Raw genomic sequence first — 72,089 nt, 5'->3', positions numbered from 1 at the left:
TCCGCGAGGAGGATATTCTTAAGACGGCCTTTCAGACTCGTTATGGGTATTATGAGTTCGTGGTGATGCCTTTCGGGCTCACCAACGCACCGGCAATGTTCATGAACCTCATGAACCGGGTGTTTAGGCCCATGTTGGACCGGTCAGTGATCGTTTTCATTGACGATATTTTGGTATATTCAAAGTCTAGGGAACAGCACGAGGAGCACATTCATGAGATTCTTAGGATGTTGAGGAAGGAGAGGCTTTATGCCAAATTCTCCAAGTGTAATTTCTGGTTATGAGAGGTCCAGTTCTTGGGACACCTCGTTAACCAGAATGGGATTTTGGTTGACCCGGCCAAGATTGAGGCGGTTATGCAGTGAGAGGTGCCGAGGACCCATCCGAGATCAGAAGTTTTCTTCGCCTGACAGGTTATTATCAGAGATATATCAGGTATTTCTCAAAGATTGTTGTTTCTCTCACCAAGTTAACCTGGAAGAATGTTGTTTTTACTTAGGGGCCTAAGCAGCATGCATCTTTCGAGACTCTCCGCCAGAGGTTGTGTGAGGCTTCAGTGTTAGCTCTCTCGGAGGGAGTGGAGGACTTCGTAATTTACTGTGATGCATCCATAGTGGGATTGGGTGCTGTGTTGATGCAGAGAGGGCACGTGATAGCATATGCGACCAGGCATCTGAAGCCTCACGAGACGAGGTAGCCCACCCATGATTTGGAGCTGGGGGCGGTGGTATTCACCCTCAAGATTTGGCGCCACTATCTCTATGGTGTCCGATGTACCATATACACGGACCATAAGAGCCTGAGGTACCTTATGGATCAGACCAACCTAAATATGATACAAAGGAGGTTGTTGGATGTAGTGAAGGACTATGATTGTGAGATTTTGTATCATCCAGGGAAGGCTAATGTGGTAGTTGATGCCCTGAGTCGTAGAGCAGCGAGTGCTCCGCTTCGAGATGTATGTATGAGGATGACGGTGATGACTCCAGTCTTAGATGTCATCCGGGAGGCCCAAGAGGTGGCCATAAGACCAGAGAACCACAAGAGAGAGCGGGTGATTGGGCAGATTTCTGAGTTTGAGACAGATAGTCGGGGGCTTATAACCTTCCATGGGCGGATATGGGTGCCATATACAGGTGGAGCCCAATATATTTTGATGGAGGAGGCCCATAAGTCGAGGTTTTCCATTCATCCTAGGGCCACGAAGATGTACTTGGATTTGAAACACAATTGTTGGTGGCCCTATATGAAGAGAGACGTGGCATGGGTTGTTGAAAGATGTTTGACCTGTTGCAAGGTCAAGGCAGAGCACCAACGCCCTCTTGGCAAGTTGCAGCCTATGGAGGTTCCTCTATGAAAGTGGGAACAAATTTCTATGGATTTTATTACCAAATTGTCGAGGACTGTGAGGGGTGTGGACACGATCTGGGTGATTGTGGAACTGACAAAGAGTGTTCACTTCCTGGCTATAAGTGAGAACTCTTCTGCGAAGAAACTGGCTGAGGTTTACGTTCGGGAGGTGGTGGCTCGGCACTTCATGCCGACATTGATAGTGTCTGACCGTGACGTGCATTTTACTTCTAGTTTTTGGAAGAAATTTCATGAGGAGTTGGGTACCCGACTACATTTCAGAATCGCATACCGTTCTCAGACATACGGGCAGAGTGAACGGACGATTCCGACGCTCGAGGATATGCTACACGCTTGCGTTATGGACTTTGGTGGGAGTTGGGATTCCTATCTGCCCTTGGCTGAGTTTTCATATAACAACAGCCGTCACTCCAGCATTCGGATGCCTCCCTTTCATCGTTTATATGGAAGGAGATGCCAGACTCCTATCTGCTGGGGGGAGGTCAGACAGAGAGTGATGGGGAGCACTGAGATAGTGCTCAAGACGACAGAGCATATCCAGCAAGTCAGAGAGAGGATACTGACGGCCTAGAGTCGTTAGAAGAGTTACACATATCGAAGCCGTTATGAGCTAGAGTTCCAGGTCGGTGACTTTGTTCTCCTGAAGGTATCCCTATGGAAAGGGGTGATCCGATTCAGGAAGCAGGGCAAGTTGGGCCCTAGATTTATTGGTCCTTTCAGGGTGATTGCTCGGGTGGGCAAACCCTAGTGCCTTGTGTGCCCTTATTTAAGGAACATTAAGGCCTCATTTCCAGCCACCATTTCCAGCCTCCAACTCCCCTCAAACCCTAAATCCTGTTTCCATAGCTTGTGTGAGTATTTATGAATTATAGAGTAATGTTGTGGAAATTCTTTATGAAGAAGGAACCTTGAAGGAAGGATATTTGGTGTTCAAGATCTTGGATTTGAGTTTTCTGTTGTTGGTGCATCATCCAGAGGTATCAAGCTTGAAGCTTTCTCATTATTTTGATTAGTTTTTGTTTTGGGTCCATTTCTAGGGTTTTATGTCCCAAGTTTGAAGCTTTGTGAGTTTAAGGAACTCCAGAGCATGAAGACTGCCCTTTTAGGTGTATTTGGACGTTTAGATTCATAAAATTGGGATCTTGGTCGTCTTAATCTCTTCATGCATGAGTTTTATGCACTTATATGCTAAGAATGTTAGATTTTATGTGTTTGGGACTTGTTCAGCCATACTAAGGCTTAAAGCACGACTTTATGGAGTAATGGACCTCATTCAGCTCAGATCTGTAGTGGTAGCAATTGTCTTAACGAATTAATACCAAATAAGTGAAAAGAGGAAGTCTGGGGAGTACGGCGTGCATACTGTCAGCTACGCGCCGCGTAGCGCTGAGCCACCCCGATGCATGCATGTCTAGTTGTACGCCCAACGTACGCACTGGGTGTAGACTTTCTTTGACTTTTAGGGTTTTGGTCAAGTTGTGGACTTTTGGCCATGGAGGGGAAAAATGGTCTTTTACCCTCCTGAGATTTAGTAGAGAAACTTAGCCTAACATTTTTTGGGGGTTTGTTAATATCCATTATTAATTAGACGTATATGTGTCATATGTTAGGAGGAGATTAGACCGGCAGTTCGGGTGCGGGATTTACTCGCCTTACTTTACAAGGTGAGTCTTCTCACTATGCTTACCTGTGTGGTAATTTATGTGTGACCGGAGGGTCTTATTCGTGTTATTGACCGGAGATTCTTATTTTCTTATACTGATATATGTGTTATTATGCATTCTGTCTTTGTGATTTATTTGTCATATTATTCTGTGCATATATTGAGTTATGACCGGAGGGTCCATACCGGTGAGACCAGAGGGTATTCACTGAGACATATGACCGGAAGGTCCTTATCGAGATATAGGCACGAGAGGCTAATTATTTGTGTATGTGGTATTTTGGGGAACTCACTAAGCTTCGTGCTTACAGTGTTGGTGTAAATGTGTTTCAGGTACTTCTCAAGATCGCGGGAAGGCGCCGACATGATTATACACACCAGCTTGACGATTTGAGTTTATGTGGATTCTGGGATATTTGATAACAATTTATTGATGTTTTGTGTTTGGGAAAATTTCTAATTGGAATGACAAATGTTAAACTATGTTTTTGTGAAACTTTAAAAATGAAAAAAATCTGTTTGAAAATTTGGAGTGTTACACATATATTCGGGGGAGTGACCCAATCTTAGTAAATTATAGGGAAAAATCCGAAACCGTATGATAACATGAAAATGTTATAAACATTTGGTATTTTCTGGGGAAAATCCCAACATGAGATAACGCGGCAGTGTTATAAAATTTGGCAAATTACTGGGGAAACTCCATACTTAACTCTCGCTGGGGAAAATCCCAACTTAGGTAATATTGGGAAAGATCCCATATAGCAATTCACCGCGGAATATTTCAGCTTAAGAAATCTTAGGGAAGATCCCAATGTAAGATATACTAGGGAAGATCTCAACTTGAGAAATACTAGGGAAGATCCCAACTTAAGATGTACTGGGGAAAATCCCAACTTCAAATAATAACAGGGGAAAATCCCAGTTTTAGATAATAACTGGGGATAATCCCGACTCCTAAGATAACATGATAATGTTACAAACCTTAGAAATTTACTTTAGGATCTTAACATATGTTTAGAAATAAGAAGGTTGCCAAGTCACTAAAGCGTGAAATGATCCGCTTATTCACATCCCATAGTTAGATATCGTGCACCCATGCGAGGTGTAGAAACCTAAACTCATGCGAAAGAGGTCATTAACTCTTTAAACCTTAGGATCTTATCATATGTTTAGGAATAAGAGGGTTTCCAAGCCACTAAAGTGTGAAATGATCCCCTTACTCACATCCCATAGTAAGATATCATGCGTCCAAGCGGGGTGTGGAAACCTAAACACGGATGAAAGAGGTTATTAACTCTTTAAACCTTAGAGGGGATTAAGTACCCTTAATCGGAGGAGAGATGATCAGTCTATAATCATAGTGGCTAGAATCCTTGAGTTTCTACACGTTGCAAACGTTAGCTTGGCTAATGCCCCTCCGATGCTTATGTCAGTAGTGTTCTTGGAATAAAAATATACAAAGGAAGGAAACTGGAGTAAGGAGTAGGTATGTACCTCGCCTTTTTTGTGATGAAATGTAACTAAATCGACTTACATAAAGTGAACCTTGAGGTGTATAGCATACTAGGATCTTGCCAGGATGCTAGCCACTATGCCCCCTTTCGTGCTTCTGAATCAGTGAGATATGCATCACACTTTTGATCATGTAGGAAGGCATCTTTCTTTATGGTTAGCCAATAGTATCCTGTTATTAACACTTTAGGACATAAGGATCTGCCCCCAGTGTGGTTGCCACAATCCGTTTTATGTATGTATTTTAGAACTTTTGTAGCTTCGTGATCTTCCAAACATCTAAGATATGGACTTTCCATGGTTAATTTTCCTTGGATCATCAAAAAGTGTGAGACCCACTTCTTGAATGATCTGTCGCTTTTCTATTCCTTTGGAATCATGCCATTTTGGAGATGTTCCACAATGGGGTGGATCCAGGATCTTGAACATTGCGGAGGATCCTGAATATTAGGATTAAGACCCTGATTATTAGGATCCTAGTGAGGAGGTTGAGGATCAGGATCTCCGATTGCTGCTAGGTTGGTCGTCTGATCATAGTCGTCAGGGTTGTCTTGTATCATGGAGGGATCTTTTATCGTCAGGATCATTATATGGGTTATTGGGATCCTAGTCTCTGGTGGGATCCAAAAGGAAGACTTTAAGTTGGCTAATGCGTCTGCCTCTATGTTATCTTCTCTAGGCAATTGATTCAAATTAAAAGCTTCGAATTCAGAGGCTAATTTTTAAAGAATTTGAAGGTATAGTGGTAGTCTTTCTCCTTTAACTGCATAGAATCCATCAAAGTGGTTAGTTATTAATAACAAATCGATATATACCTAAAGATCCTTGATCTGAAGATCCTTGGCCAGTTGTAGCCTCATGATCAATGCTTCATACTTTGCTTCATTATTAGTTGCATGGAATTCACAACTAACTGCCTGGGGTAGTATGTCCCCCTGTGGCGATTTTAGTATGATCCTAAGGTCTGCTCCTCTAAAGTTGGATGCTCCATCTATAGAGAGTATCCACTCCTCCATGTTTTCTTCTTTTTGAAGTCACTGGATTTCTAAATCTACCTCATGTTGTTGATCATCAATAAAATCAACCAAAAAATCTGCTAATGCATGGAACTTTATTGAGGATATTGGCTCATATTTGGTGTCTTATGTGGTGAGCTTCACCGACTACATAGTCATTATGTCTGATGTTTCTGGTATTCTTATGACATTCGTAATAAGATAGTGAGTTTTAACATGTATAGTATTGATGGGTTTTGAGCATTACAACATTCCTATGGTGCACATGCAACCCAAATTGCTTTGGATCTAGGTTTTTCTCAAGTTATACATGCAAATCAATTATCCAAAGCAAGAACTCTAATCTAGCATACAATTTTCGGATTTAACATTTAAACTAGGGTTAGAAGAATACCTTTCTTGTTGATAGCTTGATCTTGACCTTCAAGAGCTTAGTGCCTCAATTGATGCACCTCTAATGGAGTCACAAACACCACTTAGAAAAAGATGAACAAGAGAGAGGATGGAGGCTATCAATTTCGGCTAGGGTTCTTCTATGAAGCATAAGGGGCCGAAAACCGGTAGCCAAAGGGTCCTTATATAGTTGAGCTGCTACTAGGGTTTTCAACTAGAAACCCTAATTCCCTTGCTTAGCCCTTAAGCAACATATGGAATCCCCACATAAAAAGGCCTTGGACAAAATCTTTATGGACTCCCATAGAGTTTTCGTCCACCCCTTACCAATAGTGTCCATTAGCCCAAACTACAACTATTACTGGTTTACATAATCAGTCCCCATTCTTTTAATCAGTCTCTTTTGACCACTAAATTAATTCCAAATTAATTTCTGATGAATACTAATTAAATAATATGATTTCTCAATTAATATATTATTCTTATAATATATTAATAAATCATTTATCAACCTCTTTCTCATAATTCATCATGTCAAATTGCTATGGTAAAGGCAACCCAAAAGGACCATGCTACTATCAAGTCAAGTACATACCAATTATATTTATGGGCTTAGACACCTAATCCAACAGTATCCCACTTGGATAAGTCTAATAACTATAATTGCAAGTATGAATTCAAAATTCGATTAGCAATCGTAGCTGTCAAAAGCTGCTGTCGAACTCTGACCTAGTCAATGACGCGTCCTTTAGATAAGTGATCATATAATCCTCCATTCTACAAGATACCGCATGGACATAGACGTGGAACGTAAACATTCTTAATGTCCAACAGTTTGTTTCCCGATTTCTGATTTGTTTGACATAGAACTTAATTGAACACATCAATTCAGTCCTGATCGGGCCCGACACATAAGTCAACACAAAATCATCGAGGGGCCCAAGGTATCGCTTTTACCCTCTTAGCATAAAAGGAGCAGATAAAATCATCGAGGGGCACAAGATATCGCTTGTACTATTTACTCGTTAAATCATACACAACAACATGTTTTATAACATCAAGTTACTGATGCGTTTACGAGTTATCAATGCATAACCAACTCGCAAACAAGAACTCATATATCTCGTTTTAAAGATTATACGATATTATCGTCTCACAATCACTTGTGATAAATTCCATGAAGTGATTCATATGAGCGTGGGTTTAATCCAATACTCAAATCTTATTTCAGAAGTACTCATGAACGTTGTTGCAAACTTTTGCTATGTCTAAGCACTTAGACAATCTACAATTCAATTCATGACAATCTAACCTCATAACTTACTCCCAAAGTATGATCGATTGTGGATAATTTGAACAATCTAATTATTCTGAAAGTAAAACATGCAAAAGTGAAACAATAGTAAACAATCAACACAAGATAGTAAACTTTACTCATAAATAAATCTCCATTGATTAATCATCAAATGTCAATTACATTTATCTATTACAAGTTTCTAAACATCTATCTAATCACTAAAACTAATATCGTCCTTCAGACCAATGCTCCTTGCATGCTGTAAGTGCTTAACCCTACTTAGACCCTTTGTGAGGGGATCTGTTGGGTTCTCCTCTGACGATACCCGCTTGACTACGAGGATTCCCTCTTCTACCCGATGTCAGATGAATTGGTATTTTCTGTCGACGTGTCTGGATCTACCATGATCCCTTGGTTCCTTGGTTAAGGCAACCGCTCATTCGCTATCATAGAAAATCTCCATAGGCTTCTTTTATGGTTGGTACAACTCCAAGGTCTCCAATGAAGTTCTTCAACCATATTGCCACCTTTGACGCTTCTCTCGCTGCTATGTACTTTGATTTGCACGTTGAATCAGCCACGGTCTCCTGCTTGGAACTTTTCCAAGGAATTGCACCTCCATTTAGGGTAAATACACAGCCCGAATGAGATCGGAAGTTATCTCTATCGGTCTGAATGCTGGTGTCACTATACCCTGTCACTCTCAAGTCATCACTCCCACCAAGTGTAAGGACCCAATCCTTAGTCCTTCTTAGGTACTTAAGAATTTTCTTAACTGATGTCCAATGAGTTCTACCCGGGTTCCCTTGATATCGGCTAACCATGCTCAATGCAAAAGCCACATCAGGGCGAGTACATGTCATAGCGTACATGATCGAGCCAACGGCGGAAGCATATGACACTTGACTCATTTCCGCTATCTCGGCATCGGTACTCGGACTTTGAGTCTTACTCAGCTTGGTATTGCTTTGGATTGGCAGTTCCCCTTTCTTGGAATTCTCCATGCTAAAACGTTTCAGCACCTTGTCCAAGTAAGTACTTTGACTAAGTCCTATTAGTCTCCTACTTCTGTTTCTTAAAATCCTTAACCCTAGAATATAAGCAGCTTCTCCTAGATCCTTCATAGCGAAACATTTCCTAAGCGAGGACTTAACCTCCTGCAAGGTCGGGACGTCATTTCCTATGAGTAGTATGTCATCAACATACAAAACTAGAAAGCTAACTATACTCCCACCAGCCTTGACATACACACATGACTCATCCTTGCTTCTCAAAAATCCAAACTATTTGACTTTCTCATCGAAACAAAAGATTCCATCTGCGAGATGCTTGCTTTAATCAATAGATGGATTTCTCAAGCTTGAACACTCTATTAGGATACTTAGCATCTACAAAACCCTATGGATGACACATGTAAACATCTTCAGCCAGCTTCCCGTTAAGGAAGGCGGTTTTGACATCCATCTGCCAAATTTCATAATCATGAAACGCGGCGATAGCCAACATAACCCTGATAGACTTGATCTTGGCCACTGGTGAGAAGGTCTCATCATAGTCAACCCCTGGGGTTTGAGTAAAACCCTTCGCAACTAGCCGTGCCTTGAACGTGTGCACTTTCCCATCCATTTTGGTCTTCTTCTTGAAGATCAATTTCCGCCCGACCGTCTTACGACCTGGTACATTGTCAACCAAGTTCCAATTGATTGTCATACATAGACCGAATTTCGTTTTCCATTGCCTCTTTCCATTTTACAGACTCGGGGGCCGCCATGGCTTCCTTGTAGTTGTTGGTTCATCTAAATTTATCAGTGTACTATCACTGATAAACGTATCACCTTCAGCAGTTATATGGAAACCATACAACACAGGTGGAACACTAACTCTACTGGAACGTCTTAGAGGTAAGGACTCGTCAACTGGTTCAACATGAATCTCTTCCTCAAGTTGAGCGCTAGTGTTAGAGTTTCCTTCATCGCTTGATTCTTGATGCTCTTCAAGATCAATTTGCCTCCCACTGTCCTCTTGACATATGAGTTCTCTCTCTCGGAAAACCCCTCTCCTTGCTACGAAGACCATTTTGTCACTCAGTCTGTAGAAAAGATATCCAAAAGATTTTTGCAGGTAGCTGATGAAAATACACCACTCACTACGAGGTTCAATCTTGTCGTGAGTCTCTTGTCTTAGGAAAGCCTCGCAACCCAAACCTTGATATGTGCCAACGAGGGAACCTTCCCTGTCCACATATCGTTAGGTATTTTGGCAACCTTCTTAGTTGGGAATAGATTAAGGATATGGGTGGTAGTCTCTAAGGCATACCCCCAAAATGAGATAGGTAACGAAGCTCGACTCATCATGGAACGAACCATGTCCAACAAGGTTCGATTGCGCCTCTCAGCCACACCATTAAGGTGCGGTGTCCTAGGCAGCGTTAATTGTGAAACGATTCCACATTCCTTAAGATAGTCGTGGAACTCGATACTAAGATACTCACCGCCCCTATCGGATCTGAGCATCTTTATCTTCCTGCCCAATTGATTCTCCACTTCTTGTTTAAACTCTTTGAACTTTTCAATGGTTTCCGACTTGTTCTTGATTAAGTAGATGTACTCATATCTGCTATAATCGTTGGTGAACGTAACATAGAAGCGGTTAGCATCCCTTATGGTGGATCTGAAGGGCCCACACACATCGGTGTTTATGAGATCCAACAATCCCTCACCTCTTTCACAAGTGCCAGTGAAAGGTGATTTAGTCATTTTTCCAAGCAAACAATATTCGCACGTCTCATCCGAATTTAGGTCAAATGACTCCAAGACTCCATCCTTTTGGATTTGGGCTATGCGCTTCTTGTTGACATGTCCAAGACGACAATGCCACAAGCATGCATTGTCTAAACCATTAGACGAATCGATATGCAACACATTATTTCCTAAGTTGTCTACAACCATCATAGTTTCATATACACCATTAGAAGGAAATGCTTCAAATATATAAAGTACCATTATAGAAAGCATTAATAGAACCATCTTCATTATTAAATGAAAATCTAAAACCTTGTCTGTACAAACCATGAAAAGAAATAATATTGCTCGCCATCTCAGACGAGTAGCAACAATCATTCAACTCTAATCCTAACCCACTACTAAGCACTAAAGAATAAATTCCGATCTTGGTGACAGGCGACAATTTCCTATTCCCCATTATCAGGTTCATCTTCCCAAGCTCCTGTTGGATTAGGTGTCTAAGCCCATAACTATTATTGGTATGTACTTGACCCGAGAGTAGCATGCTCCATTTGGGTTGCATGACATCAGAACAGCTTGGATAGACTTTTGTGAGAAGAGGATATTTATGATTTATTAATATATTATAAGTTCTAATATATTAATATGAAATCATGTTATTTAATTAGTATTGATCAAGAATTAGTTTGGAATTAATTTTGTGATCAAAAGGGACTAATTAAATAAATGTGGATTGATTTAGTAAATCATTCATTCTTATAAAATGGGCTTATGATCCATAGTTCTTCATGTTGGGCTAAATCCATGTGGTGACCCATGGATACTCCATGGAGGTTAAAACCCATGGATCATGAGGAATATGAAAAGTCATGAGTTACATGGTGTAACCCTAATGTCCACACTATATAAGAAACCCCATGGTTCCTCAAATTGACACTTATGGCATATGCATGAGGGCTAGCCGATTTGTGAAGCAAGTGTTCTTCTCTCAAGTTATTCCAAGTGTTAGTGGTGTTGTGTGATTCCATTTGAGGTGCAACACTTGGGGCACTAAGCTCTTAAAGCTCCAAGGTTTCCAACTACAAGAAAATGTATGTTATCTAACTTGTTTTATTACCCAAGTATCGTTGTTTTGTATGCTAGTTAGGGTAATACCTTGGAAAGTTCAAGTTTGCATGTATAATAGAGAAAACATAGATCCAAGGTATTTAGGGTTGCATGTACACCTTAGGAGTGTTAGAATGCTCAAAACCCAACAGTGATATCAGAGACTAGGCTTGTTTTCAATTATACTTGATGCTACTTGCTTGGAAATGCTTTAAAAATCAATTTTCTGTTGTTCTGGAAAGTGGACTCGTGAGTCCAAGCACAAACTCATCCAACTCGCCGAGTTGGTTCATACACTCGACGAGTTGGTGCCCCGGAATGCAGTTTTTCAAGTTTTTTTGGCTGGAGTTGGACTAGGATCATTACTCTAAACTGGTTTTAAACTTATAAACTTATTTTTGATGTGGTAATGATCATGCTTATCCAATTTATAAGATAATTGTCAAAGTTTCATGTTTTGTATTAGTTTATATTGCTAGGCTAATTACATGAAATTTGTTTGATTTGAATTGTCTTGTTCTTATGAGTTTAATTTAGATCATAGACAAATTGTTTGATTTTCTTGTTAGAATTTTTGATCTAAACGATTTTGATGAATTCCATAACCTGTCCTCAAGTTATGGAAAATGAAAAGTTTTCTTTTAAAGAAATCATTAAAGTCATAGGTTATGAACTTGAAGAGTCTTTTTCTCATAAACAGTTTTTTATGAACTCCATAACTTGTCCTCAAGTTATGGATTGTCAAGAGTCTTTTCATAAAACCTATATTAAAATCATAAGTTATGGATTCCAAAAGTTTTTGAAAGTTACAAAACTTTCCCTCAAGTTTTGGAATTTGTAAATGTAAAAGTCTAACTTTTGAAACATTTAGTTCCAAACCCTATAATTTTAAAAGTTTAAAATTCAAACCTTATATTATTATAATATTATAGGTTTAATATATATATATATATATATATATATATATATATATATATATATATATATATATAATAACAAAGTCAGTCTTACCGTTAGTATATATATATATATATATATATATATATATATATATATATATATATATATATATATATATATATATATATATATATATAATAACAAAGTCAGTCTTACCGTTAGTAGGCTTCATTCACGAAGCCGATCTATAAGGGGTGTATAAGGTTACTGCCTATAAAATGGTAGTTTAATGGGTGTCCACTCTCACGCACCACTTCCTTAACTGGTGGAGGGTCGTTAGCCGAACGGGTAGGATAAGACTCTAATTCTCCCTTCATTAAAAGTATAATGATAAATATAAAGTAACTGAACACTTATAAATTCTCAATCTTAGTTACTTAGGAAAATGTGAATATGGTGCTAACCCATGAAATTGCACTTTGCACCTTCTTAAGCCGTTGGTGGAGCGTGTGTGGTTAACCGACACACTAATCGGGACTGACAGTGCGTGCCAAAGGGTAGCTTGATGTTAATCATAGATCAATGGAGTATGTGTGGTTAACCGACACATTGATTATGTGGTTGTAACATTGGGTGTACCAAGCTAATTTGCATGGTTATTCATACCTTGTTTGTGATCCTTGGCATCCCAGTCACAATCTTGAAGGGCACAATCGAGATTTAAACATGCCATTGAATTGTTCAATGAATCTCAAAGGATCTAGGAGTTTCAATTCACTTAAAACCTAAAACTCTTTTTCGTTTTTCGTGGTGGAAATTGGTAAATCGTCATTTACCTACCTTCAGTTATTTTGCAGTTTGGATTACGACGACCCTCTTCCAAATTGTAAAATCTTGTGTTGGGTTCTAGCCTTAGTATTTCATTTGGGTGTTATATTAAGGACATAAATCAACTAACTTGAATTTCTCCCATTGTAGATGTCTAGTTCAGACAACTATGGTCTTCCTAAAACCTTTGGAACAAGCTTTCCTCTTGAAGATGATGTCCCGCGGTTGGATCGTGGAAGTCATACTTCTCTTCCTCCACCTCCTCCAATTATTCTCCCTAACCCAAAATTTCAAAGACTTAAAAAATTCAAGGTCACTCAAGCCCTACTTGCAATGAAACATGAAGATGGAAGGCATGTGTGTACTCACGTCTTGGAGATGAAGTCGCATATTGAAAAGCTGAGAGCATTGGGTGTCAAAGTCTCCAGGAAGTTGGCTGTTGACTGGGTCCTTCAGTCAATTCCTGAATCATATAGTGAGTTCATTAAGGACTACTATGTGATAGACCACGACATGACTCTTATTGATCTTATCTATTTGCTTGTTGCTGCTGAATCATCAATGATGTGGCGCACTGGAAAAAAGAAAATTTGATGTGAAGATCTACTCTCCAAATTTCCATGGACATTGACAATGGAAACACTAGAAGTCCAGAAAAGATTTCTCTTTCCAAGGGAAAGAGAAAGGCTAAGTCTGAGATTGTCCCGTGTACCATTCCTAAAGAGTATATTTTTCTATTGTCAAGAGAAGGGGCATTGGTTGCGAAGCTGCCCTGACTACCTGAAAGATCTGAGAAAATGTAGAATCGAAAAGTTTGATTCTGCTTCAGGTAAGTCTACTGTCTAACTCTATTAAGTTCCTAATTGTTGATTCTTAATACATGATGTGACAAGGTTGCATTTTGATGTTTTGTAGGATCATGCAAAAGGAAGGAAGCTTTCAGGAAGAGTATGTTGAATCTGATCGCAAAGATGGATTTCAATCACATCGTTCGAAGATCAGATTTTTGAGCTGCTGCTTAGGAGTTATGATAGATTTCTAGGAAATATGTAATACATGGTTTTCATTTGTAATTTCATTGTAAGGAAAAGTTTTTCCGCATTTTAATAAAATAAAAAATTATTTAGTATATCTCCTTGCAATGGCATTTGTGAAAATTGATGTTTGTGTATTTCTATGTTAGCAATATGAATTTGATTCTTTCGTTTGTGGTAATGTCGAGTATTTGCTAAATAAGGAAAGATTCTCATCACCCAAGTTTCAATTGGACAGAAACTTGGAATCATGCAAGTTGTATTGTATGATGAATGAGAATTTTCATCTTTTGTAAATTAAGACTGATTCCTTGTTCACATGTATATGTGAGTCAAGTGAAGGACTAGGGGATTGGGTACACTGGGTGTGCGTTGGTCAAGATCCTCCATAAATATTGATAAGACTATTCATCATGATTTACTAAAGTTTAGTAAACATGGTTATCCTTACAAGTTTAAGTATAATTCTGAAACATTGGAAAAGGTTCAATGTATGGCAGAACGGACGAGAATAATCAAATTAGGTAGAAAGATAAAAGTTTCTCCAATCTGAAAAGATGGGAGAGTACTTTAGTATCATGTTTTATGATCATATTAATGTTTATGGAAAACCATATAACAATTGATCATGTAAGGACATCTTAGTGCATTTGGATGGCTAAGAAGAGGAATCGTGAATTGTTGAAATAGTTTAAATCAAGAAGATGAGACATACTTCGTTCCAAAAACAAGTCTTAGAGTCCTACTCCAAGATTGTAACCTTGAGTGACATAGTCTTAGGAAATGTTTAAAACACTTATCAAATCTAGAGTAAAAGTTTTCTACTCTTGTACATTTGAAATTGGTGAGTTGTGATGTTTTGGATAAAACAAAGACCAATTAAGGCCAATTATATGAAGTGTTTTTCTTGATAAGAATCCACACTAACTCTTGAATATTTGTTTGTCAAGTAATGTTCCTTGAAAAAGTGAATCTTATATGTCAAGAGGTCAGTGGGAGTCTTAAAGATCTTGAAAGCTTCAAGAAATAATCAAGAGTATACCTATTGTTAAACACTAGCACACGACTTGAGGTTTGTAACCTATCGTGTTGACATATTCTTGTGTATGTACCCATTCCAGTTAAAGTTGACTATGCATGTGAGTTCTATGAGTTCTCAGTTGTTTGCATAACTACTTGGAAGCAATGGCAGGCCCTTGTGCTGCCAAGTGGCAAGAAATTAAGATTGAACAAGTTCAGTCCATATGAGTTTGGATTTGTCACTAACCTTGTCTTGTGATTATGGTTATGACAAATTCACACGGATAGGAACACATACACCATAAAAAATAAGTGTCATAAGGTTTCTCTTCGATTCATGAAAATAATGGTGAGGAAACGCTTTCACTAAGTAGATTTTAAGGAGATAGCAATTGTGATATTTGCATTCTCAAATTCGATTATGATTATGACATCCCTTTTCACAATTCGAATTGTGAGAAATGGAAAAAGGTTTAAACATTTGAGACTTATTGTTGTAAGTTCTTAAATTGTTTAGACACACACGTGAGCTATCTCAGGAAAGGTGTATAAGTTTGAGACGCCTAGATAAAATTTTATCAAAGCATCTCATATCAGAAATCTGAACTTTGGTAAGAAAGTCAACAAAGTGTTGATTTCTAGAAGTCCAGCTGATTTCTGGGTACATGTCAAAGCTAGTGGGAGCATAAGTGTTATGCTAATAAGGATGTAATTATTATGCTAGTGGGAGCATAATCAATTATGTGAATGTTGCAAGTTAGCAATGTTAATTATAGAAAACAAAAGGTTCAATTCGCGAAGTTGTGGATTTGAAAAGTTGTTTTGCTATAATTAAGGGAGAGGAATTCATACTTCATTTCAATTCTAAAAGCTTAGATTGAGATTTTAATCACATTTAGTCAAATATATATATACATACATATATATATATATATATATATATATATATATATATATATATATATATATATATATATATATATATATATATATGAATAATATGTTGGAATGGTTCAACATAAGGAAATTCTGTATATGGAAATGTTAATTGCATTCTAAAAATTTTGATTATGATTATGGCATCCCTCTTCATAATCAAAATTATGAGAACATGACAAATAGAAATATTATAGCAAAAGACTGATTAAGTATGATGTCTTTATGTTAGACATTATGAATTGTATCCCATATGCTTCGGGTATAGGATCGATTGCATATGCTATAATATTCTCGTTTTCTAATTTTCCGAATGCCTGGGGCATTTAGAGGGAAAAAGGAATAGAACCGGATATGACTAAAGTGGTTAAACAACTATTAAGGAAAATCTAAGGTTTGCCAAAGATTGGTCGCTTAAGGACAGTTGGAAGTATAGTGAATAGACAGGAGTCTATTAATAATGAATTGTCGTATGGAAAATATGGAATGTTTCCATATTGGGAGTTGAAGAATAGATGAGAAAGTCAGAAACTTTTATGCAAGAAGGATGTTCAAATGAATGTACTTTGAATATGAGACTTCATTTCCATGGAATTGTCTTGTAACAATCTCCAAAGGAATATTTTGTAATATCATTGGTCAAGTCTCTGTGACTTTTGGAACCTAGACATTACAAAAGAATCATTGCATGATAGTTTAGAATCTAACACTTTCTAGCAGTGACAAGAATTTGGAATTCTTACACTTGCAATAAGGATTTGGAATTTTGAAATGAGCATCATTGAAATGTTTTTTCAATTAATCTATTTCACAAATTAAGGACCATAGACAAACATAGTGTGCATGCTTGGTGCATGACATAACTATTGTTTAGACAAACATAGTGTGCATGCTTGGAGCATGACATAACTATTGTTTTAATTCAAGTATTAAGTTGATTATTAGAAACGTTATACAATGAATAATGAGTAATCAGTATGACTCAAAAGTTTTTGGGCCATATAGGATTATTATTATTCTTGTGTTTCACTTTGCATGTTTTAACTTCCCGAATAACTAGGTTATTCAAACCATCCATAGTCGATCATACTTTGGAAGTAGGTATTGAAGCAAGATTGTCATGAATGGGTCTGTAGTTTGTCTAGGACAAGGTGGCTACAATGTTCATGAGTGGTCCTGAAATAAGATTTGAGTATTGGATTCAACCCATGCTCATTTGAATCACTTCATGGATTTTATCATGAGTGATCATGAGACGATAATATATTATATTCTACAAACGGTTACGTGTGAGTTGTAGTTGCGAGTTGGTTGCACATTGACATATGTAAACGCACCAGTAACTTGGATGTTATAAAACATATCGTTGTGTGTAATTTGATGAGTGAGTACAAGCGAGCTGTAACACCGTAAATTTTAAAACAATTTTTCACATTTTCAAAACATATTTTCATTCATAAATATTCTCAAATCTCAATGTATCACATATCAATTCATAAAAATACATCCCAAGATCACAATGTATAAAAACTCCAATAGTGTGTACTGATCATGCCGGCGCCTTCCCGAGATCCTCACTGGTACCTGAAACACATAACACAAAACACTGTAAGCATAAATGCTTAGTGAGTTCCCCAAAATACCACATATAACCCATATTAGCCACTCGAGGCTATTACTCTGTGGGCCCTCTGGCCCTAACTCTATAGACCCTCTGCTCCTAACTCTGTGGACCTTCCGGTCCTAACTCTGTAAACTCTGGAATACACACAGCATAAATCACATAGAAATAATGCAATGCAACACATCACATACATAGCATACAAGATACTCTGTCACATACTCTACTTACCACTCAAGGTAAAGTATAGTGAGAAGACTCACCTCGGGTAACTCGGTAAATCTCGAACTCGGTAAAATTCGGTCTAGCCCTCGCCTAATCACATGGAATAAGCACTCTAATCAATACAACCCTCAAGGATAGACTAATCCCCCTCTTAGTACTCTTAGAAAGGTAAAACACCATTTTACCCCTCTCATGGCCCAAAGACCCTAACATTGACCAAACCCTAGAAGTCAACAAAAGTCAACGGTCAAACTTTGACCGGACTCGCCGAGTGCACTCGTGTGACTCGGCGAGTACATGCATGTCCTCTTCGCCTCTGGTCCTCACTCGACTCGTTGAGTCAACCCTACACTCAACGGGTCATCACAGGTCGCGATTCGCGGGGCAAGCCGACGCGACTCGTCGAGTCCCTTATGGGTTCGGTGAGTTCCTCCCATGAAAACACTCAAAAGATCTTTTGAGGTCAGATCTGCTTCACCAACCAGTAGATCCAACCTTCTAACACTCGAAAATCACGTAAAGGTTCAAACTTTACGTTCATGCAACGCTTATAAGACTAAAAATGGAGAAATAACCTTTAAAATGGGGTTCTACCCTCAAGGCTCACATGAAACCTCATAAAGTTGGAAGCTTGGGACCTTTTGGACCTCTCAAGGTCCAGATCTATCATCTCTACCCAAAGGGACCACATATGCTTCACAATCTAACTCACAACTGTGCAAAGGAAACCCTAGATTCAAGGAATGTATCAAATACACGAAATGGGAAGGAACTTGTACCTCAAAACGTGAATCTCGGTGTGAACAACACAGATCCAAGCTCCACAATCGATCTAGCGTGGATTTCCCCACTACTTCTTGCAAGATCACACCAAAGGATGAATATTTAGCCTCCAAAATGCTCTCTGAGCTCTCTTTGCTCTCTAGGGTTTTCACAGGGGAGTAGTGGCCGCAAATGACGGCCATAAGGGCCTTTAAATAGGGATCAGGCCCTGAGATTTAGGGTTTCACTTTACAGCGCGGACTCGCCGAGTCCACGCATTGACTCGTTGAGTCCAGTCATTAATCCAGACAACAATTCGCGGTCCTACTCGGCGAGTCTGAGCGCCTACTCGCCGAGTCCCTCCCTAAAACTCAAGATAAATACTTCAAATAAGATACCTGGGAATCCGGATGTTACAATTCTCCCCCACTAGAATCAGACTTTGCCCTCGAAGTCTTGCTCCTCGAACAACTCTGGATGCTGCTCCCACATCTCCAACTCCGGCTCCCAGGTCAGCTTGGACCCTCTCCGATGTTGCCACTGGACTTGAACTAGGGGCACCTCCTTATTCCTCAGAACCTTGATCTTTCGATCCACGATCGCAACTGGCCTCTCAACATAATTTAGGCTCACATCTACCTGAATATCCTCCAATGGTACCACCGCCGACTCGTCGGCTATACACTTCCTCAATTGAGACACGTGGTAGGTATCATGAATCTGGCTCAACTCCGCAGGTAGCTCCAAACGATAGGCTACCCTGCCCACCCTCGCGGTCACCCTGAACGGACCAATGTACCGAGGTCCCAGCTTGCCCCTCTTCCTGAATCGGATCACTCCTTTCCAAGGAGATACTTTCAGGAGTACGAAGTCTCCCACCTGAAACTCAAGTTCGGATCGTCGCCTATCCGCATAATTCTTTTGGCGACTCTGAGCTGTCAACAACCTCTGCCTGACCTGCTGTATCTGTTCTGTTGTCTGGAGCACTAACTCAGTGCTACCTAACACTCGCTGTCCGACCTCTCCCCAACAGATGGGAGTCCGACACCTCCTCCCATACAACAACTCAAAGGGAGGCATACCGATACTCGAATGATGGCTGTTGTTATAAGAAAACTCAACCAATGGCAGATTCGTGTCCCAACTTCCTCCGAAGTCCAACACACATGCCCTAAGCATGTCCTCGAGCGTCTGAATCGTCCGCTCGCTGTGACCGTCCGTCTGTGGGTGGTATGTGGTACTGAAATGCAGCCTCGTACCCAACTCCTCATGGAATTTCTTCCATAACCTGGAAGTGAAATGCACATCTCGATCCGACACAATCGAGATCGGTACTCCATGCCGCGATACCACCTCTCTCATATACAATTCTGCCAGCCTCTCAGCAGAACAGCTCTCACTGATAGCAAGGAAATGAGCGCTCTTCGTCAGCCGGTCCACGATCACCCAAATTGCATCGACACCTCTCGCAGTCCTCGGCAATTTGGTGATAAAATCCATGGAAACCTGTTCCCACTTCCACTGGGGAATCTCAAGTGGCTGCAACTTGCCATGCGGACGCTGGTGCTCGGCCTTAACCCTGCGACAAGTCAAGCACCTCTCAACAAACCATGCAACGTCCCTCTTCATACAGGGCCACCAATAATCTTTCTTCAGATCCAAATACATCTTAGTGGCCCCGGGATGAATCGAGAACCTCGATCTGTGCACCTCCTCCATCAAGGTGGTACGTGTCCCGCCTGCATATGGCACCCAAATCCGACCCTGAAAGGTCATAAGCCCTCGACTATCGGTAACGAACTCAGATACCTGCCCAATCACCCGCTCTCTCTTGCGGTTCTCCAGTCTCGCAGCCTCTGCCTGGGCCTCCCGAATGGTGTCCAACACCGGAGTCATCACCGTCAACCGCATACAAATGTCTCGAATTGGGGCACTCTCCGCCCTACGGCTCAGGGCATCAGCTACAACAGTAGCTTTGCCCGGGTGGTACAGGATCTCACAATTGTAATCCTTTACCACATCCAACCATCTCCTCTAGCGCATATTCAGGTTGGGCTGATCCATCAAATACTTCAAGCTCTTGTGGTCCGTGTATATGGTACACCGAACCCCATACAGATAGTGGCGCCAAATCTTGAGGGCGAACACTACCGCCCCCAACTCTAGGTCGTGGGTGGGGTACCTCGTCTCATGAGGCTTCAGCTGCCTCGATGCATATGCTATCACATGACCCCTCTGCATAAGTATTGCACCCAACCCCGATATCGATGCGTCACAATACACCACAAAATCCTCCATCCCCTTCGGAAGGGCTAACACTGGGGCTTCGCATAATCTCTGGCGAAGTGTCTCGATTGAGGCCTGCTGCTCCGGGCCCCAACTGAAAGCCACGCCCTTCCGGGTCAACCTGGTGAGAGGAACATCAATCTTGGAGAAATCTTTAATAAATCTCCTATAATAGCCGGCCAACCCCAGAAAACTCCTGATCTCGGTGGGGGATCTCGGCACTTCCCAGCTCATCACCGCCTCAATCTTGACCGGATCGACCAATATCCCATTCTGGTTAACGAGGTGCCCCAGGAACGGGACCTCTCGTAACCAAAAATCACACTTGGAGAATTTGGCGTAAAGCCTCTCCGATCTCAGATATCCGAGGACCTCCCTCAAATGCTCCTCATGCTGCTCTCTGGATCTCGAATACACCAATATATCATCAATGAACATGATCACCGATCGATCCAACATCGGTCTGCACACCCTGTTCATGAGATCCATGAACGCCGCCGGTGCATTGGTGAGCCCAAAAGGCATCACCACGAACTCGTAATGCCCATAACGAGTCCTGAACGCCATCTTCTGGATATCCTCATCATGCACTCTCATCTGATGATATCCCGACCTCAGATCAATCTTGGAAAACCAAGACGCTCCCTGCAACTGATCGAACAAATCATCGATCCTCGGCAAGGGGTAACGGTTCTTGACCGTCAGCTTGTTCAACTCCCGGTAATCAATGCACATCCGGTGTGAACCATCCTTTTTCTTGACAAAAAGGATCGGCGCTCCCCACGGCGAGCTACTCGGCCGAATAAACCTCTTCCCCAGCAGCTCCTGCAGCTGTGAGGATAACTCCTGCATCTCTGGTGGCGCAAGGCGATAAGGCGCCTTGGCGATAGGCGCTGCCCCCGGAACCAAATCGATACGGAACTCTACCTTCCTCTCGGGAGGCACACCCGGCAACTCCTCGGGGAAAACATCCGGGAACTCACGCACTATTGGGACCTCATCGACCGACCTCGGTCTCTCTGCATCTATTCTCGTATCCACTACATAAGCCACGAACCCACTACAGCCCTGCTGTAGGCTCTTCCTCGCTCTAGCGGCCGAACAAAATGCTGACCCAGAACGGGTACCCTCGCCATAAATCGTAAGAACTCCCCCACTAGGGTCTCGTATGGTCACCAACTATCGCTCGCAGTCGATAACCGCTCCAAACCTGCTCAACCAGTCCATGCCCACGATGACACAGACATCTCCCATCGCAATCGGGACCAAATCAATCGGAAACTCAACACCGAAGATCTCGAGTACACATCCTCGAATCACATCAGTGGCATACACCGCTCTCTCGTCAGCTATGGAAAGTCGCAAAGGTCGACTCAACGCCTCTCGATAGATACTGATGTGCTGACTAAAGGCTAACGACACAAAAGACCGACTCGCACCCGAGTCAAATAACACCAAAGCAGGTACAGAACTCACAAGAAATGTACCTACGCATATCATAATAGAGAAAACATAGAGAAAACTCTGGTGGCTTTGTTGTTTTGTATGCTAGTTAGGGTAATACCTTGGAAAGTTCAAGTTTGCATGTATAATAGAGAAAACATAGATACAAGGTATTTAGGGTTGCATGTACACCTTAGGAGTATTAGAATGATCAAAACCCAACAACTCCATATCCCTACTTCTTCTTAGCCCCTACAAATCAGAACAAATGTGAAAACCACATCATGTATCAAGGACCCAAGAACTAACATGTGATGAGTTATTAGATTGAATAGTATAAATACATGCGAAGGAGGGCTTTATCTTCCCATCCTTGATGTCCTGCAAGTATTTTGGGCAGCTTCGTTTCCAATGCCCCTTGTCGTTACTGTAGAAGCACGTTGCTTCTTTAGGATCGGATGAGGGAGTGGCAGAATCGGCTTTACCTTTGGATCCATTTGAAGTAGATCCATCATGGGACTTTCCCTTGTCGCTCTTAGAGGGAGCTTTCCTTTTCTTCCCTTTTCCATGTCCTATAGCGAGGACGGGGGCAGCAGCAGTAGGGGTGGACTCGACAGCTTTGCCTTTTAGTCCACTTTCAGTAGTTCTCAACAAACCTTGAAGCTTGCTCAAGGTGACTTCCTCCTTGTTCATATGATAAGTGATCTTGAACTAGTCATAAAAAGGAGATAAAGAGTGGAGAATGATATCAATCGCCAACTCTTCGTCAAAGTTGACATTCAACTTGAGCAGTCGATCCACATACCTTTGCATCCTTTGCAAGTGGCTCGTGATGGACTCTCCATATTTCATCTTGGTTGTTATCAACGAGGAGAGAATGTCGTACCTTTCGCACTTTGATGGTACTTTTCCATCAAATCTTGGCATATCTCGTAAGGCCGGTAGTCCTCGTAGAACCGCTGGAGCTCAGGAGTCATAGTGGCTACCATTATACACGACACCTTTGTCGCATCTTTTTCGTGAGCCCTATACTCAGCTATTTCTTCAACAGAAGCTTTGGTTTCATCTATCTCTTTGAGCTTTTCGTCGAGGACATATTCTTTCTCCTCGTATCGAAGGGCCATGCGAATGTTGCGGATCCAATCATTGAAATTGGACCCATCAAAAGTGACCCTCCCACATATGTTCAAAAGAGAAAAGGAGCTTGAGGAGTTAGAGTTCGAGCCAGAAGCATTGTTTGAGCCAGACATCTGAAAAGAAAAGGAACAATGTTTTGATTAGATAAGAAATCCTTAATATAACAGCCAAATGAAATATTAAGGCTAGTACCCAACACTATAATTCACAATTCGGAAGAGGGATGCCGTAATCCAATTGCAAATTATATGAAGATAGTTAAATGACGATTTACCAATTCCACCACAAAAAACGAAATGAACAATTACGTTTTACATGAAATGAAATTCCTAGATTCTTTTGAGATTCATTGAACCTTTCAATGGCATGTTTAATCTCGATTATGCCCTTCATGTTTGTGACTGAGATACCGAGGATCACAAACAAGGTGTGAATAACCATGCAAATTAGCTTGGCACTCTCGATGTCATTTACCACATAATCAATGTGCCGGTTAACCACACACGCTCTATTGATCTATGATAATTCTCGAGCTACCCTTTTCCACCCTTGTTAGTCCAAGTTAGTGTGTCCGTTAACCACACACGCTCCACTAACGACTTGGCAAGGTGCAAAAAAATTTCATGGAATAGCATCATTTTCACATTTTTCCTAAAGTAACTAAGATTGGGAATTTCTAAAAACATTTAGTTACTTTATAATATTCATTATACTTATTAATGAGGAATTAATGTCCTATCCTACCCGTTCGGCTAATGACCCTCCACCAATCAAGGAAGCAGTGGGTAAGAGTGGACACCCATTCAACCACCATTTTATAGGCAGTTTCCTTATACCCCCTTATAGATCGGCTTCGTGAATGAGGCCTACTAACGGTAAGACTGACTCATCTTATATATATATATATATATATATATATATATATATATATATATATACACATATTAATCTTGTAATGTTATAATAGTATAAGGGTTGAATTTTAAACTTTTAAAACACTAGGGTTTTAGAATTTAATATTTCAAAATTAAAACTTTTAATCAAATTTTAAATTCCAAAACTTGAGGGTAAGTTTTGAAACTATTCAAAACTTCTTGATCAAATTTTAAATAATTAAACTAATAACATAATTTGGAAATTATCTTAAAATTTGATCATTATCTTCCAATTAGATGAGGATAATCATTACCATAACAGAAAATTCGAATTTCAACAGTTAAAACAATTTAAGGTAATGATCCTTATCTAATTTTGGCTTGAAATCTGAAGAATCTGCCATCTGACGAACTAACTCGTCGAGTCCATCTTAGGACTCGTCGAGTTCTGCAGTCAGAAGCCAAAAATCAATTTTTGTTCCAGATTTGAAAAACACAATAGCATCAAATATAACAGAAAAACACCCTAAGCTCTAATACCACTGATGGGTTTTGAGCATTACAACATTCCTATGGTGCACAAGCAACCCTAATTGCTTTGGATCTAGGTTTTTCTCAAGTTATACATGAAAATCAATTATACATAGCAAGAACCTTAATCTAGCATACAATTTTCGGATTTAACATTTAAACTAGGGTTAGAAGAATACATTTCTTGTCGATAGCTTGATCTTGACCTTCAAGAGCTTAGTGCCTCAATTGCTGCACCTCTAATGGAGTCACAAACACCACTTAGAAAAATATGAACAAGAGAGAGGATGGAGGCTATCAACTTTGGCTAAGGTTCTTCTATGAAGCATAATAGGCCGAAAACAGGTAGCCAAGGGGTCCTTATATAGTTGAGTTGCTACTAGGGTTTTCAACTAGAAACCCTAATTCCCTTGCTTAGGCCCTAAGCAACATATAGACTCCCCACATGAAAGGCCTTGGACGAAATCTTTATGGACTCCCATAGAGTTTTCATCCACCCCTTACCAATAGTGTCCATTAGCCCAAACTACAACTATTACTGATTTACATAATCATTCCCCGTTCTTTTAATCAGTCTCTTTTGACCACTAATTTAATTCCAAATTAATTTCTGATCAATACTAATTAAATAATATGATCTCTCAATTAATATATTATTCTTATAATATATTAATAAATCATTTATCAACCTCTTCCTCATAATTCATCCAGTCAAGTTGCTTTGGTGAAGGCAACCCAAAAGGACCATTCTACTATCGGGTCAATTACATACCAATTATAGTTATGGGCTTAGACACCTAATCTAATAAGTATAAGTCTCAAAACAATATCTTAATTAGGTAGAAGTCGTAACTAGTGCAAGTATTAGTTTTTCAAGGAGGGAGTACCTGGTTTCAGGATCCAAGAGACTTTTACTTACATATCAAATAAGTTGTTATTCGCCATCAAGATCGTTGGCCAGAACATGACTTACAACATCTAGAGATACTGAAAGATGTAAGAGGAGTGGTTTCCCATTTGAAGATCCTTGGCCATGACTCGCTTTTATTCCCCTCTTGGTGACCATGTAACCAAGTAAATTGCGTATTTTCATTCCAAAGTGATATTTGGACTGGTTCAGCTTCAAATTGTGTTAATCTAATATATCAAAGACTTCTTCAAGATCCCTGAGGTGATCTTCATATCTTTTGGATTTGACCACCATGTCATTAATGTAAATTTCCATGTTGTCCCCAAGTTTGTCCTTGAACATTCGATTCACCGGTCTTTGGTTTGTTACACCAACATTTTTAAGACAATATATACATGTGGGAGTTATGAAGGCAATATACTCTTGATTAGATGGTTCCATTTGAATTGTTTGGATACCTATTGATGCATCCATGAATGTTAATAGTTTGTGGCCTGTCGTAACATCTATCATAGAATCATTCTTCTTTTTCATTATGAACACATTGGTCGAACACCTTGGGAACTTGACTTCCTTAATCATCCCTATTTTGAGAAGTTTCTCCACTTCCTCTTGAATGATCAGGCCCCTTTCAGGTGAAAACTTCCTTCTATTTTGGTGTGTAGGCCTGAAAGAAGGATCAATGTTAAGTTTATGAGTTATAATTTTCTTATATATACATGTCATATGCTCATGCATCCAATAGGAGGTCTTGCTTCTGTCTTTTAAGAACTTTATTAGTTCTTCTTGATTTATTCTGGTATTAAGGATCCTATGAGGACATTGGCTTGAGGATCCTTAGGGTTTAGGGGTATTTCCTTCACATCATGTTCTCTTGCTTCTAGTACACCTCGTGCCCCCCTGCTATAATTGTTATGCTTGTCTTGGTACTTATGAAGGTTTCATTGAGGTCTTGTTACATTCTTTGGATTCTTGTTGATCATCGTTGATCTTCACTGTCCCCCAAGGGGTAGGCATCTTGATGCGTTATTGGAATGTCGTTGAAATTGCTTTCACGTCATGGTCCAGGGCCTACATAATATAACATTGTACGAAGACAGAGTATTAATTACACAAGAGCTTTTCATAAATTTACCCCTTTGATGTAGACGGGTAGCTCGATCTTTCTAATATTATGTTTTGTTTCACCATCGAATCCTATTGGTATTGAGGATCACTTGATTATATCAGATTCTGTAATGTTCATCCTGGTCATAGCATCTAAGAGTATGATGTTCACTGAGGATCCTCTATCCACTAGGATCCTTCTGACTAAGCGATGTAGAGATTAATCGCCAATCCATTATGATGAGGATCCTGGGTGTTTTTTCTATCCTATTCGTCAAAGATGATCTCCTTGTTATTTTTTATCGACATGTTCTTTCGAGGTCTTTCTTCCCTTTCTATCTCGGACGCTTTGGCGTGCCTTATAGCTGCATAATAAGAAGTTCCACAGATATCAGATCCTCCAGAAATAAAATTGATTACCTAGGCGTCATGAGCAGGGGATCCTGGTTTTTACAGGATCCCTGTTCCTTTTCCTTCGATCTTTCTTTTCGTCTTCCTAGGATCTCTTTAAGGTATCCTTTGCTCAGGAGATAGCTAATCTCTTTTCTGAGGGCTATGCAATCCTCAGTGATGTGGCCAAAATCATTATGGTATGCACACCATTTAGACTTGTATTTCTAGCCACTCGATTCGTCTCCTTTACTTAGCCACCTTGCATTTTCACCAATATCCTACATGGCAAGGACTAAACTTGAAACATCCATAGAAAAACAATAGTAAGTGATTCTGGGGAAGTCATCATCCTCTTTTTCATTGTCAAGGGCATTAACCCTATAATGATCAGGTTTGTAACGTGGTATTGATTTATAGGATCTTTGGGTCGAGGACTTAGCTTTCCTATTGGGATTATCATATGAATTTGGTGGGTTGTTCCTTTTTTGGATCTCCTTATCTTCTTCCAGCCTGATGAACCTTAGTACTCTGCTTCTGACTTCATCCATTCTTTTGCATGGAGTTATTATAAGGTCTTCATAGAAAAGAAAGTCTTTCTTTAGGCCCATTTTGAAGGCTTCCACAACAGTTGCCATGTCAATGTTGGTGATAGTCAAAGCTTCCCTATCGAACCTGTTTACGAACTCCCTAAGGGATTCCTTAGGATCTTGGAATACTCAATAAAGGTCACTAGTGATCTTTTTGAATGTCCTGCTACAAGAAAGTTGATTGTTAAAAAGATTAAGTAAATGGGAAAATGAAGTGATAGAGTAAGGAGTAAAATTAAGAAGCCATTTCAAGGTTGATCCTGTGAGGGTCAACCCAAAACCCTTTCATAGGAAAGCTTCCTTCAGGCGTGAGGGAATGGGAATGATCTCCATTCATTCCATGTATTGTGCCACATGTTCCTCTGGATCCATAGTTCTGTTGAGAGGTTTCTTGCTCTTGTATAGGTTGGACCACTCCAAGCACACTTAATATCATCTGCCTTAACTGCTATAGTTTCTTGGCCATGACAGGGCTCATTCCTGTATCAAGGTCCATAGAGTTAGTATTAAAAGTATTATTATTCACGAAGTTACTAGGATCCTTGTTATTGGGAGTGATGACGATTTCATCAGGATCCTGGATCACATGGGCTTGCTCGTTTGGAATTACAACCCAAGTTGGAGAAGGTGTTGGTGTTAAGGATCCTATCTCCCAGCGGTTTCCTGAGGATCCTATCTCCCAACGGTTTCCTGAGGATCCTAACTCCCATGGGTTTCCTGAGGATCCTAAATTGTCAAGGTTTAGGATCTTGGGTTGCGAGATCAAGGGTGCCGCTCCTTAGGCTTTATGGATCTCCGCCCTCATTCTTTCCATCTCCTTGAGTATTGTCTTGTTTTTCTCCCGTTGTTGGTTTAGTTGTTGCTTTACCATCTTCACCATGGAAAAGAGTTTGTTGTTATGGAATAGGAGGATCTTGGAATGTCAGGGATCCCGGATTCACATGCCTGATGATCATAAAGGTTTACTTTTAGAGGTATCCAGAGTTTTCCTCTAACTAGAAGGTCCTTTTGGAGGTGGTGAAAGATTTTTTTAGGAAATGGGAGGAACAGAAGAAGAAGATAAAGTTGGTTGTGTAGACATACTTTTCGAGAATTAAGAACACCACGACCCCATGGTGGGCGCCAAATTGTCTTGGTCAAAAATCGACTAAGTGGATATCAACCAAATTGCATGAGAAGCTGTGGTGTTATGAATAATGCAAATGGTGAATTGAGAACAAAATAACACGAGAGATTTACAAGGAAAGCCCTTGATCCTTGCTAGGATCTCCGGCATAAAACCTTGGGAGGTGATAATGATCACCTGCTTGGCATGATCTTATTGATTTGAACGTAAATTATATAGACGAGCTTGATAATACGATTACAACTGATAAAGTAAACCTATATGAGTAAGGTGTCAGCTTATTGTGCCCGTTGTGTGTGTTTTACAGGTGTATTTATAGTTTAGGTTAAGTAACTAAATGTTTGATATTTCGGGGATCCTGCAGAGCTGGTATTTAAAACGTGCTTTGGCTTGGTATTTCCGGGTCTTAAGCCTGGTTGGACTGATTCTTCGTTGTGAATGAGTCCTATTTTGACCATTTCTGCACATGTGATAAATAAACAAGAAATATACTCGTTAAACTTGTTAGAAAATAATAATGGCGATGTGCAGGATCCTGATGTATGTTTGGGATCCTGACATTTTTAAATAAGAAGAATATTAAGGATCGTAATATTTTCCACTCATACTTTTTCGAATCATATTATTTTTAGATCATAAAATTTTAAATAAAATTGTTTTGAATCATAGAATTTTGAATCAAATCATTTTTGAATCATATGACTTTGGATCAATAATATATTCAATTAAATATACTTTTTGTTCAAAAAAAGTTATGGATCATTATATATGTTGAATCATTTAATTTTAAATCATAAAAGATATAATTAGGGATTATAAAATATTTGAGTCTAAATATTTTTAGATCATAACAAATTGAGGATTATAAACAAGTTAAATCAAAAGTTTTTTTTTTGGAATCATAAATATTTTGTATGATCACATTTTGGATCATATTATGTTCAACATTTTTTCAAAATTAATATTTCTTAAAATTAAAAAAAATACTTCAAAAACTTATTTTAGAAAAATTCTTTTTACAAAGTCACTACTATACTGATTAGAAGTATCCTTTAAATTTTTATAATTTTCGAAGAATCTTTTTCTGGGTTTTTCTATAAAAAAATAAAAACAAATTCAAAATTTTCATGGTTGTGCTCATTTTGTAAAGAAATTAAATTTTAAGAGCTTTGGTTTTTTCATATTTTTTTTACAAAGAAAAAAAAAGTTATAGCCAAAAATCAAAGTAGGTAGAAAAAAACACCCACCAAATGAGGGTTTGACATTTGGCAAAGCGAGAAAAGAGGAGGATGGGGGGGACGCATGCTCGAGGGTTTTTTTCCTCTTTCCTTTTAACCATTTAATCTCCAAACAATTAACATTTGCCTAAAAATGTCAAAATACCGCACATAATTACAAAAGCGTCATATCATCTTGCAATATATTGAGATAAATAAAATGAAATCTCCACTTTTTATGTTTTTCAATCCTGCAGCAAAGATTTCTTCTCGCAGTCGTCACTTATTTTTGAGTCCTCACTCGATCCTATATATATATATATATATATATATATATATATATATATATATATATATAGTTGTGGTTGATAATTTCCATAGATGTAGGGATGAACATGTAACACCCTGTTTCGAATCGTTTCCCATTTCGGGGTGGTGATCAACGATTGGTTATTAGCAAACTTAGGACCCTTGAAGAATTGAGATTTGGGCTTATCTGGGGGTGGATGACGTAATTTGGATGATCTGGGTATTCGATTTGTGCTTTGGAGCCAAAGGTATTTTGGTAATATGTCAGCTCGGGCTTTTATGGAATTGAATGTTTGTTTGAGATATTGTAAGGCCGGTATGGTTTGAGTAAAGTGTAGAGCTTCTCGTTACCTTTTTCATGGATATAAGGATCGTTGGAATCAGATTTATAACGAAGAAGTTATGGACTTCGGAGTGCTTAAGGGTTTAAGAAGAAACCCTACTACGCGAGGTGTACCTAGGCAATACGCGGGGCATACTGATACGAATGCATTACGTCGGGCTTAATGTGGTGTACACTTAGCGTACTGCAAGGGTTTGATCGGGGTGCGAGACCTCGTACGCCCAACGTACGAGGAGGGAAAGGAAAAACCCTAATTTTTTATGTGTACCCTATATAAGCACATTAAGACTTTTGGGGCTGGCCTCTCTACTAGCCTCCAAGTCCCCAAAACCCTAGAAATCATCCCTAAGCCTCCATGGTGGTGTTTTTGAGCTAAGTATGTTCATCTTCGTGTTTTTCGGTCATTTCCATCAAGATGGAGTTTGGTGCAAGGTTGTGGATCAAGGAAGAGCTTGTGGATCTTTATTATGTGCTTCATTTCCAGCTTGCATGAGGTAAAAAGCTATAAACTTGTTCATTGATGGCTTAGATCTATTATGTATGAGTTTTCGTTCTTTTGGTCCCAAGAATGAGATCTAGTGGTTTGATACCACTTCAGGAGCTATGAGTTGTCACTCTTGGTGTTTATGAGGTTTTAGATTCATAAAGTTGTCTCATTTAGGGTTTGAAGTTCCCCATATATGAGATTGTGTCCATTTGGTAAAAGTATAATGCTTTATATTGAAGTTTGGTTCTTTTGGGCCATGGAAAGTCATCAAGTCAATGACTTTATGGTTCTAGACGTTCATTAAGATGTAGATTTGTAGCTTGGACTCCAGTTCTTGAGCATTAAGAGCTTAAGAAGGGTTTTGGCTTAATGGATGAGTACGCTGGGCGTACAAGTCTATACGCGCAGCGTACAAGCCAAATAGCGAGTACGCTTAGCGTACAGATGAGTACGCCCCGCGTACTCAGTTATGAGGGATTTTGCATGATAGGCTTCGGTTCGGGCCATCTTTTGGACTTATTTGTCTTGGGCCCTGTTGGGCCATCAGGTTTTGGGCTGATAATTATTTTGAGAAGGCCTACAATGGGTTTGGGCCCAATTTGGAAAATTGAGCCATGGATTGGGCCTTGGGTGGTTTTTAGTATTTGGGCCTTGTGGATTATATGGTTTGGGCCTAAGTCTTGGTCCAAACTAGGTGAGGGGTAAATTGGTCATTTACCTTAGTAATGGATTTATGAATATGGATTGGGACCCAAATGTTGATTGGGTGTTATTTTGATTTTTATAATATGGATTGGGACCCAAATGTTGATTGGGTGTTGTTTTGATTTTTATACTTCGGGGATCGGTCAGCCAACAACCAGAGATTTATCCGTCAGATTCAACAGTGTGAGGTGGGTTTCCTCACTATGTTTAGCGGGTCGAAGGAATCAATGCCGACCCATGGTTTGCTATGTAGAGTGCTAGATGTCTGCGTGACTCTTACATGTGTATGTGTTTGTTTGCTTACTGGGCGGGTCCCGTTGCTATTATGTATGCTAGTATCAGGGTATGCATATATCATTTGTATGTGGGCAAGGCCCGATGATTGTGCACTATTCTACTATCTTTATGATTTTCTCATGTGTTTGAATGTTATATGATTATATGGTTATATGTTTAGTGGGTGTGGCTTGTTATTGATGGGTTTTGAGCATTCTAACATTCATATGGTGTACATGCAACCCTAGAAACCTTAGATCTATGTTTTCTCTAAAATACATGCAAATTTGATTTCCAAGGTTTACAACCTAACTAGCATGTTATGGGGTACTTGTAATACAAAACTTTAAGTAGAATAACATACTTTTCTTTTGTGGTTGATTTCTTGGAGTTTTAGAGCCTAGCACCAATAGTGTGGATGCCTCAAGTGGTGTCACAAATCACCCAAAACAACTTGGAAATACTTGAGAGAATGAAATGCTTGTTAGAATCGGCCCACCCTTGTTTCTCACACACACTAGTGCCAATTCTAGAACCAAGGCCCTCTTTATATAGCATGGGGGATTATGGTTACACCCTAATACCCATGACTCTTCATTTACCTAGGATCCATGGGTTAAAAGCTCCAGGGACTATCCATGGACTTCCATATACTCTTAGCCCATCCTAAATAAATCTTAGCCCAATCCATATATATGAAAGAGTCCATATTTAATTAGCCTCTTTTGATCTTTAAATTAATTCCAAAATCAATTCTTGATCAACACTAATTAAATAATATGATTTCATATTAATATATTATAACTTATAATATATTAATAGATCATAACCATCTTATTCTCAAAAGTATATCCATACAAATTGTTAGGTGAAGTGCAACCCAAATGGACCATGCCGGGTCGGGTCAAGTTCATACCAAATATAGTTACGGACTTAGACATCTTATCCAACAGTTATGCGAGTGAGGGCGGGGCTTGTTATGCGAGTATGGGCGGGGCCCGTTATACGAGTGTGGGCAGGGCCCGTTATATGATAAGTTATGTATTGTATGTGGTATCTTGGGGAACTCACTAAGCGTTGTGCTTACGGTTACATTTCATGTTTCAGGTACTTCAACTTTCATATGGAAGAGCTCGGGATAATTGCAGAGCACACACCACATGTTTCCGCATTATCTGATTTACTCTGATTAGATGATGTCTTGATATATCTGGATCACTTTGGTTTCATGGAAATGATATGTATCAAAGATCTATTTATTTAAAAATGAAAATTTTTATGGTATTATTTTTGGGATGTTTCAGAGCATGGTGCGATTTTTGGCTAAAACCGAAATGCAAACCCCAAATGCGGTTTTTCCAATTACAAAACCAAATGGTGTGTTTTTTCCGTTTTTTGATGCAGTTTGGTTTAAGACTCTTGCAGTTTGGTTTTCAACCACAAGACTTTAGTTTAATTCAGATTAGAACCGCTAAAACATTTGATGGTATCAAGGAGATAGTTGAAAATCATTAATATAGTAGTGTTAAAAACAGAATACACGACACGAAACGAAATTATGACGAAATTGAAATTTGAATTCGTATTCGTGTCGCGTATAAGAAACACGACGTCATATTGTGTCATATTCATGTTCAAAATGCGGCATGAAATCAACTCAGTAGCAACAAGATAGTTACCCGATAGCAACACTAAAGTATGTCGATAATAACACAAAAAATAAAATGGTAATACCACAAAAACAATCAGATTTACACTATTATGGGTGAAATTTCATAATGGAATCTTATGCAGGATTCTGAGTAGCATGCTAGCCAGGATCTTGACCAATATAATGACAAAGATTCTAGAGATTGTTAACCCTTACGTTTGCTCTCTATTTGTTTATTTCCTTGATCCAAGTCTTACATGTGTCAAAGAAGACCCGGTCAATTCCGAATTATTGTGGAAAACGTGGAGAAAAAGACTTAGTCACCAAGAATTTCGGGATAAAGAAGACCTGATTAGCAAGGATCCCGAGCAGAAGATTATGCCGAAATTTTGGGAATCTGGCTTATATCCGTTAGTTACTTTATGTATAAGTAGGCAGTGAAAGAACTTTATGCCCAAGTGTTATTAAAGAATGATATTTGACAATTAAATAAGATCATATAGGGTCACACCTTATAGAAAGTTACTACTAATTGTTTATTTATTATAGTAATTTAGATTATTAACAAATATCAACACTTTTATTTTATTAGAAAACCATCATTTTATGAAAGTAATATTTTAACATCATATTGGGAATTATTATTTCTAGGAAATAATTATAAAAAGATCGGAAACTAGTGAAATATCATATGGTATGATTATTTATGTTGTGTACAACATTTTGGGCACTTATAGTAAGTCATTTGGTTGGAAACTAACTAGCTAGTTGTGCTTGTGTGAAAGACAATCAAGCCCTTGACTTTTTTTTTTGACCTCTAGGCCATAAATTGGAAGGAATGGGTAAAGGTTGTGTATTGGTTCTTCTTCTTACAAGTCATACATGTCATATGATTCCATACATTGTTTTATTACTAGCATTAACCATTGTACATGAGTGAATGTATATAAATAAGAGAAGGGACATAAACTTGGCTAGTTTTTTTTAATCACTTTCTTCTCCTTTTTTTTTATCACAAAACTGAGAGCAATCCTCTTACACTTTCTTCTCCTTTTTTTTATCACAAAACTGAGAGCAGTCCTCTTATTCCCTCTAATCTTTATCTTGCATTTGTTGCATTATTCTTTAAGCATTCTATATGTTTCTTCTCCTTAAGCATATTTTAGTATATGTCTTAAGTCTTAAGAACAACATATATACAAGTGAAGACTAGCATCTATTGTGGTTTACTCTTGCTTGGTGGATACATATAAAGAAGCTCTTCTTGAGTACTTTGTAATCTTTATCAACTTCATGTCTTCCAACAGGAACCAAAGATTTAAAACGTTGTAATCTTCTACTTTTCCATGGTTTTTTTAATCTTTCTATATTTTGCAAAATGATCATTGGTGGATAAAATGGTTTTAGTTTATCCAAATCTTAAAATGATTATGTTGATAAACACGTAGTTTTGAGTATATAATTGGACTATTTTTGAATAAAATCCAACAACTAGTATCAGGGCCACTTTTGGAAGTTTGCTTAGATTATTTGATATTTTGCTATGATATTTGTTTTTGGAAAACATGGACGTTTTTCTTTTGTAAGAAAATCACTTTATAATTGTTATTTTTTTCGTGACAAAAGTTTACATGTAGCTTTTGTCACCAAAAGTTGCCTTAAAAAACAAAGTGTTGTTTTTCATAACTTTATATATATATATATATATATATATATATATATATATATATATATATATATATATATATATATATATATATTATGATGTGCATATACTAGCTATAGACTTCTTGTGTTTTTGTATTTGTTGATTTGATGAAATGGTTGTAATATTTATTTATTCATATGGTATGTAATCATTAAATAGATTTGTTTTTATTTTGTTTATTTTTATAGGTAATAGATTAGTTTTAGAAATAGTTTACTCTTATAAAAAATATAACAAGATGAAGATGAAGACCATTTTGGAGGATCAAGAGTTCACCACATGATTTTATAAAGTTTTCATAACTTTTATAAAATTATGTAGTTTTCGAGCTAGGAGTCGTTAAATCTACTAGGAGAACATAATAGAACAACTTGAAGATTTTTTGGTCCCTTTATGTCCCTTAGGAAGGACTTGGCATTTTTGTGATGGTTTACAAAAATGTCACTAGATGGTTGGTTTATGCAGATATGTTTATAACATCGTTGTGTTGTTTATTTTATGTTGATATCGTGTAATTATTGTTAAATTAGATTTCACATTAATAATATATTTTGAACATAAATAACATCACAAGGAGTTTGCTCAACATAAATAGTCTCTTCGAGTAGACCATTGAGAAAAACACACTTCATGTCCATTTAATAAACATCGAGGTTCTTGTGAGTTGCATAAGCAAGAAAAATACGTAACACTTCAAGTATTGCGACAGGAGCGAAGCTTTCATCACAGTCGATACCTTCTAATTGACTGTATCCCTTAACAACAAGTCTCACTTTATTACGAACAACATTGCATTTATTATCTATTTATTTTTAAAAACCCATTTTACTCCAACAAAAACATTTTTAGGTGTAGGTATTAACCTCTGTACTTTGCTTCTATCAATTTCAGCAAATTCAACTTGCATAAAAACAACCCAATTTGGATATTCTAATGCAATTTTGATAGTCTTAGATTCGATCTTTGAAATGAAAACGTGAAACATACAAAACTCTTGATTAACATTCAAAACTTGATTTCTTTGTCTCAATTATGCTCTTATTAATACTCCATAATAAGGAGTACTAATGATTTGTTCTTTGGGATGATCTCTTGTCTATTTCTCCATCGGAGGCGATGAAGGATTAAAATCTAGATCAAAATATATAAAGATTATTAATTTCTCCATCAGAGGAGACGAAGGATCAAAACCTAGATATGTATCCTTAAAAATATCTTCTACATCAAAAATTCTTCTGCAATAGAAATATTATAATTAATTTCATCATTATTAAATTCATTTTTCAAAGTATTAACATTTCCCTCAATATGAGTATGATTTTTCTCCCCCTCGAAGGTAGCATGTGTGTGCTTGCCCTCAGCAAGATCATTCGACATTGGGTGCTCCCCCACAATCTGAGCATTAGATATTGAGCGACCCCCTCGATTGGAGCATTCAATGTAGGGTGCTCCCCCTCGATATGAGTAATGCTTGTCGAAGATTCACCTTCGTCACCAACTGAATTTATAATTATGGAATCTTTTGTATGTTTAGAAGTCTCACAAACTTGATTATCTTCAACATTACTTCAACATTGATCGCCCTATCAGGATTAACAAAAATCAAATCAAAATCTATGTCAAAGGTAAGCATTGGATCATTATCATTTTGATTATTAGGAAAGATTGGCTTTTTGTGAAAATAAGTAATCGAATTGTTTGACATAATAGTCATTGAAGGTCATATTGAATGTCTCTTTGATACGTCTGGTTCTCCTGTTCATCACTTGATTTGTAACAGATTGTTGTGGGTACCCAAGAAATATTCATTCATCTGCTTTAGACTGAAACTTTGAAAAATTATCCTTCAAATTCATGATAAAGCACCTACAACCAAAAATGTGGAAAAATTTAACATTTGGTTTCCTTTTTTCAATGATTTCATATAGAGTGATATTGAATCTTCGATGTATGACAGAACGATTTTGTATAAAAAAAGCAGTCAAAATTACTTCAGCCCAGTAATATTGAGAAAGATTTGCAAAATTAAGCATTGTTCTTGATGCTTCACAAAGTGATATATTTCTTCATTCAACCATTCCATTCTATTGTGCTGCATATAGAGCAAAACAATTATGAGATATTCCTCGTTACAACAAAAATGAATCATGAACATGTTTCTTAAATTTTGTTCCATTATCACTTCGAATTCATATAACCATCCTCTTTAAGCTTACTTCAGTAGTCTTTATGAAATTTATCATGACTTGAGCAGTTTCAGATTTTTGTATGAGAAGGTAAATCCAAGTAAAACGTGATAAATCATCAACAATAACCAAAATATACTTCTTCCCATAAATTGATTCAATTTTCGAAGGTCCATATAAATCAATATGTAGAAGCTCAAGAGGGTCAACAATCTTCGAGTCGATGATTATTGGATGACCTTTTCGATGTTGTTTTCATTGTTCACAAGATGCACATAAGAATCATTATCAAATTTAAGAACAAGAAAGCCTCGAACTAAATCATTCAAAACAAGCTTACTAAGATTTTTGAAATTCAAGTGTGAAATCCTTCGATGTCAACTCCAACTAAGGTCTGACAACGCCTTTGATAACATACAAATCGAAGGTAACCCAAGTATAGGTTTCATATCTAAGGTAAACATGTCGCCTTGTCTCTTAGAATTTAACAAAACTTCTTTTGAATTTTTGTTGGATATCACACTTCCTTCTTCTTCAAACATCACTTGGTTTCCCGTCCCTACAACCAATTAAGAAACACTAATTAAATTGTTCTTTAATCCTTCAACATAACCAACACTTTTAATTGTAAAATTTACATTTGTAATTTTGGTGTATCCTTTGATTATGCATTTAATATTCTTCCCAAAATTTACAACTCCAATATTGTCAAGCTTCCTGAAGACACTCCTTCTTCCTAATCATGTGTCTTGAGCAACTGCTATCAATATATCAATTTTCATCGTATTGCTCATCACACAACACCTGCGATCATTTGGAGAGATTTAGGTACCCATGACTTTTTGGGTCCATTGACATTAGTTAGTGTGAAACGTAGTGTGAAATGTGGAACTGCAAATCTAATTTTGAACTTTTGTTTTAATTCGATCAACCAAACGAATTTCATTACTTCGAGATGAACAAACATATTCATTTGACATCAAAGAATCAACTTTTAACTTTTAATTTTTTATATCATTTTGAGAAATCACATAAGGAACACTTGGTTTCATTGATTTAATCCACTTTTGTGATTTTGGTAAAGTTTATTGTGATGAGATACTTCCTAGTGATAATTCACACAAATAATTTTCAGATACTTCTTTTATTTACTCTTTAGAAAATGATATTTATTTATATCTCTTTCCTTTACTATACAACCAATTATTTACATTATCAATATTAGTTCTACCTTTAGAAAATGTCACCTCTGACTTTTGATTTAGATATGGAAATATCACATCTGGTTTAAAGCTTGATTTCCATGGTTATTGAAAACGATTCTCTTTATGGATATTTGTTATAGATTTACCATGAGATTCTTGTTGAAAATAATTTTTTTGAAGGTTATGCGTATTCTTCCAGTAAAAATTATATCGAAAATCTCAATGAGATTGAACATTTTTCAAAATTGGTTTTTGAGTTATTGGTTTTATGTTTTGAACTTTCGACTCCAATGGAATAGACACATCAATTGGTTTCGAGACGCCTTTAACAGGAGGGTCAATTCCTTTTACAATCCAAACACCTTTCTTCTCTTTCGTAATAAGTTTATAACTCAAATTAGGACTCTTCTTTCTCTGAAACGTCATTTAGTTTAGATTTAAAGTATTTTCTTCAACATTTTCAGTAGAATTGTAACATTCTTATTTTCAAGTATTTACCTTTTAGCCCCTTGGAATTAGTTTTTCTTGCAAATTGGTCCCATATGGCGTAAGGAAGAAAAACGCTTTGAATGAGTACGCGGGGCATACTCCAAGAGTACGATGGGCATAAGGCCCATAAAAGGAAAACGTCGTCGTTGGCGTACTCCTAGTGTATGTCGGTCGTAACTCGTTGGACATAAACCTTAATCTAAGGTTTTAGACCCTATTTATTCCTCATTAACTCTCAAACCGCGTTCCTTTCATCAGCCTCCATCCTTTCAAAACGTTTTTGCAAACCCTAATCTACCTTATGATATGTTTTGTGCCTTTGAAGAAGAAAGAAGGAAGTAGAGACCATGTTGGAGGAGTGAAGCACCTTAGATCCAGAATTACATCATCATTTGGCATCACTTGGAGGTATAAAGTTCTTAACATGGTGAAGTTATACTTAGATCTTGTTTTGGGCTTGGTTTTATGTTCTTTTGGTCCCATAATCTTGGTATTATGAGTGGGAGTTACTCTAATCCATTTGAGTTGTCCTTTCAGAGGTTTTCGAGCCTCTTGAGTCATAAAAATGTAATCTTAGATCTTCTTTTTCCCGCATGCAAGTGTTGAAGTGTCTTAATGGAATAAAAAGTTATGTTTTTAGCTCTTCGGACTTGCCTAGCCATGGAAAGTCATAAAGGTGGAAGCTTTATGACTAAGAGCCTTGTTTTAAGCCTAAATCTATATTTATAGGAAAAAGTCTTAATGGATTAGGCATGGCTTAAAGGGAAAGTTGGCTGCGGAGTATGTTAGGTGTACTTTACAGTACGTTGCACGTACTCCCTTAAGCCCCTGATGTTAGATCGTGAGTACGTTGGGCGTATAATTGAGTACGATAGGCATACTCAGCTGGGTTGACTCGGTTGACTTTTTGGAATTTTGACTTTTACCTGATTTTGACCAAGTTTGACCTAGTGGTATTCTGGGTATTTTGGTTTGTGTTTGAGAATTTGTCATTTGGATGGATAGGTGATGATTAGAGCTAATATTCGGAGTTGGAACCATTAGACCAAGTTTAACCTATTGTTAATATTGAGAGGTGAGCCTTCCTCACTGTACTTATAGGTCGAAGGCACCAAGGCCGGCCGACTGGATGAATACCCTGTTATATGATAGTATGTTATGACATTGTAGAGATATATTAGATCAGTATCATGGTATATAGGATGTTAGCATGTGGTAGTGATCTTTAGATATTCCTGTTGTTTGTGGACTGACTATATGTTTATCTATTATGTATATGTCGACATATTATGGTTGTTTGGGTTGAAGCGGTCCTGCTTTGTGCTAAAGGCCAAGATACCAGGGGCGGTCCGGATAGACTGTAGGCCCTGAGAGGCGGTCCAGTCAGGCCCATGGCTCGGTGAGCGGTCCGGATAGGCTGTAGGCCCTGTGAGGCGGATCAGTCGTGCTGAAGGCTCATTTATGCATATTGTTGTATGTTATGTTTATGTGGTGGTACTTTGGGGAACTTCACTAAGCGTTGGCTTACAGTTTTTGTTATCTATTTGGTTACGTATTCAGGTACTTCCGAGGATCGTAGGAAGGTGAAGGCGTGACCGTACACATCCTGATTTTTATGTTGTTGATCTTTGGAAAATTTTGATTTAAATAATATTTTGGAAACAACGGTTTTGTAAACACTTTTATTAGTAAATGGGTTGTTTTGAAAAGTTTAAATTGGTTGTGATTTTTGAGACATTACAAGAATAAAATCCATCATCAGCTACCTGCCAATTCTCCTCTTTCAACAAAGTCATTTTCTTGGATCACCATTTTCTCCATTTCCCTTGGTTACAAATATTTGATTTGGAAAATCCTTAAGTTTTGGACACAAAACAGCATTTTATTCAAGATAATATTTTCCTTGTTCTTTCAAAACCTTTTTATATTCATGTGAATCTTCGAAAACTTGATCTTCAACAACATGAGGAATTTATTCATCATTAGAATCTTTATCGAAGTTACTTTCATGTCTAGTTATGTCTTGAATTTTAATTAAATCACTTGTGACATTTTGACTAATTGTAGAAGAAAATTATCATTAACCTTCGATGTCAAATTAACATTTTTATTATTTCGAGTTAATGAACCAATTTTTTTATCACCGACAAATCATAACAATCAACACACAATTCTTCTTTGATTTCACTAATATTTTTTGATTTCACTAATATTGTTAGAATCATCTTCGATATTAGCGAAATCTATTTGATGATTCAATGTCAAAGATTCAATTTTATTCAAAATTTGTACTTGTTACTTTTTTCTCAATGTGTCATTCACAATGTTCACCAAATCATTAGAATCCAAATATTCATCAACATTAAAAATTCCATAAGCATAACAATCATTTGGAACTTGATCAAACATAGACACCCGACTCTCGCACTTATAAGATATTTCATTAACTAGTTCCTTCTTAAACGTATTGAATGGCAAGAGCTTTCTATGTTGCTCTTTACAGATATCTGATGAATGATCTAAAGCAGTTAATTTTCCGTAAAGTCTTTTGGATGTGTGATAATAAATTTTTTGTTGTTTAGCAAGCAACATATTTCAATTCTTACAGCATCTCTATCCATGCAAACAATCAAAAGTTTAGTGGACAACTATTCTATTCTAGTTTTCTTTTCTTCCGGTTTATTCTTAATATCATAAAGTTTAGAACGTGCCTTTTCTGCATTACTACTCAAAGAAATCAACAAATCATTTAAGTAAGCATATGCATCGTCTGTATTAGATAATACTGAATTATATGAATCAGAAGGAATATTAAAAGAGATTAGAATAGTACGTACCTTATCACCTTTGAACTTCTCCTCCTCTTCTCTACCGTCTTCTCCATGTTGTGCAAAAATTGTTCCATGGGTAGGATAACATATGTAACATCCTGTTATTTCGACTTTATGTAATAGTATATATATATATATATATATATATAAATAATAAAAGGGAAATTGTTGTATATTATGTACATTTACATATCAACCCTCAAAAATGAAATGTTAAACAAACTTGTTTAGGATGAACATAGTGGTAGAAATCGTGTCAATGATATCAAAAATATAAAGAACGCCCAATTCTGAGTTATAACGAAAAAGTTATAACCTATCGAAAATCCGCGACAAAAGCGACAAAACACTGTTTAACGTAAATAGTGAATTTTCAATAAAATGCTTTTTAGCCTTAACAATCTAAATAAAAGTCGTAGAATACATTAAACCGAGAGTTTTCTTAAAAAGAATGTCCAGATCTGACTTCATCCGAGAGTTTTCTTAAAAAGAACGTCCAAATCTGACTTCATATGAGGAAGTTATGATTTTTCTAAATTTCGGTTTAGCAGTAGACAGCTAAAAAATCGAAATAAAGATCGAGTGATCTTTAGCCGACGCAACCTAAACGAGAATTGAATATCTCATCAATAGTAGTACAACGATAAAAAGACAGATGAAAACGGATGTCGGATGAAGAAGTTATGAATTTTTAACGGACTTTTTCTGTCCCGGCCTGTTAAAAATATAACTTTAAAAATAAAGTCAAAATTTTCCGACGGAGTGTAAACGAAAGTTGTAGAGCATAGTCTCACCTACGCGTGGATATAAATAACGTCAAAAACGGAGCTCGTATGCAAAAGATATGGATTTTAGAAGTTTGGAAAAAGGGAGTACGCCCAGCGTACTCGGAAACAAGGCCTCGGATTGGCCACGTCGACGCTCCATCACCCCTCTCTCGCATGCATGCCATGCTATGTAGTAGCTCCGATGCGTAACGACTAGGTTGGGCCCAGCGTATGCCCAGCGTACGGGGATGCCTCATCCTCCTATAAATAGAAACCGAGACCTCCGGGTTTTGTTGCTCAAATCCAACCTCTCTACTATATCCACTCCCCTTTAAGCGTCTCCTAACTACCTTGACACCCCGGTGACGTATCCAAGTTCGGACGAAAGCCCGAAGCCCCGAAATTCTCCAAAAGCTAACCTCTTTCCAATCGAAGTGCTGCCCGCGTAAAACCCAACTTTTCATCAAATCGTCACTCTTACTAAGTGAGTTCATACCCCCGTATTTTCATAGTTTTTACTGTTTTAAAGGGGGGATGGGGGAATACAAGTCTAACACAAAGATTTTGTGTTACAAACTAATAGTTTCAAAGATTGTGTTAAAATGACATCAAGTCATCACAAGTATTTCAAAATGTTAAACTTCTTTTAAATGGCTTTATAAACTTATATTTTTCCCCATAAATCATATATATATATATATATATATATATATATATATATATATATATATATATATATATATATATAAGGTTTAAAAGGCTTAGGACTGATAGCTCACTTTGGTTCCTTTTCCTTGTTTGGATGTGGGATTATAAGCAACGGTTATTTGTCCAAATGTCATTTAAATTTTACTTATATAATTGTATCTGTATATAAATATACAAAAGTTAATTCGTTCAGTTCAAATACCCTTTGTAACATGTTAAGCAAGGGGTTACATTCATGAACAGTTAGTATCAATTCAAAAAGTACATATAAATTGTAATAGGTATAATTTATGATTCATAGAACATTAAATCACGATTTAAGTATACTAAAATACACTGTTTTACAAGAACAAAGGTTTGATTCAAAACTAATCAAAGAGTATACATCTTTCAAATACTAATTCAAGGGCATACTATCAATTATTCATTTCAGAATGATTGAGTTTTCACAACTATTATACATGTAACGTCTATATGCTTTTTATGAGTCGTTTGATTCAGGTTGTTTAGTTCATTTAAACAACATAGTTAAAGTCCTGACATTATAACCAGAATCTCCAGTTGGGGATCGAAACAATGTGTGTATAGATCTATATTGGGATTGACAACCCCACACTCAGACTGCTAGCTACAGTCAAACATACACGCATACGAGTGACAGTTGTTATCAACAGTTTTAACGCATTCATAGCGTTGGGTCAGGCCATCTAGTCTCAGTATGATTATAATAACTCATTAAAAAGGTATTATTAACAATACGTTAGTGCATAATAAACTTAAGTACATTTTCAAAGTACCAGTTTACCATAATACAGTTTATACAGTATTACATCTCAGTATTCAATAACAGTTGGTTAAGCCAGACACACTCTCACTTATACAGTTTATACAAAAAGGAAATTCAGTAACAAAACATTGGTTTACAAATAAAACGGTTTTATGACATTAAAACTACTTTTCATATACAGCATAAAATATAGGATTTTCTGGAACAATTTACATATTCATGAAACAGAAAACATACTTTCAAACATAAATACTTATGCACTCACTCAACTTTATGTTGATACTCTCTTTTCAAATTACTTGTATTCTCAGGGAATTAGTAGACAGGTACTCCCCGAGTTTTTGAGAAGATGAAGCTATTTTGAGTCATGTCTTCTTCTTTTGTATACCTATTTTGGTTTCAATATACAATGATTGAACACATGTAAATATTTATACTTTTTAAATACAATGGTTGTTTGTACTTTGATTACTATGATGCATGTGTTGTGGTACTACAAATGAAGTCATCCACCCCCGGACGTTTCCGTCGTCTGGTTTGGGGGTGTGACAACATATCTCCTCATCATCTCAACCCAAAGACTAGATTTGATATGTTCCTTCACATCCTTCTTCTCTTATCATCATCAAGGACAAATTCTTTGACTTCTCCCTCAATTCTTCAATATTCATTGAATAATAGGCCTTTTCCTTCATATTCATTGAAGAAACTCTGGCATGGTGATTCAAGACATTATAATAGTTGCAATCATATCCTGATTCTCCCACAAGTTTCTTCTTGGCTACTAATTCAATTAAATTCTTAAACTTCTCATCACCCTAAATACTTTTATTTTGACTTCCTAAGCTCATTTTTGAAGTACTTTTCTGATATGAATTGTTCTTGAAATTTCCTTTCATTAGCTTCTTGTAGATTTTTTTCATTGTTGGAGTAGTAAGCCACAACTTCATCACCTGAATTGATGAATACACTGTCTTCGTCATTAACATCTTCTTCATCAGAAACACCTTCTTTGATATTTGTCTTCAACACTAGAGGAAGGACCCCCAAAAGCGGCTCTATGCTTTTCCTCAGCAATCTCCTTGACATAAGACTTATGCGATTTTAAAATTTTATACAAAACAAATAATGAGTACGAATCAAAATTCTTACGCGTTTTGATCAACAAACTTATGTTTCTCCATTCCTTTCTCAAGCATTGAATGATAGTGATATTGAAATCCAATTCAGTTCGAACCACTTTGTATTTTTAACACTTGTAAATTAAATCATTGAATCGATCATAGTAAAGCTCGATTGAATCATTCTTTTTTTTCTTGAAATTCGATAACTCGGATAAACATTGAGTTACAAATATTTTCTTAGTTCTCTCAGTTCCTTGGAACTTTTCCTTCAATTTGTTCCACATTTCATGAGTTGTATTACAAATACGAATGTAGTTGTACACAACCGGAGGCAATGCATCTCTTAATTCGCTCATGCATCTTTTGACATTTTCTTCACTTTTGTGTCTATTTTCAGTGACACTTTCATTATGTGCTCCAGTTCCAATACTTACAATTGGACCTAGACAATATGGACCTTTCTCAATTGATCTCCATATATCTTCATCAATACCGTTCATATAATCTTCCATACGATCGGGCGATTGATCATAATATTCTGGAAGCAACGTTGGTTTTTTGTTGAAGATCCAAACAAATTGGCGTAATTCATCATTGTAGTCACATTCAGATTTGCGATTGTGATGATTTGAAATGATTCTTAAGTAAGATTTGATTCAATTTAATTGATTAGATTCAATTCCTAACTACAAAATAGATAAATCTCAAATAATGTTCGAAGAAAAATGAATTTCAAGTGCGGAAAAGTTGAATTCAGAAACGATTGAATCAACAGATGAAATCAAAAAGAATTCTCCAAACAATTTGATGATTCCTGCTCTGATACCACTTGATGAGTTATGAATTCAATTAAGAAACAAACTCAGAAAAGAAATGAACACAAGATGTTAATAATTTTGTTTAAGCTCTTATAAGTCTGGAAGCAATCTAGAATACAAGGTTTGGGATGTATCAGTATTGCGTACCAAATATCCTAGAGTACAACACTATTTATAGTGCTATCAACAAACATAAAATATATGGTGTGCCTTCGACATCAAAGAACTTCTTCAAATATGCACATTGAACTAAAAAGATATATCGAAGGTGTGTAACCTTCGATATAGACTACAACACTTTGCTAAGATATACAAAGTAAAGGATATATCGAGGTATTAGACATATAACACAACTTAAACTCTACAATATGTTTTTTTTGTTTTACCACGACCATTATTTACTTTTAATGCACACATAAAAACTTAAATCGTCACCATAAAATATTTATAGTCATACAGTTTTTTACTAAACCATGACCATAAATTACTTATAGCCGTATGTTTTTTTTATAATACGTGACTATAAATTACTTAGGCGTTGTTTGTTTTTTTGAAGCAAAAATTCATGAAGTTTGCGGACCACCTCTACAACCCTCTGTGTAGCAGAAGAGGTGGACCAAACGGCTGCAGACTGTAATAAGAAGTATGTTTGTTTTTTAACATCTATAGGCTCCTGCAGATATTAAAAAATTAAAATAAACTGATTTTATAAACCGAAAATAGTTTTCAATACTTGAAATTTAATAATTCTAGTCTTAAACATTGAAATAAAATTCATACAACCAAATTAGTATTACAATAACAATTTGAAATAGTATTCATACAACCAAACCATAATAATTCTCATTCCATATTTTGCAGCAACTGCTCGACAATTTCATCTCGTAACTGGGTCATATTTTCATGGTACATTGCAGTACCATGTGTTTGGAATCTCATCTTCATCATCATCAACAACTATATTGTTATTCCGAACCGAGACATTTGATTCATCATATCGTCCAAAATACTCATCACGTACTCCCTTTCTTTTTATAAAATTATAAAGCACGAAACATACAATGCTAATATATTTTTTTGTAACCAAAAAGAATGGTGTCATCATTTTCAATATAGGGAATCGTGCTTTCAAGACACCAAAAACACGCTCAATGATGTTCCGAAGTTTTGCATGTGCACCGTTAAATTTTTTTTATTGGTTAATGCATGTCTTTGATGGAAATCTCCAATCCAAATACTTCACATTATGATATGGTGCCATCAAACCTTGAATGTTTGCATAGGCGGCATCACAAAGATAATATTTATCCGTAAAAATGCAAGAAAAAAATCATCCAGTTTTCGAAATAAGCTAAAACCTATTAAAATAACCATAAACTTACCTGATGGCCGAAACGGGAATGGTACATGTGGATTTGCTAATGCTTCTGATAATATTCTAGTATTATGTGCTATCCTTTCCCAACCGGCCACAACAAACGTAAACATCATGTTGAATTCAAAAATTGCCAATACGTTTTGGTAACAATAGCCTTTTCCCCTACTTATATATAAATCATGTTTGTTTGCAGGGACAACAACATGTATCAAAGTGTCATCAAGTGCACCAACTGCTCCTTTGAAAACCCGTCGTAGCCTCCTATTATGTCCCAAAATGTTTGGATTTGGATTAAAAGAAGTTGGTACTATAATGTCAAGTGCAAAAAGCAGCATTTTGTCCAACACTTCATGAAAAAATGAATTGTTTTCTTTAAGTGTTGAAATCTTCGCTTGATAATCATGTAACGTTGGTTATGACCGATCATCATAAAAAACATAGCCATCTTTTCTCTACCAATACATGTTTGATGTCCTTTAACAATCATAGTCGGATAAATAATTCACAAGACATGCGTAGTACTTCAAAACATTGTAGAGGATTACAGTGAAGTAACTCTAACATGAATTCATGTCTCGTCATTTCCAAATCATTCTCGCACACTAGTTTCACACCCCTCTTCCAAAAGCAGCGGACGTACAACTACATTAGAATTCTGAGAAGTATCTTTTTGTCATGATCCATTAGGAACCTATTAATCAACACAAGTACCAAATAACATAAAATTCAAGTACCAAATAACTTCACATAAAATTCAAGTACCGAATAACATAACATAAAATTCAAGTACCAAATAACATAACATAAAACTCAAGTACCAAATAACATAAAACTCAAGTACCAAATACCATAAATAACATTCAAGTACGAAATAACCAAATTACAATAGACAAAACATAATCACGTAGTTCCAACACATGTAATTAAAACCTAAACAACACAAATATGTAAACCTAACAGACAATATTTCCATCCTTTAAAACTCCTAAACTTGTAACAGTCATCTCGATCCATCATGTTAATATATTTGGATCATTGGATAAATTTACCCACATCTCTCTTATATTATGGTTCCTCCGAAAATGTGATAAGAAGCATATCGTAGAGGGTCTACTAGGCCTAACTCAAGCAACTCTAACTTCTCTAAACATTGAGAAATTGTAGGTTCTTGAGTCAACTATCGTAGAGCTTTTTGCATCTCTAGTGCTAAACCACCAACAGTAATAGAATCTTTAGGTGAGGCACTAGAAGGTGGATCAGGTGAGGCACTAGGAGCTCGAGGTCTAGGAGTTGAGGGTTTAGCCCTTTTGTTGGGGTTACCAGAAGGTGAAGCATTAGAAGGTGAATCAGCAAAATGTGAAGCAGGAGAAGGTGGCGGCTGAGTAAAAGGCTCACTAGTGTGATGGGAAAAGTAGTCATCCTCATCTATGTTAATAAAAGCAGTGTCCATAAGCTGTAGTGGTGCGACATGAAAAGAATATAATCCATGTCCCGATGGTGTTTGGGATGCAGCATAGCTGAGATTACCAGAGGCACTTTTCCATAAAAAAGTTCTACATAACGCTCTGGAAACAACAATATGGCGTTTTCAAAGAAGCGGCTTTTGGATGTCACTAAACCCAATCAATGTAACAAATGTAATGTAAGAATATTTCCCAACTATATTAACAATATATATATATATATATATATATATATATATATATATATATATATATATATATATAAATGTTGCCAGTTTTGTTTTTCAAGTATAACCACCATGTGTATTTGGCTTTAAGATTGCCATAGGCATTTTTCAGTTGTCTTTGAGTCAAATCAACGCCATATTTTTCCTTAATGGTTGTTCCTAACTTGTTCCATGAATGTTTGTGCAAACTCAAACCTTTTTCTATCCATAGTGTGTACTTCTTTAGTACAAGTGTGGAATAAGAATTTTATGTGCTCATTGGTCGATGTATGTTTATCTCCCATTGCTAATAACAAATTACATTTGCAATACATACTTTAGCAAACATAACCTTATAACAACAACTTTCGGCATAACAACTTCTATTGATTAAACTAACGAATTTCAGCAAAGATTAGTCACATTTCAGCAACAATTATGACATTTCAGCAAAAAGTTTATGACATTTCAGCAACATTTCATGATATTTCAGTAACAATTCATGAAATTTTCAGCAACAATTCATGACATTTCAGCAACATTTTATGACATTCAACATCCATTAATGACATTTCAGCAACAATTCATGATATTTCAGCAACATTTCAATTATGATTCAACAACATTTCAACATAATATGATATTTAAGCATAAATTTATGACATTTCAGCGGAATAAAAAACATCATTAAAGGTTTGATAACATTAGCATCAAGAACAAAGATATCAACAATGATTCAACAAGAAAAATCAAAAAATTAAGATGAAGTAGGAAAGCTGAAGTTGCTCCAGCAAAAAAAATGAAAAATTCAAGATTCACCATGGCAGAATTGTTGCTTCAGCAACAATAAACGAAAAAAAAAACTTACCGAGATGAAAGATCAACGTTGATGACCGGAAGGAGAGGCGACTGAGAGGAGTCTGCGCCGGAGAGGAGGGAACGCCGATGGGAAGGAAGCTACACCGACGAAGGACTGATTGTAGATGCGATCGATCGGGGATGACGACATATAGGGAGAAAAAAAGAATGTGGTGCTTTTCTTAGGGGGGAGTCTCCGATTTTTTTAGGTTTAGGTTTGACGAGGCTAGAAGAGGGAACTCAAGTTCTGTTCCAAACAGAACACGAACATAGGTCTTTTACTCCGAAGACTGCAAAAAAACAAACTGTTGTGGGATAAAAAGTGTTGCGCATGTGCTGCGCCACACAGCACAAAGTGGTTTGAAGCGTTTTTTTACAAAAAACAAACAACACCTTATAGTCACATGCATTTTCCTTTTATCGTTAGTATTATATACTTTTCGACACACATAAGCAATTAAATATTACCATAAACTACTAATAGTCAAATGTTTTTTTTAACATTACCATTATTTACTTTTAGACACACATAAAAACTTAAACCATGACCATAAACTACTTATATTTGTACGTTTTTTTTTATCTTAAACCATGCCCATAAATTACTTATAGCCACATATTATTCCTTTTATCATTAGTATTGTTTACTTTTTGACACATAAGCAATTAAAGTGTAATCATAAACTACTAATAGTCATATGATATTTTAAGCATGACCGTTTTTTACTTTTAGAAACACATTAAAACTTAAATCGTCACCACATAATACTTAAAGCTACTAGTTTTGTTTCTTTCACTAAGTAGATAATAAACACTACGTTTTGGTAACACAAAATAATTTATGTGTCCATATGTATTAACTTTTAGACACATCAGATTCATGCGGCTAATTCAACTCAATGATTTAGACACATAACTAATTGGTTCAAGTGACCATATATGTATATATATCGTCTCATATTTTATTTATTTATTAAACACTCAAAAGATATAATGTTGTAACATATTGAAATTTGTACAAAAACCTTTTGACTTACGATTTGGTTCCCAAAAATATGTAAGTGGAATCGAAAGATTAGTAATCTCTTTGGTCTAAATTTGAAATGACCAATATGTGGAGTATAAAGTTGTAAGCTCCTTTTCAAACTTTTGATTTTCAACATGTAATGAAAATGTCTAAAGATAGAATAAAAGACTTTCTAAAACCAAAGAAGACCGCAAAAAATAATGGTGATGTAAAGAGACCAGATATGGATTCTACTCAATGACAAACACCGGTGCTTCATCCTAACAATTCAGACATGATCAAGTGTGATCCTCTCAGCGGGATGGACCGCAGGGTAAAAAGAAACATCCATTGCTTAGTATACAATTGTTAGTATTTCATGCATAATTCTTCATGAAAATTACCTATCCATGATCACTTACCCCGTTAAGCTCCAGTAGTTGATCCCAAGTATGAAGTCCCAAGTTGAAGGTTAGTGGTCCCGGTTCAATGTGTGAGATAACAACAAGATCCTAGACCAATAATGATACAATAACTATGAACTTATTCTATGGCATCCAAGGGAGTGAGAATAAACAGATAACAAAAATGTATGTATGCTAATGTCCTAAGTTAAATGTTATGCTAAAATAAAAGTAGAAAAGAAGAAAATAAAATCTTTTTGGAATTTTATAAAAATTGAAAAAAATGAATGCAATTTATTTACAAACTAGAATGTTATGAAACCTAACTAAAATGCACGTAAAAAGTAAAAACAAAAGGGAATACCCCACTCCAAGCTTAAGAACAAACATTGTCCTCAATGCTTAAGGTTAAGGCAGAAATGACCTATATCGGCGAGTCGGGTGGCGGGAAGTGTCCTTGGCGGTAGTGGTAATTCAAAATTTCTGGCAAAATTTTTGTGAGATTTTCCATTTTCATTCAGCTGGATGTGTAGAGCTAAAAAAAACTAAGAGAATGGCGCAAATTTCATTGAATTCCAACCGTAGAATTCTGTTAATCTTGATTTTTCCGGCGAGGTGGGCTTTGTGTTCTTGAGTGTTTTAGAGAAACAATAGAGGAATGGGGGAAGAAATTAATTTGAAGGTGGTATTTGGAGAAGAAGAGGCTATAACTTAACTCATTTGGTCAACGTAAGTTAACTAAAGTCAACCCACTTAAGTCTGATCAAAGAAGGTCAAGGCAAAAGGTCAAAAAAATCGATTTTTCATCTAGACATGCATGGGTATCGCACCCTCGCATGCGGATTGTGTGTGTGTATATATATATATATATATATATATATATATATATATATATATATATATATATATATATATATATATATAGAGCTAGGTTCAAGTATTCTAACTAATTATTGTGCGCATATCGTATGCTATGAGAATTACTAAGAGAATAAGTTGTTTAACAATGCGAATACGTTCAACCTTACAAAAATATCGTCATCTTCATGCATTCTTGCTAATTATTATTTATTTTTGTTCTCACACGTCGTTTTTCACTCATTTTCATTCTGACAGAATACGAACCAATAAACATTCTGACAAACATTCTGACAGAAATGAGAATAATAATAATAAGTGTATAATAACCTTATAGACGATTTAGTTAGTGAGAATGTGTGTTAATGACAATAGTTATGTAAGATTAAACGTATTTATATTATCAAACAACATATTTTTTTATCATTCTCATAGCATACGATATCCGCACAATACTTAGTTAGAATAGAATAACCTAAGCATATATATATATATATATATATATATATATATATATATATATATATATATATATATATATATATATATAATCAGTTAAATTTATACTAACGGGGTGTTAAAGATTGCTTATTTAAGCTCTTTATTAGCTTATACCTATTTACCACCGGTAATAAGTAAATTTTAGTGTTTGGATAAGCAAATATTATAAGTGCTTATTGGGTCAAATAATGAGTTTTAGTAAGTTGGTTTCACATTACTTATTTGATACTCCTTATCAAAGTATGAAGTCTAATTATTTATTTACCCCTAATACTACTTAGAGCATCTTCAATGTTTAACCTACCCTATCACTTAATATTTTTGTCATATCATTATTCTAATACTTTTGACCTCTAATTAAATAAGCCCTCCAATGGTTAAGCTTTTTTCAATAGTTTTTTTTTTAATTTTTTAAATTTAACTAGTAGTCTTTAAACATCCTCATTTAATAAGTAGTCTTTAAACATATTATACTTATAAAATTAAATATTTTAAATTAAGGTTATCATTAGAAATTAATATATAAACATTTAATATATGAAAAACTATGATAGAAATAATTAAGTAGTTAAATAAATGAAAAATATTTAAATCTAGAATACAATTAAGGATACAAATATAAAATATGTTAAAATTAAGGATACAAATATAAAATATGTTAAAAATAGAAGGGATTAAATGTTTAAAACTTAATACTATATTTTGAGTGATCAATATAAGCATTCTACACCGGTAGTGTTAAATGAAAAAAAAAGTGTTGAATCAATAGAAAAAGACTTTAAAATAAATCTCCATTGGAGATTGACTAGTTTTTCTTTCACATTGTCTTTTTCACATAAAGCAAAGCTTCTCCACCTAGCATGTTTTTGAGCTTTACATTTAATCATTCCCGTTTTTTTATTTTTAAAAATATTATGTTTCTTGGTTATTGTTCAATATTATTAAATTCTTACATTGTTTACCAATTATGTTCGGAAACACATGATAGAATGATAAAAAAACATAATTTATTTTTCAATTTATCTGATATATCATTGTTTTTTGTTTTTGATATCTTGTTGGACCCCATCGTAACATCATCATACCCTTGTTTATAAATATCTTTTCAATGTTGTAAAATATATTTTTTTAAAATATTTTTTGATATTAATTTTCTATAAATAGTATTATCATATATGATTAAAAATATAATCTAATAAAAAACAAAAAGTCAATAATAATATGATATGGAAGATGTTATTTTCTGTAATTTTATATGTATAAGTCAAATTTGTCAAAATATTAAAAAACTTATCAACTTATCACATTTTGTTACTAGATAAGCTAATCCAATTTTTTTCTTTTTTAAATTCCGTTTTAATGCCGGATGAACTAGTAAGTACTTTAAAATAAAAAATCATAAGCTATTTTAAGTAAGCAATCCTAAACACCCCCTAAAAGTGATATGACAATCATCGGTCATCGCAGGTTAGTTCAGTGAAATGTTGCATATTCAAAAGTAGCACCAAAGAGATAGATGAATATGGAACTGTGAGTAAGAGATGGTTTGGGATGCAGATCGGCTCGATGCATTTACTCAAGAAAGCCTCAAAGGTCGCTCCTACATGCTTTGCACCCTAGTTGGCTGTTGTAAATTAAATTTATTTAGTTATGGAGTACAGTTGTTTAAAAAAAGGGGTATTCTATCCTAATTATAGTGACTGTGGCTGAAATCTATTTAGTCCTTAAATAGAAAACACCGGGCCCTTCTTTTGGAACAAAAACTTTTATAAAACAAAAGAAACTTGCAAAAAGTTGGAGAGTACAAAGTTTTCACCAAATACTTAATGCCACTATAATACTTGCGATTGGGGTTGAGAGAGACTTGCCTAAATTGTTGACCATTAATAATTGCCATTCAAGAATAAGAGTAACTCCTTATACAAACGCTCATGATCTGCAAGTCCATCCATATTCAATGTTAAGGAGCAATAATTAATCCCATTAGTTTACCTATTAAAATTTGGAAATAGAAAAATATTTTGGAATTAACTGTATACCTTTAGAAAAAAAGCGAGTAATCTCCTGAGGGTAATTGAAAAGCGGACAGATCACCACCAATAATATATTTCCACGACTTGTAATAACTCAAAGGATCTTCTTCATTCTCCTTATCTGTATTATACACATACACAGGACTGATTGCACACTCTCTTACCATTACTCCACCATATATCTCCTCTTCTAATATTGTAACACAAACTTCATCACCATTTTTAAGCTCATTGTCCCCAAACATCCAATGACTTAACCATACTATATCTTCATCAGTTTCTCCGACAGCATACATTTGACCATAATACGTCCAGGTGCGATTTGTTGTCACGTTCTGTACTTTCATCCTTAAATGACTTTCCTTTTTTGTGCCTGAAAGTGTATGCACAAAGCTTATATTTATTCCTTGTATTGTTTTATTCATTGAAGACGATGGCATGGCTATTGATATTGATGAACCCTTGCTTTTATGAGGCAACCAATCTGGAACTGCTTTCCCAGGAAAACATGTGCTAAATATTCCAAATTCGTAAAATATCTGCAAATAAAACATCAGATTATATGAATTTTATGCATATTTGTGTGTGTTTGTGAGATCCGTAGAAACAGAGCAGAAGAAAGAGAATACCTGTATTGGGAGTTTTTCCTTTGCACGAGACACCATGAATGAATCCTTTATCCGCACCTTGTGATCTTTCACATGGTGTAAATTTTTCCACCCCAAGCTACATAATATCTGCTCATCAATTTGTGCTATAGCTTGAATTTTTATTATGCCTTCAATTTCGGTCAATGACTCTGTATCATAGAAATACACAGCTGGTGGGGCCGACATTTCTTGAGGGAATGTTATTTTATTAAGTGACGAACACTTTTCAGTAAACAGATGTCTGATTGTACGTGGAGGGCACAATACCGACTTCAACATCGAACACTCTCCAACATCAAGTAACTCAAGCCTGCTAAGGTTTCTCACACAATCAGGCAGGGAATCAATTGGATTCTTCCTTAAATATAATCTCTTCAACATTGACATGCTACTGAAGTCCTTCGGAAAGGATTCATTAGATAAATTATTGCCCTTAAGCGACAAGGTTACTAGTGAAGGTAGCAAAAATAATTTTGGAGTTTTCCCTAAAAATTCTCCAACGGAAGAGGAAGATGCATATGACTCCATATCCTTCATCCGCATTAGAAATTCACTAGCACCTAAGCAACCGCTTAGTGATAAAACCTTAACATTCTTTAACTTGCGAATGCTAATTGGAACATTATTAAGCTTACTGCATTTGCTCATGTCAAGAATAACAAGGCTATCACATCCACCAATTGACTCACACACATGAACTAAGCTTTCACAGTTTGTAAGATACAACCTCTCAAGTGCAGGTAGCCCAGAGAAGCCTTCAACTCTAACAAGCTTGCAATAACTCAGATTAAGAATCTTCAATGACCCAAGAAGCTGTTGCATTGGATATCCTCTAATCAAGAATATTATCATGAAGATATTAATAATCTAAAAAATTGAAGTAAAAGCTTTAATTTCATACCTTTGGCTTCTTCCAAAGCCGTGTCATATTACTGTAAGACATGTCAAGATCAACCAAATTTTCCATTGGTAAGTCTGAAGGTATGAATTTTAAATGGAATCCATGCATGCACAACCACCTTAAACCTTTTGGAAAATTGTTGTAACATCCGTCGATTTTTACATGATTGAGTTGGAGCAGCTTTAGCTTATCCATCTTTCTTAATGCATCTGTTCTCAATTCGACTTTTTGGCTATGAAAAGATGAAAGCATTAGGAGAAGCCGAGCCAAAAACAACCAAATTCTTAAAAAGAACTTATAGACCATCAGGATTGGTTGAGCAGCTCTAAAAGTCTTGTTCACATCATCATTTTGGAAGTTATGCTCTGTCACACTACTTGATCTAGACGATAGCTCCTTTGTCAATAGATTCATGTCAAGGATAAGACCTTGAATTCTTTGGGTACCCTATCAAAAAGAAAATTACTTCAAGCATTCATTGTAATATGGATGACAAAGCTAACAAATACTCTTAATGACTACGTTCTATTTACCTTGTCCTTTTTTAACAAATCGAAGGAATCCTCATGCTTCCATACCCGACTACGCTTCCATGGCTTATCAGGTGATTCTTTGCGGACTAAATCTCTCCCCATCTCCTGAAGCAACTGATGCATTGTCATCATATTATTTGCTCCAATTGTGAGAAGACATCTATCAATGAGCTTGGTGATCCCATATGATACTTGAAACCCGCATTCCTTTAATATTGTTTCTGTAACTTCTCTTTCTTTTCCAACAAAAAAGCAAGCAATGTGCTTAAAAAGTTCTTTACAGTCCCCTGATAAAGAATCAAAGCTAATTTGCAGAGCCTTTTGTACATTCTCTTGTACATCAGTTAAATATCCATTTGCCTCCAACATTTCAAGGACATCACTCCATATGGCTGCACCTTCATTAATTAATGAACTACCCAAAACTTTAAGAGCCAGTGGATGTCCTCCACAATACTTGGCAACTTGTTCTGCTTTTTTCTCATAACCTTTCTTGGGATCATTGTTTCCAAACGCATGCCAACATAAAAGTTTCACAGATTCAGTATCACTTAAGACACGAAGTGCATGCTTTGTATGTTTTGGAGGAAATTTCATACGAAACAATGAACACTTTTTTGTTAGGGACCCATCTTTGGTTGTTACTATAATCTTGCTTCCTGGATGAAAACCTTTTGTTCCAATCAACACATCCAGTTGCTCAGAGTTATCTACATCATCAAGAACCAAAAGTGTTTTTTTCCTAGATAATGCTTTTTCAATCTTAGATGTGCAACGATCTGCATCATGTTCTTCAATATTTCTTTTCTTGAGAATGTCTCCAAGAAGCTGTTTTTGCAAATCTATCTGTTGTGCATATCTTCTTCCAATGCCTTCAACAAAGCTGCTTCTTTCAAATTCATGGTAGTGCAACATGTACATATATTCTGCCAATGTTGTTTTTCCGATCCCGGCCATCCCCCAAATTGTGAGAATTTCAGCAGCTTCAGAAGATCCTCTTTTCAACCAGGAACTGATTGTATAAATAGAATAGTCCATCCCAATTAGGTGTGGGATTCTCCTTTGCAAGTGTAGTTCCAGTCTAGTATTGATTTCTTTCACGACTTCTTCAATGACCACCGTCTCTCTTCTGAAAAAGGAATCAAATTCGATCAACAAGACACAGCAGCCCATATATCAAATTAAATAATACTGATCAATAACTAGTCTTCTGAATCCTTTTAATTAATATGAGAGGGACTAAAATAAAAATATACACACAGTTTTAACCAAATGGTGGGGCCACTTTGTATATGTATCCACTGTTCGTCCCCACGAAGCTTTTCATCCCAATTCCCAGCAATGGTAAAAAGCTAAATCTCCATACAAAACAGATGAATTTTGTGGAAATATAGTATGAATGTTTTACCTCCCAGTTGCATCTTTTCCTTTCAAATCAGCAATTTCTGTAAGTCCTTTCGTCCACATCTCCAACTTACGAGCACCTTGAGTTTTCTTCTCCGCATCCTTTTCGGACTCAATCCTCTGTTTGTGTTCAAATAACGCTTCTCCAAAAGTGCTTTCTTGCTTCCTGATATGTGTCGGCTCAACGTTGTAAAAAATGGGGAGAACAATATGGTCAGAGACCCGTCGTTGCTCTAAGATCATCAAGAGCTCGTCCAGACACCATGTTGAAGTTGCGTAGTTCTTAGACAAGACGATTATCGAAGCACGAGAGCTTTTTATAGCTCTTGCAAGTTCTGGTTTAAGTTCTTCCCCAGTTTCAACCTCTTCCTCATCAAGAAAGGTAGAGATGTTTTCATTCACCAAAGCTTGGTAGAGGTGATCCATAAAACCCAGACGAGTGTCTTTCCCTCTGAAACTCAGGAAAACATCATATGTCATTGCCGCTTCTTGTTCTTCTGGTAATTCAGTGAGGATGGCCATGGAAGTTGAGAAGAATTACAAGAGTGTACATAAGCTGGGATTATAAGTTTTCGTTGGTTCTGATTTTGGTTGTCTAGCTTAGATCTAAATTGGAGATGAGTGTCTCTTGTTTTGTACTAGAGTCAATGTTTGGCAGCAAAGTCAATGTTTGTTGTCTTCTTTAGCTGACTTGGTCTCCGCGTGAATACTTTTTTCTTCTCTTTTGGAAAAAGCATCACTAACATGATAACATATGAATTATGCGCGTGAATAATTTTTTGTTCTCTATTGGAAAAAGTATCACTAACATGATAACATATGAATTATGATGTTTAACTTTTAGAAAATATTCAATATTGGCTGATTATATAGTTTGCTAAAATTAACTGCACCAAAATCATTATATTATAATTTTATTTTTCATTCAATTGAACATCACAATATGTATTTTGTTTTTTTTTTCCAGTGTTTACTATATTTGAAGTTACCAATTGCCTATGACCTATCTATGTGAGTAATACACTTTGTTCGATTAAATGGTATTACATGGATATTGGTTTATTATAACACCAAAAGGTTTAACAATTGGAGGGTTAAATTGAATGAGTGTAACTTTATTGGTGTTCTTTACCGAACGAATACATGTGCACACTGTTAAGAAGGTAAGAATGTTTAAATTGAGTTACACCTCTTGATTACAAGTAATTTATTGTTATTGACAGTTATAGTTTTTATTGTTGCTGACAGTTTATTTCATTTCTTGATTAGAATGACATGGAGAAGCATTGTGATTCTAGATTTGAAGAAAGTGATTTGGCCTTAAAAAAGTTTGCTTTTATGGTGGATGAAACTTTGAAAAATATTCTAATACTATGAGTGTGGTCATTCATTTTATCATATATTTGAGTTTTCACATCAAACGTCATATCAAATTTTTTTCCTTATTCTCCCTTCACCTCATTTAACAACTATAGAGTCTTATCACATCACCTCTCACTTTTCGTTTCTTTTTTAATTAATATGTTAAAAAATTATTTTATAATTATATAAACATTTAAAGGGAAATTGAGTAAATCAACCCGTACAAATGAACTCTTTGAAAAAAATGACTTGAATTTCTTATTTTATTTTATTTTATTATTTTTTTTTTGTAAAATAACCATTTTGTCTGGAATACCGTGTTCTGGACCGGAGTAGGGTTCCAGACCATTGTTTCGGAATAGTTCCTTTTTTTTATGCGTAAAATGTGTTTTTGTTCTTTTTGTATAAATTTTGGTTTTACAAAATCTAAAATGCAACAGTAATCTTAAAATCAACAAAAAAAAAAGATAAACTAAAAGGATTTGTTTTAAGTAATATTACAATGTTCAAATCATCTTTGTCCTTCTACCCCAAAAAATAGGCTAGTCGTTAACGATATGTCATAGCCCATGGACCCCTTATGCCCTCTATAAAATACAATTTCTTGATGATCAACGTCCCTAGGAACCAATACAAAAACACCTCACAATCATCTCTACTATCAATCTGTTGAGGTACTACTTGTGGGGCCTTTTTAAGTGTCATGTTGAAACTCTCATGTGGAATTGACTCAGTTGGTTCGGTACCTAAGTAGTTGATACCGACTACCAGTCTGTGAATGCAGGCTCGCATAACCAATCCTCAATTTCTGAACAGTAGTTGCTCTTCCAATGACTATCATATATAGTCATTTTGAATGTCTTCATATCCAAAGCACCCAAAAACTAGTGAGCATTTGGTATATTGATTGGGATGTAAAGCTACAAAAAAAGGTTACAAATAATTAATCACCAAATCACATTATAATATATAAATACTTAGGTAATGTAATCTAAACACAATTATATTGTATCACAATCTACCTAAGTTAGGTAAACGGGTCTGTCAGCCATGTCACTCCAGTCAAATGTATCAGTGATGAAAGCTGACAACACAACCGTCCATCGACCGTCATCCTGTTTACGCTCTATCAACAATGAGATCACCAACATTATAGACTGTCAATCAAAATTTTTGCAGTAAAGTAAGTATTGTTATTAAATGAGTAGTACATAACAAGAACCTATTAATATAAATTACATCACATTCTAACCACCCTACGTGACTCTCCAGATATAAGCGCTTCCAAAATTCAATCGTCAGAATATAGGTTAAAAAAACGGTGAGTACACAGTCATAGAAGAAACTTTTAACAATGTTAACTAACATTCTTACGAATACAATTGCATGTAACTAAAATTTAGAAATCTTTCGATTGAAAGATCATGCACTACAAAGGTTAGAATCAAACGAGGGTAGCACAATAGAGCCTAATCAAGCATTCTAAATCTATTTAATTTTAATGACATGTAACCTAACACATTTGATTAATAGTTAATTAATATCAATATAGGTTTCTCATAGCACAAAGCAAAAAACATTCAAGCAGTCAATCTAACATAAAATTATATCACATACACTCTACACTAGCATACACTAACATTTCTTCTAAGTAAGTAAGAATCACATTCACTCTTCTACTCTATTTTACATGGAGTCTCCACCAGTCCTGACATGCCGTTTTGTGAATACACATTCGTATACAATGTAAAACTAGGTAGTCATTCGAATAAAAGATCTCACACTAGAATGGTTGGACTCAAACGAGAGTTGCACACTAGGCTAAATCATGCATTCCAAGTCTATATAGTTCTTATAACATACAACCTAAGACATTCACTTAACAACCTATCAGTACTAGCATAAATTCCAAATAGTATATAATAGACATCTGACACAACATGAAAAGTATCAGACTATCTAGCATACATACACCTTATGTCCTAGAAAGCAATAAACCACTTCAAACATTTAACCTTTTCCTTCCACTTCGGCTAACTGTACACACTGCGTCCTCGATTCCTGTTTCCAAAATTGTCCCTTTTTATTTTCAAAACTTTTTAAGAAAACATTTTCGACCAACAAACTTGAGTTCAAACACACCAAATTGTGTCTAATTCACTCAAGTTGTGATCTGATACCAACTTGAAACGTCCCAAAGATTTCAATAAATTTAAACTTTTAAAAATCCATTTATTAAAAAAATAGGGTACACAAACCATTAAATTTAATTAAAAACATTTACATTAATAGAATTCAACAATATCTCCAAAACCATAAGTTTTACACATCGGAGTTAAGTTACTGAACTCACATTTGAGATAAAATATCAAATTTTGTCTAGATGTACTTTCAAGCCTAGCCTTTCCCTTTAACAGTACCTACAGTTCCTAAAATTTTAGTCTAAAAGAGTCCCACGTGTGGTCCTGGGAAGCTTAGTGATAAAATCCATGGTAATGTCCTCCCACTTCCACACGGGGATGTCTAACGGTTGCATCTTGCCATGCAGCCTCTGGTGCTCCGCCTTGACCTTCCTGCAGGTCAGGCATCTCTCTACGTACCAAGCAACATCCCGCTTCATGCACGGCCACCAGTAATCGGGTCAAAGATCTTTGTACATCTTCGTCGCCCCTGGATGGATGGAGAACCTAGACTTGTGGGCCTCGTCCATCAACATATGTCGTACCCCGCCCCAGTACAGTACCCAGACCCTCCCATGCAGGGTCAACAATCCGCAACTGTCATAGTCAAAATAGGCCACCTGGCCTATGATCCGCTCGCACTTTCGGCGCTCCTCTTCAGGCCCTCAACCTGCGCCTCTCGGATCTGATCCAAGAATGGAGTAATCATTGTCATCCTCAGACAGATGTCTCAGCTCAGGGCCGCTACCGCCTTGCAACTCAGGGCGTCAGCCACTACGTTGGCCTTGCCCGGGTGGTAAAGGATCTCATAGTCGTAATCCTTCACCACATCTAACCGCCGACGCTGCCCCATGTTCAGATGCGGCTGATCCATGAGGTACCTCAAACTCTTGTGGTTCGTGTAAATGGTACACCGGACCCCGTAGAGGTAATGCTGCCAAATATTGAGGGCGAACACCACAGCCCCCAGCTCTAAATCATGTGTCGGATAGTTAGCATCGTGAGGCTTCATCTGCCTCGAAGCATAAGCTATCACATGACCCCGCTTCATCAACAATACTCCCATGCTTGTGATCGAAGCATCACAGGAGACTACGAAGTCATCTACTCCCTCCGGCAGGGTGAGAATCAGCGCCTCACACAATCGCTGCCCGAGCGTCTCAAAAGTTATCTGCTGCTCAGGACCCCAACGCAAAACCACCGACTTCTTGGTCAGTCGGGTGAACGGAACTGCTATCTTGGAGAAGTCCTGGATAAATCTCATGTAATACCCTGCCAGACCCAGGAAGCTCCGAATCTCAGTTGGAGACCTCGGAGTCTCCCACTACATCACGACCTCTATCTTGTCCGGATCTACCAAAATACCCTTCTGGTTAACAAGGTGCCCAAGGAACTGCACCTCGCGCAACCAGAAGTCACACTTTGAGAACTTCGCATAAAGTCTCTCCCTCCTCAGTGTCTCCAGCACCTCTCTCAGGTGCTCCTCATGCTGCCCCTGAGTCTTGGAGTAAACCAAAATGTCATCAATGAATACTATTACAGACCGATCTAGCATCGGTCTGCACACACGGTTCATGAGGTCCATGAACGCGGCTGGAGCATTGGTGAGCCCAAACAGCATCACCACGAACTCATAATGGCCATAGCGGGTCCTGAAAGCGGTCTACTACACATCATCATCTCTGAACCGCATCTGGTGATATCCGGACCGTAGATCAAATTTGGAGAACTAAGATGCTCCCTGAAGCTGATCAAACAAATCATCTATCCTCGGGAGTGGGTAACGGTTCTTCACCATTACCTTGTTCAGCTCCCGGTAGTCTATGCACATGCGATGTGACCCGTCCTTCTTCTTCACAAATAGAATCAGGGCTCCCCATGGCGTACTGCTCGGCCTGATAAAACCCTTGTCTAACAGCTCTTGCAGTTGCGTAGAAAACTCCTGCATCTCGGGAGGAGCCAACCGATATGGTGCCTTGGCTATCGGAGCCGCACCAGGGACCAGGTTAATCCGGAACTCAACCTTTCTCTCCGGAGGTATCCCAGGTAAATCCTCCTGGGAATACATTCGGGTACTCTCGCACTACCGGTACATCCTCAACCGTCGCCTTACCCTTATCCCGGGTGTCCATGACATAAGCGACGTATCCTACGCAACCCTGCTGAATGTGGCGCCTCGCCCTCGCTGCTGAAAAGAAAGTCGGTCCGCGTTGTGGCCTCTCGCCCTGGATCACTAACTCTCCCCCACTAGGAGTGCGAACCCTAACCAACTGATTCTTACCGTCTATCACTGCCCCATTGGGGCTCAACCAATCCATACCCACTATAACCTTATTCCCACACAGGGGAATAGGAACCAAATCCAATGAAAACTGTTGATCAAATAACTGAAATGTACATCCTCTGTGAACCCTCGTGACCCTGACGGTCCTATCATCTGCTATCTCTACATCCAGTGGACAACTCAGCTCCCCCGGAGCTCTTGAAAACCGCTTGCTGAGCGCGAGCGACACAAAAGATCGGGTGGCACCCGAATCGAACAGTACTAAGGCTGATATACTGTTCACTAAGGACGATCCAATAACAAAACATGCAAACATAAGTAACAAATAATATCAATAAAGAGATAAGAGAAAGATACATATCCGTCACCACCTCAGGAGATGCTCGTGCCTCCTCTGCAGTAAGCTGAAAAGCCCTGCTCCGCGCCGTAGGCCGGCCCTGGCAGCCGTCTGTAATCCTCAATGTGGCAGGAGAAGGCGCTGCCACTTTCCCTGTTGCTGCTAAACTCGGGAACTGGGACAACTTGTGTCCCCTCTGATTGTACCGAAAGCAAATCAGATCTGATGCTGTCGTGGTTGTGGTAGTGGCTGTGCAATCCCGGCTCATATGACCAGTTTGGCCGCACTTGTAGCAGCCCGAACTCCCCGCCTTGAACGACCCCTCGTGCATCATGCCGCATTTGCCACAACGGTCGTGGATCTGCTGGCTCCGGGATCTGTGATATGATACCTTGGGATTTTTGCCCGAACCCCCTGACTGAACCCCCTCTGGTTTCCTCTTCCTCTCCATCTCTAAATCCAACTCCCTCTCTCGAGCTCTATCAATCATGTCCTCCAGCGTTTTGTAGCTGGAGCGGCTCACAAATTGTCTAATGTCACTCCTCAGCATCTCATGGTATCTGGCCTTCTTCATCTCCTCGTCTGTCACGTACTGCGGAACAAGAAGTGCCCTCTCCCTAAACTTGGCGGTAATCTCCGCCACTGTCTCCGTCGTCTGCTGGAGATCCTAGAACTCCCTAGCAAGCTGTTGCACCTCAATAATAGGTGCGAACTCGGCCCTAAACCTGGTTGGAAAATTACTCCAGGTCATCGCATCCAGTACTGTGTCATAACCAATGGCTCTCCCAACCTCCTCCCACCAGTCACGTGTCATGTCCTTCAGAAGACAGGACGCAAGCCTAACCTTGTCCCCCTCGGGACATCTGCTGGTGCAGAATGCATTGACGACATCCACCAACCATCTGGTACTAGCAATGGGGTCCCGAGCCCCGTGGTATTCGGGAGCTCCACAAGCCCTGAACTCCCTGAATGTCAACGTGCGTGAACCCATCATGGCCGCCACCTCTGTGCGAAAAGCATTCAAACTCTCATCCAATAACTCAAGAATTCCCTCCTTGATCGTGCCAAAGATCATAGGAGTATGGTCTAGTATGCTGCGCGTAATCTCTGAGGATATGAACTCCCTGTTCTGCTCATCTAGATGCTCGGCTCCAGAGCTTGAGCCCGATCCCTCTCCGGCACCTGAACTGCCAACTGCTGGTCTAGGGTGTAAAACCACCATTCTGAAAAACACATCATAACAAATGTCAGAATACTAACATAACTCGAGGGATCACATACACTACAAGTTCTCTGGTCTTATCTCAGGCTTCCTTGATTCGAGTACGGATCCTCTGCTTTCAGTAGTACGGGCCCATACTACCTTCCACATATATCCGTACTTTCCTCAAGAACTGCTTTGACTCTACCAAGTCCCTTCTACTGCTACTGTTCTCTACTACTCTCATCCTAGGCTTGCCCTAGGGTAATCACCATCCCACACTCCCCCATCAGCTGCATAAGAAGTCCCTGCTTTCTTCCTCAACTAGCTCGCGAATACTATTACATATTACTCAGACTAGATAATTCTTCGAATGAGAGGTCCTACCCTACAACAGTTAGACTCAAACAAGAGCTGCGAAATAGGGCTAGACCTAACCTTCTGAAATTATTTAGTCCTCGCAATATGTAACTTAACATATTCGTTTACTAGTTAGTGAAAGACAACTAGAACTCCTAAAAGCACAAAGCAAGCAACATTCGAGCATTGAGTACACATAATCAAGCATATACTACTCGGCTATCATACTGTCTAATCTGTACTAGCATGCAATTCATAAAGTTGATACACATATAACAGACACATAAGGCATCCTTCCTAGATCCTTATTCCTAATCTAGCATGCTGTTTTCATAAAGCTGGAAAACATATCATAACATAAACTTGTATGGGTAATTTGGGAGTACTTACTTGAGCTCGGCTGATTGCATGCACCATACCCTTTTTCTCTTTTCAAAATTCTTTTCTATTTTCCAAATCCTTTTTGTAAAAATGATTTTCTTTTTGAAAAATTTATACCATTTCCTTAGTTTGAGTTCAGAGACACCCGAAAGTGTGCCCGAATCCCTCAAACCAAGGCTCTGATACCAACTTGAAACATCCCAAAAATACAGCCCAAAAATTTCGTTTTAAAAATTAACTTAAAACCATAAATCATCCATAATCATCAAGAAACCATGTATCATGTATCTCAAAACACCATATCAAATACTATAATAAAAAAACATATGATAAAAATATTAGAGTAATCTCCCAGGCCAAAAAGATTGTGGTGTGTGCCATGCCATCATCCCGAGCCCTTCCCTTTGCTAGCTGAAGTACCTGAAACCAAAACTGAAACTGTAAGCACGAAGCTTAGTGAGCTCCCCCAAACTACCACATACAATACACATAACATATAAAAAATAGCATAACTTTGGGACTACTCCCAACTGTATAGGGACGAACCCGACATCGGACTCCTGCCCGGCATCGGGCTCACCCCGACATCCGACCGCATCAGGCATCGGGCTCACCCCGGCATCGGGCTTACCCCGAAACATACACAGCATAACATATATCATAAACACATAACATAATCACATAAACTGCATCGGGCTTACCCCGGCATCGGGCTGAAGCCCGGAACATATAACATATAAGATATAAACTAGCATATATCGGGCTTGCCCCGGCATCGGGCCGAAGCCCGGAACACATAACACATAACATATAACATGCATGAATCACAAAGACATCAAGCATTCATAACTACTTCTCGGGACCGCCCCGACATCAGACCGAAGTCTGGAAACATATAAACTGCATTGGGCTAACCCCGACATACTATAACTACATAAATGGGTCGGAATTGGTGCCTTAGACCCATTCCTACTGGAGGAAAACTCACCTCTCAATCTGGCTGCTGAAAAACTTGTGCAAAGTAACTCTGTCCGCTGCTCCAACTACTCTCCGGCTATTATGACCAAATAAATACTTAGTCAAAAACTGAAATCCTTCTAAGGGTAAAATGACTGTTTTACCCCTTTTTAACTAATTTGGGCCATGACCTAGGCCCAATCCTTTCTAGTCCTTTCAAACTCATTAAAGCCCATTAAGTCCCCAAATGGCCCAATTTTCTAAATTGGGCCCAACTCCTCAAATGGGCTTTCCTCTCAAGCCCAACTAGTCCTTGGGCCCTTGACTGACTTCTGAAGGCCCATCATGACCCAACTAGTGCTATGTCCAAATCTTGGCCCAAACCGAGGCCCAATAACAAAAAGTCCACTGACTGAGCGTACGCTGAGCGTACCTTTCTTTACGCTGCGCATGTTTCTGAAATGACGTGTACGTTGCGCGTACTAGCGTGTACGCCCAACGTACTCTCCTGTTAAGCCCTTTTCTCCAAAACTGCTTAATCCCTTAAGACACAACGTCCAAACTACAGATTTGAGTCCAATACTTCGTCCTAACCCATAAAGTCGATCACTTGGTGGCTTACAACCCACCAAATGAGCCCAACACTAAAAATAGCAATAAACTTTCATGGAAATGGCTAGATCTCTTGCATGGCTACATAAAGGCCTCAAAGCTTGCAACTTTACTGCCAATGGAACACTTTGAGCTTCAAGGGTGGCAACCCTAAGCTCAAAAACGAAGTTGCATGAACAAGATCCATTCTTTGGACCTAAAAAGGTCAAAATCTTCAAAATCCTAGATCTAAGCTTCTAAGAGGAAATATAGGAGCTTTATACCTCCTTTGGGTGCCAAAAGATGAACTTGTTCTAGATCCTTGAGTTCAAGATACTCAAGTGCTTCTTCCTCCAACTTCTCTTCACTTCTTCCAAGCCTTTCTTCACCAAAATGAACTCAAAAAGGTCAAGCACACAAAGCAATGGAGTATGGGACGAACTAGGGTTTTCTGAGGGTGAGGGACAGGTGAGGAGGCCAAAAGGGAGGCTATAATGGGGTATTTATATGTCTTAAACCCTAAAAATTAGGGTTTGACATCTGCCCGCGTACGCTGGGCGTACCTCTTGGTACGCTGCGCGTACGCCCCGAGTCCTTCGAATCCAATGGCCACTACACCCCGCATACGCCAGGTTACACCCAGCGTACGGCTTATGGGCAGCCCAACTTCTTGGCCCATTTTCTAAGGTCCACTCCAAAAAGGGTCCATTGTCCAAGTGTTAGTCCAAAGGAAATATTAATTTACATAATTTAAATAATACCTCGAGGGACGGATGTTACATTTATGTTGTATGTTATCCTGTGCATTATTGACCAGAGGGTCCAACCCGATCCGTGAGACCGGAGGGTCTTCACTGAGATACTAGGCTGGAGGGTCCAACCTGAGCTGTGAGACCGGAGGGTCTTCACTGAGACACATGACCAAAGGGTCCTTATGGATATATAGCCATGAGAGGCTAATTATTTGTGTGTGGTATTTTAGGGAACTCATAAAGCTTCGTGCTTAGAGTGTTGTGTGATATGTGTTTCAAGTACTTCTGTAGATTTCGGGAAGGCGAAGGCTCGATTGTACACATCCGTCGGATTATGGAGATTTGAGGATTTTGGGATACTCCGATGTTGTCTTGATAATAACTTACAATTTGTGTGATGATGTGGATTTATGAGTAATATTTTAAGAATTAAAATTGAAAAATTTATACGAAAAATTAGAGTGTTACAATACTGGTATAAATTCCAAATAGTATATAATAGGCATCTGACACAACATGAAAAGTATCAGACTAACTGTTTGTTCAAGACCATTTTTTCTCCCCTTAAACCCAGTCAATCAAGAATGTTATTACATATTCATATATTTCAGCTCCATACCTATCAATGGATATATTACACTAAGCCTACTTATTTTTCTATGATTTACTATGAATTTTACAAAATAGCATATATCAATGCAATTATATTCGGACCAATAAGTGAAAATTACAATTTTCACCCTAGTTAGATTCATCAACCGGTCAAGGAAAAAATCATGGAACTGCTAGACTAAAAACCTGAACATTGGGAACTGGCTAGCTCAATTCCGATATTCCATGATCTTTCTATAATTTTTGCAAAATATGGCAGAAACGAGCAAAATATATAATTTCCCAACTTTGTCTTCTTGGGTTAATTTGGTTCTTAGCCTATTAATACATCATTAAACGACCCCCAAAGTTGGAAACCAATGACTTAATAGTGGATACAATGTATTGAGTCCAACTGTCACCTTGAATTTCAAACCACTACCCAAAGTATGTTGTTTAAAAGTGAAATTCAAAGTGCAATGCTAGAATGGTAAAATCATGAGTTTTCTGGGGGGTTATGCTTCTACTAAGGATATAAAGACTCAAAGCTACCAACACGAAGCACCACCCACTGCCAATCTTGCATAGTGGCCAGTGGTGGTCGACGATGGTGGCCATGGTAGCCATGGTGATGATGATTCTCGATGAAAGTTCACAAGAAAGGAAGGAAAATTGAATGAATTTGGATGCTTACTTGAACCAAGATTAACACCACCAAGCAACCTCTCTTCTCCCCACTATCGACCAACTGGAACGACCCTTCCCTTCTTGATCTCTGTCACGATATCAACCTCTCTCTCTCTCTATCTCTTTTATTTGCTTGGATTCTCGATCACTAACAGCGTAGGGTTCTGAGTTGTTGATGTCCTGACTTTCCTAGCTTTGATTTCTCCTACCTTTTCTCACTAATGTTCTTCTCAGTAGCTAGGAGTTTGTGAGGTGTGTATGCTCTAGGTGTGGTATACGAGAGAGAGAGAGAGAGAGAGAGAGAGAGAGAGAGAGAGAGAGAGAGAGAGAGAGAGAGAGTATATGAGTTTTTATATTAAAAAAAATACAATTTTAGTTTTCTAAAACAATGATAATTATATTACTTTTATTAAAAGTTCTTTGGAAGTTAATGAGTTTTTTTATTAAAAAAAAGTATCACTTTAAACAAAAAAAGTTATATATGATTAAACCTTAATCAGGCTGGAAGAAGTATATAAATTCAGAACTTACTCAATACCAAACAAAATTATATGTCAAAAAATAGAATTTAATATGATATGTGCAGGATACATACTTTTTGTGGCAGGTGTCCATAATAAGTGCTCCTTGGCACAATAATTTAGACCAAATGCTACACTTCAAAGCTTGAAATTGAAAAAGTCCATTAAATTAGTTTAAGAAAAAAACATTAGAATAAATATCACTGTGCAGATATATGTTGCTCCATAAAGGTATTTTAGGTCAACTTCGGACAAATGCTTCAAAGCTAAAAAGCAATAGGGGAAGCTCTAGTTAGTGCTAACTATTAAAACTATACAGAACCCTCTTCTAAGGACTCCTAGTATCCACACAAGCTTTTACCACTGATTACTCATGGTGTATTCAAATTCATGCATTTAATTTTCGGCATCTTTTGCATTTGTAGGCTTCTTTAGCCTAAACTTTTGAGTTAGTTAGCTAATATTCAATAGTTATCCCAAAAAAAAACTATAATAATATATAAAAGAAATCAAAAGATAAATCAACTTCTCAAGTATATTTTTATCCTTTCCCTTCAAGTAAAACCTCCCTGATCACAAAACTTTAAAAATGTTTACCAAAATCACCTAACTTTCGAAAATAGGTAGTAAAATCATCAAACTACCTCATCATTTTATAAGTTTTTCAAATTTACATCAAAGATTCATTTTTGGAAGACGATTTATAAAGTCTAATTATCAAATTAGAAATGAAGTCAAAGTACATTGCTCTTTATTGCAATTTAACCCTAAAAAGAATGCATTGTAGTATATATCCAAAATAACATTTCATATAGTTTACCTGAAAATTTCATGATGCAACAGAAACTCAGCTTATATTTTCTTCCCATCAAATGATATCATGTGAGAAGTATTCAGTTATTATATATCCCCAACAGGATTAACTAAAACAGTACTTCATATTTAGAATAAAGAAAAGATTTGCAAAATATTCACTCTTGAGGAACTCCAGTAAAAACTTCCAATCTGGTCAAATTGGAGAGAGAGAAACATGAAGAGTACCAATAAAGTTATGCTGTGAATGATGCTTTGAACAAAATATTTTCTTTCCTTCTCCACTCTCTCACATCACTCCACATTACACCAGAAGCATAAAGATTGGAAAGAAGAACAAAACTACTCTCATTTCCAGGCTCTAAAGCAAGAATGTTCCAAACATAAGATAACTCCATGAAGATCAAAAATGGAATTTAAGTAATATCATGCTTCATTG

General features: G+C 37.2%; 1 protein-coding gene across 1 annotated transcript; it reads right to left on the bottom strand.

Annotated features, from left to right (window-relative positions):
• Positions 1-47,915: 47,915 nt before the first annotated feature.
• Positions 47,916-59,285, bottom strand: LOC145129452 (disease resistance protein RML1A-like). The gene is made up of 8 exons (XM_079064166.1): positions 58,638-59,285; positions 57,230-58,358; positions 56,697-57,143; positions 55,775-56,608; positions 55,152-55,684; positions 54,981-55,048; positions 50,354-51,861; positions 47,916-48,507 (listed from the first exon to the last, which is right to left on the bottom strand). Exons 1-5 carry the CDS (start codon positions 59,153-59,155, stop codon positions 55,154-55,156), a joined length of 3,459 nt encoding a protein of 1,152 aa, XP_078920292.1. The 5' UTR covers positions 59,156-59,285; the 3' UTR covers positions 47,916-48,507; positions 50,354-51,861; positions 54,981-55,048; positions 55,152-55,153.
• Between the last annotated feature and the right edge of the window lie 12,804 nt (positions 59,286-72,089).

Source organism: Lactuca virosa, chromosome 8 (genome assembly GCF_052849685.1).
Source record: "Lactuca virosa cultivar CGN04683 chromosome 8, Lactuca_virosa_CGN04683_v6, whole genome shotgun sequence".
Lineage (NCBI taxonomy): Eukaryota > Viridiplantae > Streptophyta > Magnoliopsida > Asterales > Asteraceae > Lactuca > Lactuca virosa.
Note: the sequence above shows the minus strand (reverse complement) of the source record. Positions and strands in the feature narration are given on the sequence as shown.

Coding starts and splice junctions, on each gene's coding strand:
- LOC145129452 (XM_079064166.1), bottom strand. CDS start 59,155: ATGGCCATCCTCACTGAATTACCAGAAGAACAAGAAGCGGCAATGACA. Junction 58,359..58,637: donor GGAAAAGATGCAACTGGGAG/GTAAAACATTCA, acceptor TTCCTTTTTCAG/AAGAGAGACGGTGGTCATTG. Junction 55,685..55,774: donor AGGAAAAACTCCCAATACAG/GTATTCTCTTTC, acceptor TTTTATTTGCAG/ATATTTTACGAATTTGGAAT.